The sequence below is a fragment of the Urtica dioica genome, chromosome 8 (assembly GCF_054948205.1).
Source record: "Urtica dioica subsp. dioica isolate 48M chromosome 8, U.dioica_male_clone48M_v1_H2, whole genome shotgun sequence".
Classification (NCBI taxonomy): domain Eukaryota; kingdom Viridiplantae; phylum Streptophyta; class Magnoliopsida; order Rosales; family Urticaceae; genus Urtica; species Urtica dioica.
Window position 1 is genome coordinate 33,992,338 of NC_142763.1, and position 72,089 is coordinate 34,064,426.

Consider the following 72,089-nt stretch of genomic DNA (forward strand, 5'->3'; position numbering starts at 1 on the left):
TACACAGACACTTCTGGTGCCTTTCGTCTTGGAATGGTGAGAATGAAAGATCTGTCACGTTCTTGGGTCCTGGAAAATCCAATGGATGCAAATCCTGACCAGCCAAAGACTTCACAGGTATTTTTCAGGTGATCTAGGAGATAAATTTTTTTCAATAAGGCTAAATATGTCTTTGTGGTGTGTTCTGTGAGACAAAAAACTATAGAAATGCATGACATATTCTTATGAGATGTTTTTGCATGTTGTAGTTTTATCTAATGGGATAACAGCGTTGTGGGTTGTACATTTGTATATGGATATATTGACTTAAAAATTCTCACTTAATTTCTAATTCCCAGAGTGTAGATGACTCATTTCAGTCTACGGAAACTAGAGAGAGAGATGACCATCTATCTGAGGAAGATGGAATTCAATTTCCTTTTACCTCATCAATGAACCCAGTGAAGCTCAAGCGGAAGGTGAACTTTATAATGTTGTCTTTCCCCTTCAAAACTCATTTTAGATGTGGAGATTTATGTTGTTATTTGAGCCTGGTTCTTCAGAAAATGCGGCAAGAAAGGAGAAACCTTCGAACTCTGGAGCTTATACGCGATGATAAAGATGCTAACATGCAGATGGTGGAAGCAGCGATCGAACGCTCTAGAAATTTTGACACCACTGTTAAAGGAAAATACAGCATTTGGAGGAGAGATTATGATAATCCCAACTCCGATTCCACCTTGAAACTCATGCGAGACCAGCTCATAATGGCAAAGGCTTACGCTAACATTGCCAAGTCAAAGAATAAAAGTAGTCTTTATAATTCCCTGATTGCACAGTCCAGGAAAAGCCAGCGAGCTATTGGAGAAGCGAACTCTGATGCTGAGCTTAAACACAGGTATTTCCAGTCTCCAAATGACGACCAAACTTCATTCCTTTCTTGTTCTCGTGCATTTATTTTATTTTATTTTATTTTTAATTTTTTTGCAGTTCTGTTGAACAAGCAAAAGCAATGGGTCACATTCTCTCCGTTGCAAAAGAAAACTTGTATGATTGCTCTCTTATGTCACGGAAAATTAGAGCCATGCTTCAATCTGCGGAAGAGAATGTGAGCTCGCAGAAGAAGAAAAGTGCATTCCTGATTCAACTTGCCGCGAAAACGGTCCCCAAGCCTTTGCATTGCCTTCCTCTTCAGCTCGCTGCAGACTATTTCTCGCTGGGATATCACAACCGAAAGGACGAGGAAAAAAAGGGAAACCTCGAAAACCCTTCTCTTTACCATTACGCTATCTTTTCCGACAATGTACTGGCAACATCGGTGGTTGTCAATTCTACATCGCAGCATGCGAAAGATCCCGAGAAACACGTTTTCCACGTAGTCACTGATAAGCTGAACTTTGCCGCGATGAGAATGTGGTTTCTGATCAACCCTCCGGCTGGACCGACCGTTGAGGTCCAAAATATTGACGATTTCAAGTGGCTGAATTCCTCATACTGCTCTGTTCTTCGCCAGCTCGAATCGAACCGGCTCAAAGAATACTATTTCAAGGCGAACCACCCATCGTCTCTGGGTCTGGGCTTGGACAATCTCAAGTACCGGAACCCGAAGTACCTCTCCATGCTGAACCATCTCAGGTTCTATCTCCCCGAGGTTTACCCAAAGCTGGATAAGATCTTGTTCTTGGACGACGACATTGTGGTCCAGAAAGATTTGACGCCTCTATGGTCTGTCGATCTTCGAGGGATGGTGAATGGGGCCGTGGAGACCTGTAAAGAGAGCTTCCACAGGTTTGATAAGTATCTGAACTTCTCGAACCCGTTGATCTTTGAGAACTTTGATCCGAATGCATGTGGTTGGGCGTATGGAATGAATATGTTTGACTTGAAGGAGTGGAAGAAACAGAACATCACAGGAATTTACCATCGCTGGCAAGACGCCGTAAGTCAACGTTCACTGTTATACGCTTGTGTTGGTACTGAAAAGTTTAGGGTTTGCATGGTCTCAAATTGTTTTTATCACTGTTATTCTTTTTTAAAATTTTTACAAATCCAACTAAATAAATAGGCTTAACAAATTTAACCATCTAAAGTCTTCTAATATAAGCATGCTAATGAAACACCAGTTCTGTATTAAATCGTTTTAAATTGGTCTCCGGTTTATGGTTTTTTCGGTTTTTTTTTTATCCCCACATTCGTATAAAGTATATTTTGATTTTTGCCACTGATTTGTCTAAACGGGTATATGTGTTTGCAGAACGAAGAGAGGACTCTGTGGAAACTTGGGACTTTGCCACCGGGTTTGATCACATTTTACAATCTGACACATCCGCTGGATCGAGGCTGGCACGTTCTGGGACTCGGCTACGACCCGGCCCTTAACATGACTGAGCTCGATAACGCCGCGGTCGTCCATTACAACGGAAATTACAAGCCATGGTTGGAACTAGCTATTTCCAAGTACAAGTCTTACTGGACCAAATACGTCATGTTCGATAACCCCTATCTTCAAAACTGCAACATTGCCGAATATTGATTCTTTCATGTTTTTTTTTAATCCATGAACACATACCCTCTTGTAATACCTTGCTTTTTTGCAGCTAGAAAACCGAGGTTCATTCAATGAACAGGTGTAAATGTGCCATAAACATCAATAGTACAAAAGAAAGAGAAGTAATAGAAATCCAACATTTTTTTTCCTCTTCTGAGATTAATTCTAAAGAAGAAAAAAGTTCCGTGGTTATATATGAACCAGAAAAAATTATTTAGTGACATGTCTGTCTTCCAATTGGATATCAGTATATAAATTGATTGATAACTTTACTTGCGTAGGAAGGAACTTAATTAAATATAGACTTCTTAAATATAAAAAAGGCTTTTAATTACTATACAATGCGTTCAGTTATCACCATCGACGATCTAAAGAACGTCGAAGTAGTAAAAAGTTGGCTTAAGTACTGTATAGAAACAAGACAAAAAAACCGGCCAACTAAGTCTTAAGAACCTAGCTTGCTCTTAAACCACTTGATTGTCTTCTTTCTGAAACTCTCTTTCTTGGTAAAGTTGAAGCTTCTGAGGAGGTTTTGCCTCGCAGAATAGTACTGTTGAGTTGTCACGCCCAACCTCTTGGCCGCGGAAACCACGGAAGCCGTGTTCGCTGCACCGAAGTCCAATCGAGGACACATGTCGACCTTCTCTTCGCCGTCCTTGCTCATGAACGACAGTTCCGTAAAGAGCTCTTCGAGTTTCTGATGGTCAGACCACAGATTGAAATCCACCACTTTTACTTCTTTTATTAAATCTTCTTCATCGTCCGTGGATCTTTTGACGCAACATCTAATGAGGATTATCATGTTGCTGATGTATTTTTGGATGATGTGTAAATTTCGCTCTAAGGGTTTCTTTAGATTATTTGAAAAACTACGTTCGATTGCTTCTTTAATTGACTGCGTGTAGAATTGTTTCTCTGTACGTATTTATAGATGAGACCTAGAGAGCTAAACCGTAGCTCGTATTAGGATATGAAATAGTATCCTAATAAAAGTAGGATTTGTAATTTTAATGATATTTTCGTTCTTTTTTTTTCCCCTCCTTTAACAACCCTTTTTCGATTCTAATTAGGATTTAGGAATACTCTACTAAACTTAGTTGGACTTGGATATACATAAAGCAAACATATATATACAACCACTATATTAACGACTTATACTAAGGTTATGGGAAAATGACACATGTACCCGTATTTAAGTGAGATATCGACTTTAACCCTTGGTTTGAAAAAAATATCAAGTTTAGACCTTCTATTTAATTAAAATAAAAATTATACCATAAATAGATAATTGGCAACAAATATATAATTTTATTGACTTTACAATGATGTTGACTCTGATATTTACTATTTTTTCCTTATTCATGTGCATCTTTCAGCCCTATATGTAGTTTATTTAAAATAAAAATAAAAACAACAACGATATGTGAAATTTGAAGCATCGTGGAGAATACATACATAAAAAGATAAAAATTGACATTCGAAAGTTATCAAAATCACTGATTCGAGCGTGAAATCCAGGAATCAAATTGGGGATTGGATTGTACCAAACTCTTCTATTAGTCTATGGGCTATTTTGAAGAATAGCCAAATTGGCTCAACAATATTAAATGACTAGCCAATGTTTCATTTTATTAAGTAAATAGCCCAACTTTAATAGACTACCTAAATTACCCCTATCATCCACAACCTCTCTTAACCCTAACTCCTTCCCTCTCATCGCCGCCCCAAACCTCTCCGACGACGACTCCTCCACCACATCCGCCGCCGCCGCCACGCCCTCCTGCTCCGGGATCTCAAAGCTTCGGCGAGTCCAAAGACTGGATTTCTCGCATAACCGTTTCACCGGTGAGATTCCGGCGACCGAGCTCGATCGCTCGTCTCCCGAGACTGCTGACTCTCCGCCTCGAGTCGAACCGGTTCGACGGAGGCCTCGACGAATCATCGCCTCAGAAAAAGAAGAAGAGAAAGATAAATCTCTGATTTTGTTGATTCATTGTAAATTCGCGAATATGTTAATTTAATTAACGTACTGGGGTGAGTTAGGTTAATTAATTAACTGATTCGTGAAAGATTTGAAATTCATAAAAAATTTACAAAAATAAGAAACTTAAGTTAATTGATATTCAAAACATTTAATTAATTAACCTAATTTCCTAATTCAATTATTTAGTAAATTAACTATACTCACAAAAAAATCAGAACCTAAGCAATATTCAACCAATAAGTTAATTATAATTAACCTAACTCACTCCAGTCCGTTAATTTAATTAACCTATTCGCGAAGGAAGTGAGGGCATTATGGTCTGAGCCGAATATATGAGCTATTTGCTTAATAAAATGAAACTTGAGCTATTCCCCCAATTAGAATAACAAACTTGGCTAGTTACAACAAATTTTAGTATTAAATAAATGAAAAAAAAATATCATTTATATCTTATCAGTTTTAGTCAAATATTACATTGATGTGTTTTTAAATACATCACAATATTACCTCAACGATCTATCTGTTGTTATCTCATCTATTTCGATTTTATCAATGTTAAAATTTATCCCTAATTTATATAAATTGATTTGGTGCAATATGGGCTACTAATTTGATTTTTTTTTCTTCGTCAAATAGTAACTCTGTGTACGCTAGATTTTGGATTGAAATCTCACATTTTGCGATCGTACCGCACATTTGATTTTGAGGATATTACGTCTCGTACAAAGATATTCCGCGATATTTGACGAACGTCCGAAGTATCTCTTACCGCTTGATAAACCATATTCCGCGGGATATACTGTAAAAAAAAAGGGTATCCCGCGGAATATTTGAAAAACAAATACATTAAAAAAAAAATACTTTACATATATACACCAAGGTTTTAAAAGCCGTCGAAATTCTCCGACATTTGCCGGTAAAGACGTTTTCGGTGGTCCAACGGCCGGAGAAAGCATGGATGTTGTTTTCCCTCTTTTTTTTCGTCTGAAAGTAGCCGAAACGGCGTGTCGTTCGACACCAAATAATCAGTGTTCATCGCAGCTGTGACGGCGTCAATTTTTCAGCGAGTGTCGGCGAGTTTCGTTGCTAATCGGCGAGAATCAGACTTGCTCAAGGTGATTTCCACAAAAAAATCGGTGACGGGTAGAGAAAACCGGCGAGTTTATGGAATTTTTTTTTTTTTTAAACCCAGATTTTGTATTTCGTGGATTTGGTCTAGAAAATATTTTTTTTTTAACATAATGTCCTTCATTAAAGTTGGTTGAAATTTTGTGATCTATGATATATAGTTTTTCAAATTTTTCTGACATTTCCGGTGAATCACCGGAATTTCCGACGAGTCATCACATTTTTCGGCGAACCACCATTTTTTCCGGCGACATTTTTTGTGTGTTTTCTGGTAACGAATTGTGAACCAATTTTTCATCTGTTTTTCTGTTTGATTGCTGGATGTGTTTGTTGCGGAATAACTGTGTGCTAAGACCATGTGCATACACAGTTACTAGTTAAACTTGGTTTTCCATTTCTTGTAATAGAAGTTTGAGAGATTTTTGAGATCTGCATGTGGGTGATTTGTAGTTAATCCAAGCTAATCAATGACTTGAGATTTTGTTGCATGGTTTCCTGTTACATGGTTATGCCTCTTCCAGATTTTATTTTGAATGTACGACGCTAGGGCTGTATATATAGAGTAAAGAAATATATAGTGTCAAAAAATAAATATATCAGACATATATATAATTAAACTTTTAAAAATATAATATATACATTGTCATAAACTTTTAAAATAAATATCATACAAATATTAAGTACCATATATTTTACAAATTTAAAATTGAAGATATATATATATATATATATATATATATATATATATATATATATATAATATATTATGCCACATTTTTTTCGTTCGGTTTTCCGTCGGGTTGTCAGTTTTCCATCGAAAACAGCATTTGAAAACGACATATTAGTTGCAATTTTCCACATTTTTTCCGTTCGATTTTCCGTCGGTGTGTCGAATTTCGATAAATCAAGAGGCTCGAAACAGCAACGAAAACGGCATTTGAATCCTTGATATATACTAACATATAATAAATTTTTAAAAAATTATTACAAATTGATATATATATATATATATATAATAAAAAATTTATATAAACGAAACGAAAGTCTTATTTATATATATATATATATATATATATATATATATATATATACAATATGTCCAATCCATGCTTATTTTTCCAATAAAAAAAAATCCACAAATGTATTATATGTAACAAATTTGCTTATTTATATAATATGATCCAATAAGTAACAAATTGGGACAAAATTCTTATTTATATCCGTGAATTTGCCACTTAGTATATATACATATACATATATAGATATATACATATACATATATATATATATACATATACATATATATATATATATATATATATATATATATATATATATATATATATATATATAAAGAAGAGTTTGGCCCCAAGACTCATATCACTATTCATAGTAATTTTTTTAATAGAAAAAAATAAGAGATTGGACTCTAGACACAAATACTGTTTATTCGTACCGATTTTTTTTAAATAGAAATATAAAATTATATCTAAAAAAATTTAAATTCAGTTTTTAAAACCTCAATATTTCTGGACATGTCTTCATATATTTCTTCCTCTAGAGTAAAATATATAAATTATTCCGCTGTAACACGCGGGACATACTACTTGTGTATGCTGATTTTATCGTATATGCTAATTACTAATTATTAGAACAAATTTGTTATATAATATAAACGCGATGCAAACGTAAATTCCATCGTATATGCTAATCTCATCTAAATACGTTATTGGATGAGTTTTATAAAATCCCACATCGGAATGGGAATAAACAAAATAGATTTTTATGTGCTATAAATAAGATGAGTTTCTTACACTGTATCAAGCACGCTAGGATTAGTTAAGCTTAATCAATTGAAAAATTCATTTAATTGGACCTAAAAATTAATAAAATATCAAATTAAGATCTCAAAAAATGGACTTCTATCCCTTTTTCGTACAAAAATACCCTTATGGTCAAATAAACCTCTTTCTTTCTTAATTCTCATATATTATCTTTAATTGTAATTCTCAAATCTTCTCTCTAGCTCTCAAATCATCTTACTTAAGTGGATTTCATAGAATCATGAGTAAGTTTACTTACTTAATCATTTAAATGAGTTTTTATTGAATAATATAGCATGTAGGGTATTATAGACGTTCATATAGGAATTACATAGGAAGAAATATGGGTTTTAACATATTTGTACGATGTAATACGATAGGATAGGATGAGATTTAACTTGCTTGTACGATGATTTTTTTTTAAATGAAGATATTGTACGATACTATACGATATAATACGATGCGATACGATAGGACACGATGGCTTTGAACATATGATGGTGTATGATGTCGTATGATGGTGTACGATACAGATGCTAATTTTTCTTAGTTTGGCCTTTTTTTTGCAATTTTTATCTTGGTTAACGGCACCTGGGAGAAAACTGAACACTTATGGATGTTCACCAATGCTGTTACGTATGTTTTAGATGTTTCGAAATGGATAACTTACATATTGACGTTCGACCTAAAACTCAAAGTCCCATACGCAATGGGTATGATTCCGATGGCTCCTGCTGTTTTGAAAGATGATGGTGACGTTTCGTAATATATAAAGCACAAAAATCGTAAGAGATTTCCACTTTGTGTAAGCTTAGTAACGAAACAGATCATGGCGCCAATTGCGTATCGAGGAATATGTAAAGGAAACAATGTGATGGTTGGAGAGTTGTCTCGCGTTGAACCGAAGAAGAGACAGAATAATCTTATTATCAACGACCGAAAAAATGATCCTATAATCAACAACGAACATAATGGTGGTGAAGATGACTTGTATAATGTGTACAAGGGAGACGAAGACGAAGTGTACATGCATGATAGAGATGATTAACACAATAGTGACAAATATGATGAACTAAGCAGTGCTGGAGGTAATGAACACAATATATATTGAGCAACAGTTTGAGAGCAAGGAGTCATTGAAGAAAAATGTCCACTTGTACACTCTAAAATATAATTTTGAATTTAGAGTGAAATCTTCTTCAAAAGAAAGATGGTATGTTATAGCAAAGATGAGAAATGCACGTGGAAGCTGAGGGGTGTCGTGCAACGGTCTGATATGTGGGAGATTACGTCTTATGAGAGTAGACACTCTTGTTCGCGTGTCGTTCGAATAGAGGGTTATCGAGGAGCTGGACCATGGTCATTAGTCAAGTATTTAAAGATAAGTATTCCATTAGCTCTATGGCGGAGTATTCGGCGCATAACGTCAGAGAATAAGTCAAGAAAAAATGGAGTGTTAACATATCGTATCTGAAGGCTTGAGATTCCAAAGAGCAAGCTATTGGGTACGTGCGGGGTACACAGGAACAATCCCATCAGAAGTTACCGTCTTGACTATACATGTTGCAGCAAAAAAATTCTAGGACGTTGACTTACTTTGTGAGAGATGGTGACAAATTCAAGTATGCTTTCTTTTCTATTTGCGACCTGTGTCGTAATTGGTTTGAAACATGTTTGTCGGTCATATCATTGGACAGTGCATTTTTTAAGAAAAAATATGGTGGACAATTGATTTGCGCAATTACAATTGATGCGAATTCATAGTTATATCCACTTGCATTTGGAGTAGTAGACAGTGAGTGTCATGCATCCTGGATTTGCTTTTTGAGGAAATTGAGAGAAGCTATCGATGAAGACGTACTTGATTTGGCATTCATATCCGATCGACATGTTAGCATTATTCATGGTGTCGAATTTGTGTTCCCTGATATCCATCACAGAGCATGTTACCATCATTTACAACTGAATGTCCAACATATGTTCAAGACTGATCACTATCGCGATGAACTACACGACGCTGCTTACGCCTTCAGTAAAATAGTATTTTAAGCAAACTTTAGACAGTTGAGATGGAAAGATGTCGAGATGGCAAAGTATCTCGAAGAAGTGGGTTTTGATCGGTGTGCCAGAGCATTCTTTCATGAAAAGCAATAAAACTCTACAATTTTGGTTGTCGATATGAATTTTTTTGTATAGGTTTAAAAGAATTTAGATAATGAAAGCAAATTTTGAGAAACGGAAGGATATAAAAGGTTTGAAAAAGGTCTATATGATGTGAAATGCCTAAAATTAAACAATAAGTTGCAATTGCTTTAATTGGAACTTTGACTTTATTTCATGAAGATGAATTTCTCATTTTGACTTATAGTTCATGTCGTAAGGAGTCCCCGCATCGTATTTGAAACATGAATGGTACAACCAGAAATTCACCAAGTATTATAAGAAACCAAATTTAATTCAAAACATACTAAAGCTCTATATGCTTGCCCTTTCCTATTTTGTAGTTAAGCATGAGTCATTGGATCTTGACTACAAATCCTACTTTTGCTCTCATTTATCAGATCATAATCTTGGATATTTATTTCTCTTATTTTTCTCCAATATTTATATTTATTTCTCTTATTTTTCTCCAATATTTAAGGAATCTAGATATTTGAGAATAATGATGACAATATCTTATTTCCTTATTTAATGGAGAGAATATATCTACTATTATTATTCTCATAGATATTAGGAAATTAATTATGAGAGAGAATAAAAGACAAAATCTTATTTCCTTATTTAATGGAGAGAAAATATATCTACCATTATTATTCTCTCTCTTATTTAATTAGTTACCACAAATCTAGCAACTAATTAAGGAGAGAATATTGGGTAATTAATACCCTAATGTAGGCGCCCAACATAGTGCTATTGGGCTTAGGAATTTCGAATTTTATAGTGTCAAAGAGGCCCAACTTAAAATTCAATTAATTATTTACTTGATCCAACAATAAATAATTAATTCCACAATAAATATTTAATTCGGCAAATAGACAAATTTTCGAATGAATGCTGCTAAAAAATTTACAGCTATGAGATTGTAATAATAATATTCATTATTACCAGAGAGTTCTTATCCGTCTTTATCATAACTGAATTGGGGACTATGGACCTAGTAATAGAAGCTTAACAAATCCGATGAAAAAGACAAAAAAGTCCTTTCTCTTTTTCCATCGATTCGTCTAATCTTGATCAAATGCTCCACTATGTAAGCCAAGACTGAGCCCTCCTTTATACTAGCATTATATTTACTCATCGTGACGAATGTCCACTGATCTAGTCAGTTCGTGATCAAGATCCTCCAGGTTCAACTCGTATCGTGAAAGGTCAATTATTCCGTTATACCTTTCTTAATACATATATACCCTAAACACCGTTGCTTCCCCAGCGAAAGATTCTTCCGAATGTACATACTTCGGAAGTGCCGGCAATCTATCGGTCATGGAATCAACCTTTAGGTGAGTGAACATTGACCTTCTGTCAGGAAAGCTGGATTCTGTATCTGTCAACCACTTCCCACTCGAATCATATTCTGAAACGCCCAAGACATAAGCTGTGATTAGCATGATAGTAGCCTTTTAGCGAATGAGTCAAAGAGCGTGGTAACATGATCCAGTGTTCATGATCACTTCAGGATTTAGATCAAGTCTCACTGTGACCATCATAGCGATCTCGGTTAGTGTGTCATAACGGTACTCAAACGACACATCTACAACCAAAGTCTGTCCGGGTCGTGCACTTACCACAAGTGCAGAATGCTCGCACGTCATGATCAATCTTCACTAGTGTTCCACATATATGACTTTAGATACAGCTATCCAGACATGTATCAGTCATCGACTATGTTTTAGCTCACTGCCCGAACTCTGGTGTCCAGCACGTGACTTAATTTAATATGGAGGCAACGGATGGTAGTTGCTATTGATTCTGATATTCAAAGCTCAACCCACTAATCATATGATGGTAATAAAGTAAACTATTATTCTATTTAGTAATCATTTATGATTTATTCATCATCTCTCGTTGGCAAGAATTCCTAACAGAACGTTACTAGAAAATTTTCATTCACTTCCATTCGCATGGTCTTTAATCTTGATGCGATGTTCGTAATTTAAACGATATGCTCATGGATGGTATGAGAACCATCAAATTTTATCATGGTTAACGTACCCACTAATGCCCCAGCACGCGACTTATCAGCAAAGTCAGACTGAGAGCTATCTTCCACAAATCTCATAAATTCTTTGGCACTTTCAGTTTTCTTGAATGTGGATTTGATGTTGCTTTTTACAGTCATTTGCATAAACCTCATGCTCAGTCTATAAGATCTTTCCCAATATTTATGGAAAAATCTATGCTCACTGTTGCTCTCTTCAGTAAGAGCAGTGGGTTTGTCATTTAAGAGGGCTAAATCAAGATCCAGAACACCAAGGTGAACTAAAATTCGTTCATACCAATCATATATATTGAGCCCGTTAAACTCAATAACAGACGTGGATTGCGATTAAAGAGAAACATGAAAAGAGGCTGCAAAATACGTACTATATGGTAACACATTAATGTTTAAGTAATAAACTTAATTTGTGTATAGAATCAGGAACATAAATAAACATAAGGTATATATTGAAGTTACCTTTGTGCAAAACAATAATACATACGATAAGATAACATAATTGATAGTCAAAGTAATTTTCACATAATAGGTAATTGACATAGTTCAATTAGATATATTTGCGATATTTCGATATACTAAATATATCTAACTAAATATCTCAATTTATTACGATAATGTTCATGAATTATTATGAAACAAATAATCAACTTTTGGGCGATCCAATATATTTTATGACTATGAACTTCAATTTACTCATGATTAAAAAAAAATCATAACGTCACTTAATTAATATAAGAGCATCACATAAATAAGAATAATTAAATATATTTTAATTTGACACCCAAAATAAAATTTTATAATTTGGCAGTATGGATATCAGAATAAAATAATGACCATTCATATAAAACGATTTGGATAATATCAAAATAGTTATAAGGCATATTTAATTTATAAAAAAAAAAAAAATACATACACTTACTAGGATATATGTATACATTAGTTAATTGTTAAATCGTCCGAGTACAGACTTGTCAATCTTCTAAAAGTAATACAAAACAAGAAAAGGAAAGGTACATTACTCTGTTAAATAGTTGAGACTTTATCATCGAGTATATGCATGTCAATCAAAATATATGCGGGAATAAAGTGAATATTTGGATAATAAAGTATTTATGATCTTGCGAGCGGCTGAGTTTACGCAAAGATTTGAGTGAGGTCCGCTCAAGGGAATTGGTTAATTCCAATGTATTTATATTCTTTGCAGAAATAGGTATAATATCGATCATAAATTTGCCAAAATTGGAGCTATAATGAATAAAAAACATGAGTTGTGTGAAGAAAGTGAAATGCAAAAATCCTACATGGAATGAGAATGAACAAATGAGTGAACTGATATAACAAATTCTCTCTACTTTCCCCTCCGAAATTGCTTTGTGTTTTTCTTTTGTCATCGGTATTAGTGTTTTGTCAGAAGCTAAGTTCGCCAAAGAAGTTCTTTTAGTGCAAAACTCTTCTCATTCCGTTGAATTTCTTGGGAGGTAAATTGGTCGTCGATTTCTAGCACCCATGAAAGAGAAATATTACTTTAAGGAAACTGTTGAACAGGTCTCGGCGCTCTTCTTCATTTGCTTCTCTGTTTTGTTGTTGTTATTTATTTTTCTGCCATAGTATTATTTTTTATATTTATCTCTTTTTAGCAACCTTGTCTATTTATTCCCACAAAATAAATACTATTTACCGTAATATTTCTAACAATCTTACAGCAATAATATGTTTAGACAACTTGCTCGTGGAAGGAGGTTTTTATTTAATTCGAATTATTTTGTGTTGATTATTTTTCAACTTGATACTAATATTGGTTGATTTCTTTTGTAGTAATGAAAATCAACAACAACATGAACAACAATGGTGTGGATGAGTTGGAGAATTCGATGAATATTTTGACTTCCAATGTGGAGGTGTTGACCAACAACATGATGAATCCGAACATCATGGTACAACCACAAAGCTCGGCGTAGGTTTCAGCCGGGAACGCACTCGCGGGTCTTGTTCACTCGATGGCGGCTACGTTCTAGGAATGGAGCCACGAGTGTGGCTCGGCCTCCAGTGATGATGCCGGCTGAGAAGCCGGAGAAGTTTGATGGATTGAATTTCAAAAGATGGCAACAAAAAGATGCTCTTCTATATTACCACTATTGGTCTTGTGTGGATTTTTTAACGATGATCATTTGACTCTCCAAGAGAATGAGATCGATCCGAAAATGAGAATGACGTTTCTCGCGTGGAAGGATTCTGACTATTTGTGTTGGAATTATGTGATGAATTGTCTAGCGGACTCCTTATGCAATGTGTATAGTTCCAATGCGTCTTCTAAAGAGTTTTGGGAATCATTGGATCGAAAATACAAGACCGAGAATGCAGGCTCGAAAAAAATACATTGTGGGCCCTTCCTCAAGTTCAAAATGGTGGACAATAAGATGGTCCTGAGTCAATGCAAGAATTACAATTAATATTTCACGAGATTCAAGTAGAGGGAATGACCATAAACGAGTCTTTCGAAGTTGCCTCCATCATCGAGATGCTCTTCTATTTGACTACCATTAGTCTTGTGCGGTTTTTAACCGATGATCCTTCAATTCTCCAAGGGGACAAGACCTATACGAAAGTGAGAACGGCGTTTCTTGCGTGAAACTATTTCAACTATTTATGTCGAAATTATGTGTTAATCATGGAGGAAATGTTGAAAGAGTATAATAGAAATATTAAAATGATGGTTGCTTAAATAGTCATATGTTTAAATAAAATAATAGCTTGGCTACAGTTGTAAAGAAGGCGAGTTATTTGAATTAGTTACTTAGTCCACTTAAATATGACTATCGAGTTTTGTGATTTACATTCTGATCTAGTGGTCTATAATTTTTACGCATGAATATTTTAGCGCTACTAGGAGAAGATGTCGTGTCAATATCATCCCAAAACACGGAAAATATAATCTAAAACTAAACTAAATTAAACATTTCAATTCAACTTAACTAACTAAACTACTAAGTAACAATTAGATAACGAACCTTGTAGGGGCGCGAGTCGTCGGAGCGAGAGGCAGGAGGGCTGATGGCTGGTGGGGGCGAGGGGCGGAGAGGGCTGGTCGCTGGTGGGGCGGGGGGCAGCGAGGACGCGCTGGTCACGGCCGGCGGGGCGACGGGCAGTGAGGAGGGCTGGTCACGGCCGACGGGGCGAGGAGCGGGTCTAGTCCAGGCGGCGGGGGGCCGGGAGGAGGCTGGTCCAGGCGGCGGGGCGGGGGGCTAGTCACGGCCGACGGGGCGAGGGGCGGGGGGCTGGTCTGAGAGAGAGAGAGAGAGAGAGAGAGAGAGAGAGAGAGAGAGAGAGAGAGAGAGAGAGAGAGAGAGAGACGTACCGGAGGGGGCTGGTCGCCGGAGAGTGGCTGAGGGGGAGCGCCGGAGAGCGGTGGTGGGGTGGGGGCTGACGGCGGTGCCGAGGGCGTTTGGTCGGAGAGAGAGAGTCAGATTGAGAGATGAAGAGAGGCCGAACGAGAGAGGAGGACGGCGGCGTGGGGGGCTGGGCCGAGGTCGAGCTCGCCAGAGTTGCAGAGAGAAACGGGGGGCTGTGCAAGGTATTAGGTGAAAGAGTGAAAGCTCGGACGAGGAAGAAGAAGAGGGCTTGGGTTTAATAACCCCTAAGACTATTGGGTGCGACGCTGTCGCACCTAAGAATCATATTGGGTGCGACATTGAAATCCCAGATCTAAAAAATTTCGGAGGGATTCGTCTGGCAAGTTTAAATTTAAAATCCTTTAGGTGCGACAATCTCATATTAGGTGCGACATAGTCGCAGCGAATACCACTAAACATTAGCGAAACTTTTAGTCATCTGGATGAGTATCCGGTGCGACATGTCGCACCGAATATGAGCTTAGGTGCGACATGTCGCACCTAATACCCTTCCGCACCAGAAATGTGAATTTGTAGTAGTGTGTTTAAATAAAATAATAGCTTGGCTACAGTTTTAAAGAAGGCGAGTTATTTGAATTAGTTACTTAGTCCACTTAAATTAATATGACTATCGAGTTTTGTGATTTACATTCTATGTGGTCTATAATTTTTATGCATGAATATTTTAGCGCTAGGAGGAGAGGATCTCGTGTCGATATCATCCCAAAACACGGAAAATATGAAATATATATATATATATATATATATATCATTTTGAAAAAAAAAATGTTATATATATCATTTTGAACAAATTTAAATTTGACTTTTTATTCATAACAAATTTTGAATGTGATAATTAGACCTAGGAGACCCAGACAAAAACAAAACTCTACCCCCCTCCTTATAATACCCATCAAGTAATTAACATGTACTCACGTAACATATAGCCATATTTACACAAACTCTCTCCCTATCTCCCTATCTCTCTCTCTCTCTCAAACAATGGAGTCACGTCAAGATATAATAATAGGAGAAGAAAACGGAAGAAGAAGAGGCGGCGGCGCGAAGATGGGAAAAGCCCTGCTGGCCGTGAACTGCGTCATGCTAGTGGTGGGAAACTGCGGAGGTCCGCTCATAATGCGGCTCTACTTCGTCCACGGCGGCGCTAGGCTTTGGCTCTCAAGCTTCCTCCTCAAGGCCGGTTTCCCCATCATACTCCTCCCCTTAGCCGCCCTCCGCCGTGACCTCGTCCACCTCCGGCCACCTCTCGCCGCCTCCGCCGCCGTCGTCGGAATCATCATGGGCCTCGACGACTACCTCTACGCCTACGGCATGGCCCGCCTCCCCGTGTCCACTTCAGCGCTCATCGTGGCGTCCCAGCTGGCGTTCACGGCCGTGTTCGCGTTCCTCCTCGTCCGCCAACGCTTCACCCCCTTCTCCCTCAACGCGGTGGTGCTGCTCACCCTCGGCGGCGCCGTGCTGGCGCTCAACACCGCCGCCGACCGCCCCGCCGGAGTCAGCGCCGCCGAGTACGCCGCCGGCTTTGGGATGACCGTCGCCGCCGCGGCGCTGTACGGGTTCTTGATGCCGCTGGTGGAGATGTCGTACAAGAAGTCCAAGCAGGAGTTTTCATACTCTGCGGTGTTGGAGTACCAGTTCATCATGTGTCTCACCGCCTCAGCTTTCTGCGCCGTAGGGATGATCGTCAACCGTGATTTCCAGGTTAATTTAGAATCTCACTTTTTGACTTGTACTAAAATTAAAAATGGACATTTTTTTTTTCTGCCGTAATTAATCTTGCTCCGTTGACTAAAAATGAACTAATTATATAAACTCTCACACAATATATATATAAAACAATTTTCCATGTTTCACATGTATGCATTTTTTTTATTTTATTTTATTATTATTTTTGTTGTTGATAATTTCAGAGGGGCATAAGCCTTCTTCACTTACCTCTACCTGGCTTCGTGCCCGCAAATCAGTAGTGTGATCTTTTATTTTATTTGGGAGGGGTCGATAAAGAGTTTGCAAAAACGGAAAATTTAATTGACACGACTTAAATAATTTATCAATATGCCGATCTTACTAAGTACCACTTGTGTGCTAGCTAATATATAAAAAAAAAAATAAAAAAATAAAAAAATCTTTCGATGTCTTTGAATATCTTGAAGAGAGACATATGATAAAAAATTTATTTTTAAAAAATTTCAGGTCATTTAGATAGATAATTTAGTATTTTGTACCCGTGTTATTTTATGTTGGTCTCCTCATTCATGACCACGCATGAGAGCAAAATTAATCGAAGTCTCGGTCTCTATAGCAATATTATATATAATTATATTTATATAATATAACTCAAAAGAGAATGTTATCTCAATCATTTAAGAAAATGTTTGTTATATATCCCAAAACTTGCCGATGACTATTCATTACCTTCACTACCCGCTGCACGTCATATTAACATCTAATCACTGCAACTTGGCCTACGTTATAAGTAAAAGATAAACCTAGTTTAACATTAAAAATATAACATCCCTTAAAAATATAATATAAATGCTCACTCATAGTCATAACTAAAGTGTAGAAACTTTTGCCCTAAAGATCAATTCTACACTTATCGAACTTGCGAATCATACACACACACACAAATAACAGAAAGCTATAAAGAAAAGTAAAGAGACACACAGATTTTTACCGAGGTTTAGATCCAAACCAAAACAATGGCTTGAATCCTAATCCTCGTTGAGCTCCAACCGGAAAAGCTCGTGTACTAGTCTTCGAATCGATCACACCACCTCACAGATCACTTTCTTCTCTCAAGGTTCACAACCACACTCAGAGTATATCAGAATCAATTACACAGTTCTCACAAGGAACTCACGATCAAGATGATCGAACCATACTCACAATATCACTCAGAGAAGAACAAGATGAGAGAATCGCACAAGGCCAAACAAACCCTAGCGATGAGTACAAAATGACAGAATGAGAATCGAATGAATAGAAACGACGAGTCTTCAGTCCTTTTATATGTCTCTGCAGAAGCAATCCTGATCGTTGGATTAGCCGAGTATCCAGCGGTGGCAGTCGTGTCAAAGTCAAATACACCAGGACTTAATGTCTCAAGTCCAGTGTCGTTTTACCTCAACAGACGACGCCTCCAAGCTGTTCCCTCGTCTAACGGGCTTGGGCTTCGACAAAAACTGTTGGGCTTCAATCCAACAATCTCCACCTTGAAGTCCAACCACCCTGTGAGTCGATCTTCAGTTTAGTACACGGCTTCTTCAACGGTTTTCATCACTCGGTACCTGCATCAAAAAATCATTCAACAAACAATAAGTCCAAGCAATGCTTAAACTTAGTGTTAGTAACAATTTTAGTTCCCATATCAGCAATATTATCCTCAGTATCAATTTTCAGTAACTTAACAACATCAGTAGCAATCAAGTCCCTGATGAAATGGAACTTGACATCCACATGTTTAGTTCTTTCATGATACACAGGTTTTTTGCTCAAGTGTATAGCAGACTGACTATCAGAATACACTATAGCATTTTTCTCAATCAATCGAGCCTCTTTCAACAGGCCCTGCAACCATACAACTTCCTTAAAAGCATCACAAATGGCGATGTATTCTGACTCAGTGGTTGACAGAGCAACCAGGGATTGCAAGTTGGACTTCCAGGAAATGCAATTTCTGCCTAAAGTAAAACAGAAGGCAGTTGTTGATTTCCTACAATCCCTGTCACATGCATAGTCAGCATCTACATAACCAATTAGCTCATAAGGTCCAATTCTCTTACAATAGCACAACCCAATATCAATTGTACTGCTGACATAGGCTATTACCCATTTCAGAGCTTGCCAGTGTTCAAAACCTGGATTAGACATAAAGTGACTCAACAATGATATAGCAAAAGACAGGTCAGGTCTCGTGCTAATCATTGCATACATGAGAGAGCCAATGGCATTGGCATAGGGAACACTTTCCATTTTGAGAATTTCAGCTATGGAAATAGGGCACTGAGCTTTACTCAAAATGAAATGTGATGCTAGAGGTACAACAACTTGCTTACAGTTCAAGCTACCAAACTTAGAAACCACATTTTCTAAGTATTGCTTCTGATGAACTTTAAGCTAGAAGTTTTTCCTTTTTCTTTCAATCATCATACCAAGTATCTTCCTGGCTTGACCCAGGTCCTTCATATCAAACACATAATTCAGCTCTTTCTTTAACATGTTAATCTTCTCAACAGACTTACTTATAATCAACATATCATCAACATACAAAAGGACATAAACAGGATTATCAGATAAGGATGATAAGTAGAAACAACTGTCATAGCTGCTCCAGGTAAAGCCAATACTCAGCACAAAGCAATCAAACTTTTTATACCATTGCCTAGGACTTTGTTTGAGTCCATACAAAGATTTCTTCAATAAACACACATGATCAGGATGAGATTTATCAACAAAACCCTCAGGATGTCTCATATAAATCTCTTCTTCCAAATCACCATGTAAGAATGCAGTTTTCACATCTAACTGCTCAAGTTCAAGATCCATGCTAGCCACTAAGGACAGCATGATCCTTATAGTTTTGAACTTTACCACAGGAGAGAAGATTTCAGTGAAATCTATGCCTTCTCTCTGAGTATAGCCCTTTGCAACCAACCTGGCTTTAAATAAATCTAGGAGGATCAGTGTCAGTGAGACCCTCCTTGATTTTAAACAGCCATCTGCACTCCACCAGTTTTTGAGTTTCAGGTTTTTCAACCAGAACCCAGGTTTTGTTAACCATAAGAGAATTCATCTCTTCATCCATTGCATGATGCCACTTGTCTTTCTGCTCAGATGTAATAGCATCAATATAACTGTCAGGCTCAAAACCCTGTATTTCAAGAGAGGCAACTAAGGCAGTAAAGACAAGGTCAGCATAGGAGTATCTGGTTGGTGGTCTTATGTCCCTTCTAGCCTTATCTCTGGTCAACTGATAGGTTTCAAGTTCTTCTTGAGTTGATGTATCAAGTTGATGTAGAAACTTTTGCCCTAAAGATCAATTCTACACTTATCGAACTTGCGAATCATACACACACACACACACAAATAACAGAAAGCTATAAAGAAAAGTAAAGAGACACACAGATTTTTACCGAGGTTCAGATCCAAACCAAAACAATGGCTTGAATTCTAATCCTCGTTGAGCTCCAACCGGAAAAGCTCGTGTACTAGTCTTCGAATCGATCACACCACCTCACAGATCACTTTCTTCTCTCAAGGTTCACAACCACACTCAGAGTATATCAGAATCAATTACACAGTTCTCACAAGGAACTCACGATCAAGATGATCGAACCAGACTCACAATATCATTCAGAGAAGAACAAGATGAGAGAATCGCACAAGGCCAAACAAACCTTAGTGACGAGTACAAAATGATAGAATGAGAATCGAATGAATAGAAATGACGAGTCTTCAGTCCTTTTATATGTCTATGCAGAAGCAATCCTGATCGTTGGATTAGCCGAGTATCCAGCGGTGGCAGTCGTGTCAAAGTCAAATACACCAGGACTTAATGTCTCAAGTCCAGTGTCGTTTTACCTCAACAGACGACGCCTCCAAGCTGCTCCCTCGTCTAACGGGCTTGGGCTTCGACAAAAATTGTTGGGCTTCAATCCAACATAAAGTCTAAAATATTGCCGATGTCTCGCGATATACCAGCTGTATATCGAAATATTGAGAGAAGCGGTGTAACAACCAATATATCGCTATACTCAAAATATCGGTCAAAATATTTAAAACTTTTTTAACTTATATCGGGCTTAAATGGTTCAATTTAATACCAGTCCAAAGCCTATGAAAGACTAGCGGAGCGGTAGCTTTTAGCATAAATTTATGTTTTTAGGTTTCTATAGAGGTTTCTTTGTTATTAATACTCTTAATTCTTAATACACCAATGTCCATGTAAGTAAGCAATAGTGCATCTTGATAAAAAAAATTTAAAAAAACAATAATGCAACATCACTATCGGTGCAATTTTAATAAACCACACAGTTATATCTGTTCTACACCTACACAATTATATCTATTTTACACTAACTTTAATTTTAATATTATCCATACATTATAATTAAAAAAATCGGTTTTATAATGAAAACGAATATTATAAATAAATTTCTTTTTGGTTGTTTTCCTTTGTTGATTCTTCTCTACTTCTTGATCTTAATGATTTTTTATTATTATTTTACTATTAATAATATATTTATATAAATTCCTTGTTTTTTATTTATGATATGGAGTTTGGACTTTCTAAAACCTAAATATAATTTTCATTTTATATATATTTATATATATATATATATATATATATATATATATATATATATATGTAGGATTCAGAAGTCAAAAAAATAATTTTATCGACTAATAGTGGACAAATTGGCATATTATAAAAATCAGACATACTTTTCGGTTTCTTGTCATGAATATGTAGTATTTGGATTATATTTTCATAATTTAGATTTGATGATGACATACATATATTTTGGGTTGTTTAAAATTATATTTACTATTTAAAATATAATTGTTATATGTATCATTAAATGATATATACATAATATGTATTTGTTCTAGGATTTTTATCGATATATCCGTCTGTAGTCGATATATCATCGGTAGTCGATATAGAAATTGTTATAAGATACCCGTCGATACTTGTTATATCAGTAAAAATGGAACTTCGGTATCAGTATCGGTAGCGATATTTCAATGACCAATATCGGTATCGATATATCAATAAAATCATAACGCATCATAAAAAATAATATACATTTTTTTTTTATTATAAATCACTAATGAGCAATATTTTTTTACAAAATACTCCAATGCGGACATCTTGAAAAGTTGTCCACTATAATATTATTTTAATTTATATTATTTCTTTTTTATTTATTTTATATTCACTTAATAATTATTTTGTATAAAATATTAGTGGGCCTTTGTGCCATATATGAGCATCATTGCCCTAATGATTATGACATTTTAAGTTGTCCACAATGCAATAGCAACTTAAAGTGTTTCCTCCCTAAACTCCACCTAAACATGAGTACTCTCCATTAAAATTGCTCTTAATAGTCTAAGCTTGAATAGCTGATCTGATCATAATATTGTACAACTCAGCAAGATAGAATTCGTTATATTATCGTCGGACTCGTTTACTATAGATCTTCATAGACTTCATTGATTGTCATTGCATTGAGTAATGAGAATCAATCTCTCACATTCACTCTCCCTCTCGACACTTTTTATCTTATTAACTTGGTATCAGAGCATATGAGATAAGTAATGAGTATTGTTATGATCTTTTTTTTTGTCGTTTTTGAAAAATCGGAAATAATAAATTCGCCGCGACTTACGAAGAATTTCACATAAAAAAAGTCCAACGGATCGAGCCACAAAAAAATACATCATAAGCCCAAAAAGCCAAAAGACCATCAAAAACGGGTCCAAGTCGAGCCCACGTGCCTCAAACGCGCCAACATGGCAGCACGCACCGCGACCACCACTCGCGTGGCGCGCCTACGCCCAAAAAGGGCGTGTGCACACCATGTATTCGCCCAGTAGAGTTTTTCAACCTCTTCTCCACTGTAAATAGACCCCCTCACTTAGAGGCAAAATGTACACAATTCTTCCTAAAATCACTTGATTCCAAAGTCGTGAAACGCCGCCAAGGACCCTCCGCACTTATTTTTCACTCTAATCAAGCTCGATTTTCTCAAATATTCTCAAACATAGCAATCAGACTTATGTTGAGCTTCGACGCGCGCTAGAGGCATCGCCTCTGTGTCCTTCTAGCTTATTTTCTTCTTCTTCTTATTCTCAGATCTCTGCGACGAACGAAGAATGTTCTTGATCTAGGAGAGAGTACTCGTAACTTTCAAGTTCTACAAACTCGGCTCGGGCGCGCCCACTTAGCCTAGCCTTGGGTCGACCCGTCCAAAGTCTCCAACGTTGTCAAACTTTCAGCGACAACAATCTTAACTTACACAAGACTCAACTTTGCACAAACAAGCACACTAGGAACATTGTTGTTTACTTACGAGGTTAAGACAATAAGTGTGCTAGTCCCACTCCCATCTCAAATTTTATTTTGCACAACGAATAAATAAAAACAGGTTAAACCTTCAAACCATTGTGATATTTGAAATCTCACCAAACCTAGAGAAAATGGAGAAGAAGAATCAAAAGTTCTACCCGAGGTTATTTCCCCAACCTCTCTCTCTCTCTCTAAGTTTGAATTTATGTTTCTTAGAGTAATTAATGCTAACCATTGTAACAACACTTAGTTAACAGTCTTATTTATAACACATAAGATCATTAGTTACAATCTTATTAAACCATCAATACTTACTACGGCTAAAGTCAACTAAGACAACAATCCCCACCTCAGCGGGCTTTGACCCACCTCGCAATGGAAACAACTTTCAATAGCATAATAGCTCAAGTCTTCATCTTCGTTGTACCCAATCGCAGCTTCATTTAATGCTTGAATTTCCTCGGGGGTAACACTTTGGTTCCGCAGTCGCAAGATTATCTTTTACTGAGATTCTTTGAATTTTTACTAATCTTTTAGCCACTTTGTTACAAATGAAAGTATACTTGATCTTCACATATTTAGTCCGGTCGTGAAATATCAAACATGTGGATGGCGCTCTGGCTGTCGGAGAATCTGGTAGCCAGACCAATTAGCAGTCTCAGTTCTTTGAGAAGACCTACGTACCCTCGTTACCGCCTCGGTAGCAACAACACATTCTTTCTCCCATGGTAGACAACGCAACAAGTTGCATCTAGGAGCCAGCTCACACAATTCATAAACACTCGGAAGTAATATGCTAAACTTGATGTTCTGGTGTCTCTATCGCTAGTGTAATAAAGTTACTGATAATGAGTAGTCAGTTCTTCTTGAGTGGTAATTCACTATTCCCTTAATAGAAATTCAACGAGCTTTTCCTAGATTTGACATAAATATATTGAGAACTGATCCAATGAGTCAGGTCAGGTATTGCACCAACAACATTTGAATAAACCTTTCTCTCTCTCTCTCTCTCTCTCTCTCTCTCTCTATGTGTGTGTGTATTTCCCCAATCTTTCTTCGTTTGAATTTTTGTTTTTTTAGTCTAATCAATACTAACGACCGTAATAACTAACCTAGATAACAATATTATTCATTTAACACATAATAACTGTTAGTTAGACCATATGCGCCAATGGTATCTATCGAACTAGTCAATTCACGAGTCTCTATAGGAGGATGTTACTAAATGTCTATATTTTTGTCCACTGATACAACAAGTATATTAATGATTGAATTTTGAGTTTTGATTTATTATTTGTTATTTAATTAGGCCATTCCAAGAGAAGCAAGAGAGTTTGGGCTAGGGGCGAGGAAGTACTACATGGTGCTTATAATGAGTGCAGTGATATGGCAAGCGGCCTTCTTAGGTATCATCGGAGTTGTCTTCTGCTTCTCCTCGTTGCTCTCCGGAGTCATCATTTCCGTCCTTCTCCCAGCGACTCAGGTATTGGCCGTGCTTTTCTTCAAAGAGAGCTTCAAGGCCGAGAAAGGCGTCTCGCTCGTACTTTCTCTCTGGGGATTCGTCTCCTACTTCTTTGGTGAATTTAAGCACTCTAAAAAGCATGCGAATCAGACTGACATTGCTCGCATCCAAGCCAGTACAAACAGAGACACTGTATAAGATGTGTGTCTCTGTTCATATATTGTTTATCGTAAATGAAGATTTTCATTGTTGTTTCATTGATCATTTCCTTTTTATCTTCTTCTTCGCTTTCCATTAATAATTGGTATACAAACTATGGGGACATTAGTTTGAGACTTACATATTTGTATTTAAATGTCCTCGTGAGTGCATGTAAGAGGCACTACCACAAAAATGTAAATAGACTACAGTTAATTTGTAATAAAAGACTACAATTTATCTTAAAAATGTAGTCTTTTCAAATAGATTACGGACATCGAAATTGAATAATCTATAAGACTACGTTAAGACGAAAGCTGTAGTGATTAAGGTATCAATACACCACCATATATTATATGCCGTAGTGAAAACTTTTGAAAATAGTACCCGCGCAATGAATTCTAGTATACCCACCAATGAATTATTATAATCAAATCAAAATATGTTGTTCATAAAAACACAAATATATTAGGAGTTAAACTTTACTTAAAATATTTTGTTTTACAAATATCAAAATTGTTTTTCGCTTCTGTTTCTATTCTTCTTCTTCCTCATCCCAACCCAACTCCTAATTCTCCTTAGAAACCCAACCACCGCTGTGGCCATACTGATCTGCCGCCTTCTTCCAAATTGCATCGTCGCCCCTCTACTTATTCCAAATTCCCATCGCCACCCTTCACTTGGGAATTCATTGCTTTACTGCTCCTATTGTGCTATGGCGCCCTAGGAAACTTCTTCGCGACTTTACTGCTCCATCGCCAAAGTGTTTGAATTTACCCTTTCTCCTTATGAGGAAACTCATAGAGTACACGTCTCAAGTCCGAATCAAGATAAACTCATAGTTTTTTTTTAATTGAGGGTTTTCTTATTTTAGGGTTCTTGAGGTTGGCGTTTTCAAATTGGAGCTTTTCTGAAGATGAATTTGATGGGTAATTCTGAGATTGGGGCTTTTTAGTGTTTTTGGGTTTTAACTGGAGATGTGCTCGAATTAGGAATTTTTATTTGAAAGGTGTTTGAATTACGTCGATTATTTGGCATGTACAAGGAGGATTACAAGGGTTAAATTCCAATATGATCATGTAAGTGTCTTAGAACGTATGTGTAAACAAGTTATGAACAAATATACTCTGCCTTTTATTTTATAAGAAGGAAATAAAAAAGGCCGACTATATTGTTAATTTTGTTATTTTGCGAAATAGAATCTATGTATAGATTATAATGTACGTTGAAGAATAAAAACTCTATTAATGGTAGAATATCCACCAATCAAATAATTTAATTTTCCATGAAAAGAGTAAAATGTGTCTATAATTTTGAATCGCCCATAATTATACAAGAGAAAATCGTCTCCCTAAAGCATGGACGGTTGTCTTTTGCATCTGACTCCACAAAGTGGGTACACAATCCACTCCAAAGCCCACAAAAAGCATAGACGGTTGTCTTTTGCATCTGACTCCACAAAGTGGGTAGACAATCCACTCCAAAGCCCACAAAAAGCTGTGATGAAGATAGCCTTTGCTTCCTTGAAAGAGAATTGTCTTGAAAGTGTCGAAACCGTCGTGACAAACCATGTGAAAGTTCGGATGACAACTTTAATGTTAATGCAATTCGAATAGCATGGGAGTGAAATCATAGACATCTAACAAATATGGGTTTGGCTAAGGCGGTTTCCGCCGTATTGAGGAGCGATCTTGTTTATGAACAGACCTTGCATCCCCAAACTGCAACATAATTTGTTGTTTGCTCTTGTTTTCATAAACAAATTATGCCTAACATTCACATACATTAGAAGATACACCGATATGAACAAAGAAATATATAACTTTTCGTAAATAATTAATCCTAATGATTCATATATATCAAAGATTTATTAAGGGATATACCAATAAGTACAAATTATGTTATCAAAAAATTGGCTACGTAAGCCACCTAAACTATATGAATTGTAAATTAGCCAACATTTGGTAAATAATTTGTAAATAACCAACTTGTTTACGTGGCAGCCTATTGTTGTCGGTCGTTTTCGGAAAACCCGAGACGCCAAGAAGGCACGTCGCTCAAAGGGCCGATGGTCAGGCCGGAGGTCCTGAAGAGCGGCAAGTCTTCAAGCCCTCGCCCAAACTCTTGACTCATTGAGTCGAGCCTAGCCCCTCGAGTTGAGCCTTGAGTCAGTCTCCTCGAGTCGAGCTTCGCTCCTCGAGTCGAGCCACTCTCGTCTAGTAGAGACCTTTATATTTTGCGTGGCAAGCATGGTATCTAAGACCCCTAAGGACCACACAAGAGTCCGACAAGACGGCCCATGCACCGCGCACCCCTCGGGGAAACCGCACGCGCAGCACGTCGCGCCGGCCGACCAGGCACAGCAAGCAGCGCGCCGGCCGCGCGCCGCACAGCTCTCACCGCGCGCCGCGCCAGGCAGACCGCGCGCCGCCCGATCCATGCGCCGCGCATCTCGCGCTGCGCGTCCCGCGCCGCACCCGGTTACCTGCGCGCCGCGCGCGCCGTGCGCCTTCAATTGACGGCGCGCGCGCCCCTAGTCCCACATGGACGAAAAAGGGACCTTCTACGGCCCTCAAACACCTATAAATACCCATCTCATTGAGGGGAAAGCCATCCCATTATTTCTCAAGGAACTTGAGACTTCTCTCTGCTTCTCTGGATGTCATCATTGGCCTGAAGCGGATTCTCCTCGATTTCTCGTTCTCAGAGATTCTGAAGCGCTTTCCGGGGCCTCCCGAGTGCCGCCTCTCTTGATCGAACGATTAATCTTGAGCCCACGAGCGCTCTAACGGTTTTCGACTAAAAATCGCCTACCCGTCTAGCACCCTAGACGCGTCCACCATTTCTGACGAGAAATCGCCTTCGCGTCCGGCATTTCCAACTAGGAATCGCCTACGCGTTCGGAATCTCCGCCACAACAAGGAACTCTTGACTTAGAGCCTTCCACGTCTCCAAAAGAGAGAAAACACACATTCTCTCTCGCGCCCGCGATCTCCGAAATTCTGAGACGCCTCCGAGGACTCCTCTGCGCTTCGTCTCCTTCGTCGAGTACGCTTCTCCATTAAGGCTCCGCGCCTCACACTGCGTTACACACGCTTGAACTACGTTCTGACCTGATCCCACACATGGGTACGTAGGCAACCGACACCCAAGGCACAGTCACTCCTCCTCCTCACCCCCTACCTCTCCCGAGAGGCGGGTTGATCGGAGAAAACCTAGCTCGAGACTTTCAAGTTCACACTCTTGGCCCGGGTGCGATCACTTGGTCCGGTCTTGGATCGAACCGCCCGAGGCTTTCAATAGTTGTTCATTTTTGTGCGACAACATTTTGGCGCTAGAAGGAGGGCACTTCCCGACCTGTTCAGCCCGAAATCCCTTATGTTCTTCTTCTTCTTTTCTTCTACAAACTCAACTTTCTCGAACTTGAGAAAAGATGAGTGATCAACCACCCGTACGTTCTGAGGGCGTTAACAACCATGATAACGTCACCGGGACTAAAAAGTACTTCTTGCGCTCCCGAGCGCATGGTGACGAAGAGTCGCTCCACGAAGAGAGCTCGACCCGCTCGCCATCTCCATCTCCTGATAGCAGGGACAACCGCATCATGGAGTTAGATGAGAGTATCCGCCGACTGAAGGCGAGGAACGCAAGGTACCACAGCGACTGGCTGCGAAGCAACCTGTGCGTGACACGGTAATCCCCAACGGGGATCCTGAGAACCTCAACGAGAAAAGCCGCGACCGCGACCCTGATTACGAGGGTACTGGTGACTCGGAGGATATCGAGACTTCTCTCACGAAGGACGGGGGACTCCCCGCCGTGTTTGAAGCCGGTCCATCGAATCCTTTACCCCGAACAGGTGATGCTCCGGCAGCTTCTCAAGAGGGAAATTTCCGACGTTCAGCTCTCGACCGACTAGGTCCGAGGGAGAATGTTGCGGAAAGTCAGGGCACGCGGAGAGCGCGTCGTCGCAGACGAAGCCTGCACCTCCGTACGACCAGCCCTGACCTTAGGGACCGCCTCACTGCTCAACGCATTGGGCGTGGCAATGATCTGAGAGAGCGGCTAAGCTCTAGACCCAATATCCCGCTGGCAACCCCAACTAACGGGAACCGCCGCGCAGGTCAATGGTCTAACGAGAGGCTGCAGGTGGCTCCTCCCGAACAAGGGGTTACTCCAACGACCGGTCTCGATGTGGTCACTATGATCCACAACCTTCGAAATGAGGTACGAGATCTCCGAGAATACGGAATAGGTGGAAGCGCCTATGGGGTCGTTGAGGAGAATTCATCGCCTTTCATGGCTCAGATACTGGCTGAGGTTTGTACAGGGAATTTCAAGCTCCCGAACCTCACTCCCTATGATGGAAAAGCAGATCATGCTTACCACATCCAGCACTATGAAACCTGGATGACGATGCAGGGTGTTTCTCCTGGCGCCATGTGCCAAGCTTTTAGTTTAACCCTCGCCGAACCCGGCTTTGAGTGGTTCAAGAACTTAAGGCCAGGAAGCATCCACTCGTTCAAAGACCTGAAAGACATGTTCCTAGCACGGTTCGCTACATCTATGGTCCAAAAGAAGACCAAGATGTACCTGTGGTCAATCAGGCAAGAGAGTGGCGAATCTCTTAGACGATACCTCGCCCGATTCACTGAAGAGTCAAACAAGGTCGACCGCTTTGACGACGGTGACGCAATTGCTGCTATCATAGAAGGCTTGCGCACAAGTGACTTCCTCAAGTCTGTCGTCGGCCGTGTCCCTTCTACCATGGCCGAGTTAATGACTCGAGCTAAGACCTTCATGGGAGTCGAATATTATCTCGACGGCCGCAAGAGCACCAATCAAAGCTCTCGTCGTCGAGAAGAACCTAGCCACGCGCAAAACAAACCTCGTAAAAGACGAAACAAGGGAAATCAGGTTTCTAACAACCATCCCCCTGTACCTCAGAAGCCGCGACTCGCGGAAAACTTCAAAGGGTACTCGTCGTTCACATCGCTGAACACGGCGCTAGAACGAATCCTGGCTCTGGCACGTGACAAGTTCACGCCCCCGGCTCCAATGAAAAAGGATCCCGCAACTCGCGATCGATCCAGATATTGTGAGTTCCATCGAGAATACGGTCATTTGACCTCGGAATGCTACAATCTTAAAAGATAAATCAAGGCTTTGATCCAACGGGGTGAGCTGAAAGAGTTCGTGGTACGCATGATTAGCGCTGCGGGCCCCACCACGAACAGACAACAGTCTGGTCAGGGAGGAGGAACAGCCGCTGCTGCCGACCGAACCACGGCTGCTGCCAACGCCAACCCACAACTCCACGTGGTAACCACCATATTGGGAGGTCCACAAGATGGAGATTCAGCCCGACAACGGAAGAAATTCCTTAGGGCCGTGACTCAGGAAGACGCTGCTATGCACGTCAACTTCACATATGAAGAACCTCCGTTCGTGCCTCATGAGACGATGTATTTCACCAATGAGGAGGCCAAGCGAATTGTGCATCCACACAACGACGCAATTGTGCTCAAAACCCAAGTGGCCAATAACTTGGTGAAAAGGGTTCTCATCGATAACGGCAGCGCTGCCGACATAATTTTCAAATCCACCCTAGAGCGCATGAAGCTCGGGGGGCTGCGCCCGACTCCGACCCAAACGCCATTGTTTGGGTTCACTGGGGAAAAGGTTATGACCGAGGGCATCATCGACCTGCCGGTCACCTTCGGGACCCCTGGAGAAATTGAGGCCGTTCACATGGTCCCATTCCTAGTGGTCGACCAGGAGTCGCCCTATAACTTAATCATTGGGCGACCCACATTGAACCGACTAAGGGCCATTACTTCAACATACCACCTACTGGAGAAGTTCCCCACCGAGGGCGGAATCGGCATCATGGTTGGAGACCAATCCCAAGCCAGAGTATGATACATCCAAGGAATCGATGAAAAGACCGCTAGAAAGACGGTTAACACGATCTCCCAATTCAGAGATAGCATCGAGTCGACCAAGGTCCTCCGCGAAATCCACGAAGACCTCTGCATGACACCCAAGTGCAAGGTGTCGGCGTCCTCATACCAAACAGGGAGGGACCCCACAAAGTCTGCCAAGTCATACATGACGGGACATACTACATGGACGAGACACCGATCCGTCGCCTGTGGAATGCGGAACACTTGAGAGAGTACTACCACTGGCCAGCGCTCCCCCCATTTTATTTCTTTGCTTTCCAACATTCAATAAGGCCTACGAGCCAATGTTTTAGGATTTCATATTTTTTTAATATTAATAAAGTTTGAGATTTTTCTTTCAAAATCCGCTTTATCAAAGTTTTTAGATAACGTTTATAAACCCAAAAACTCGGGGGGCTAGAGACATAGGCAACGGTAAACACACTCAAAATGCTCAAGAAAGTACTCTCCACCCAAAGAAAGTACGCTCCATCAAAACAAAACACCCAAACATAAATGGGACGAGCGTGCACTTAAGACGCCTCCACGGCGCGCCGTAAGACATCCATGAGATGCAGGCTGAAGACGCCTCCGCGGCGCGCCATAAGACATCCCAGAGATGCAGGCTGAAGACGCATCCGCGTCGCGCCATAAGACATCCATGAGATGCAGGCTGAAGACGCCTCCGCGGCGCGCCATAAGACATCCCAGAGATGCAGGCTGAAGACGCCTCCGCGGCGCGCCGTAAGACATCCCCGAGATGCGGGCTAAGACGCCTCCGCGGCGCGCCATAAAACATCCCAGAGATGCGGGCTAAGACACCTCCACGGCGCGCCGTAAGACATCCCCGAGATGCAGGCTAAGACGCCTCCGCGGCGCGCCATAAGACATCCCCGAGATACAGGCTAAGACGCCTTCGCGGCGCGCTATAAGACATCCCAGAGATGCAGGCTAAAGCCGTCCCTCGCGACGCACCAAAGACGCCTACATGGCGCACCTAAGACGCCTACATGGCGCACTAAAGCCGTCCCTCGCGACGCACCAAAGCCGCCTACATGGCGCACCGAAGACGCCTACATGGCGCACTAAAGCCGTCCCTCGCGACGCACCAAAGCCGCCTACATGGCGCACCGAAGCTGCCTACATGGCATACCTAAGACGCCTCCGCGGCGCGCCATAAGACATCCCAGAGATGCAGGCTAAAGTCGTCCCTCGCGACGCGCTTAAGACGCCTACATGGCGCGACCAAGTCGTCCCTCGCGACGCACTTAAGATGCCTACATGGCGCACGTAAGATGCCTACATGACTCACGTAAGACGCCTACATGGCGCTACCACGTCGTCCCTCGTGACGCACCCAAGACGCCTACGTGGCGCACGTAAGACGCCTACATGGCGCAACCACGTCGTCCTTCGCGACGCACCTAAGAAGCCTACATGGCATATCTAGGCCATCCCTCGCGACTTGCCTAGACAGCTAAACGACGCACAGAACCTACTCTCACGACGCGCTCTGAGTCGCCGCAAGGCGTTGCGTACGATGACCAATCGCAACGCACTTGGAGCCGCCACAAGGCGCACCTAAACCGCCGTACAAGGCATAGGTCTTGCCATCTTCACCACCGCCAACCGGGCACGATCACGCTCGCCTTGGGAGACTCCCCATTCCATGCAAACTAATGGAAGCTGCTCCCAAAGACTCGTGAACTCCGCCTCTGAGCAAGAACCTCGCTCGGCCCGAGCTAGCTGAGACTTTGCTCGAGCAAGCACCACCTGGAAGAGTCCCAGACAACGAATGAGGTCGTGTAGAATCTCCTCAAGTCGAGCTTTGCTCCTCGAGTCGAGTCATTCTCCTCGAGTCGAGCTTCACTCCTTGAGTCGAGTCATTCTCCTCGAAGTCAAGCTACGCTTCTTGACTCGAGTCATTCTCCTCGAAATCGAGCCTCGCTCCTCGAGTCGAGTCATTCTCCTCAAGTCGAGCTTCGCTCCTCGAGTCAAATCACTGTCCTCGAGTGAAGCCTTACTCCTCGAGATGAGTCATTCTCCTCGAGTCGAGCTTCACTCCTTGAGTCGAGTCATTCTCCTCGAAGTCGAGCTACGCTCCTTGAGTCGAGTCATTCTCCTCAAGTCGAGCCTCGCTACTCGAGTCGAGTCATTCTCCTCAAGTCGAGGTTCGCTCCTCGAGTCAAATCATTCTCCTCGAGTCGAGCCCCGCTCCTCGAGTCGAGTCATTCTCCTCAAGTCGAGCTTCGCTCCTCGAATCGAGTCATTATCCTCGAGTCGAGCTTCGCTCATTGAGTCGAGTCATTCTCCTCAAGTCGAGCTTTGCTCCTCGAGTCGAGTCATTCTCCTCGAGTCGAGCTTCGCTCCTTGAGTCGAGTCATTCTCCTCGAGTCAAGCCTTGCTTCTCGAGTCGAGTCATTCTTCTCGAGTCGAGCTCCGTTCCTCAAGTCGAGTCGAGCTTCGCTCCCCGAGATGAGTCATTCTCCTCGAGTCGAGCTTCGCTCCCCGAGTCGAGTCATTCTCCTCGAGTCGAGCTTCGCTCCCCGAGTCGAGTCATTCTCCTCGAGTCGAGTCTCCTCCTCGAGTCGAGTCATTCTCCTCGTATCGAGCCTTGCTCCTCGAGTCTAGTCATTCTCCTTGAGTCGAGCCTTGCTCTTCGAGTCAAGCGATTCTCCTCGAGTCGAGTTCCGCTCCTCGAGCAAACACCTGGAGCGACCTGAAGAGCAGGTCAGCCAAAGTAGAGAGCCGCGCTCGCGCCTAGGGAATAAGGGCCGATCTTCCGAATGCAGACGGGGAAGCGTCACCAGGGTGGGAATGGCGGATGCCCCGTGATACCGACTTATGCTTGATGCGTGTTCAAACTTTTAGCGTTGATCCCCGAGCAGTCGAAGCCCTCCGGTGCGGCAGAGCCTCCCACCACGTGCCACTCCGTCTTCTCGAAGCATCAGCCCGCAGCATCAACCTCCATCTCCGAGACCTCAGAATGAGCACGCCATTGCAAAGCGCAAAAGTGCAGTCGCCTTCCAAGCTGGCCGAGATGGACGCCATGATCTTCCCCCAATAGGTCACGATTACACAATCTTCGCCCTGCTAGTCACCGTCAAGTCCCATGGACTCCGGGATGATGATATCGTCAAAACAAAACTCCATCGAAGAAAGACTTGGGCGTGACTTCACCAAAAGATCAACAAGCCGCGACACGCCGGGCCGCCTCTACACAAATGCGTGCCCCGCTTGCCCACGCATGTCCCCTTTGCTCCGAGGCTAGAGCGACGGACGCAAACGCATCTGCCTCGCCCACGTCGAGCTACGTCTCCTATCCGCTTGGATCCTCATCCACGTGTCGATCACACACTCGTGTCAAGAGAGACGAAAAAGCGAGAGAGAGCACTAGGAATTGTGAGAATATTCTTTATAACCACAAAAGCTTCGTGACAGTGAAGCTCTGGGAAGTCTATTTTCCTCAAACACCCGGCGGAAACAACTAAAAGTTCACCGCCCGGGGCTTCCCGAGCAATGAACTTGGGGGGCTAATGTTGTCAGTCGCTTTCGGAAAACCCGAGACGCCAAGAAGGCACGTCGCTCAAAGGACCGATGGTCAGGCCGGAGGTCCTGAAGAGCGGCAAGTCTTCAAGCCCTCGCCCAAACTCTTGACTCCTTGAGTCGAGCCTAGCCCCTCGAGTTGAGACTTGAGTCGGCTCCCCGAGTTGAGCCTCGCTCCTCGAGTTGAGACTTCATTCATTCTCCTCGAGTCGAGCTTCGCTCCTCGAGTTGAGCCTTGAGTCAGTCTCCTCGAGTCGAGCCTTGAGTCAGTCTCCTCGAGTCGAGCTTCGCTCCTCGAGTCGAGCCACTCTCGTTGAGTAGAGACCTTTATATTTCGCGTGACAAGCATGGTATCTAAGACCCCTAAGGACCACACAAGAGTCCGACAAGACGGCCCATGCACCGCGCACCCCTCGGGGAAACCGCGCGCGCAGCACGTCGCGCCGGCCGACCAGGCACAGCAAGCAGCGCGCCACGCCAGGCAGACCGCGCGCCGCGTGCTCCATGCGCCGCGCATCCCGCGCCGCGCCCCCTGCGCCGCGCGCTGCGCGTTGTGCGCTGCGCGCGCCGTGCACCTCCAATTGACGGCGCGCGCCCCTAGTCCCACATGGACGAAAAAGGGACCTTCTAAGGCCCTCAAACACCTATAAATACCCCTCTCATTGAGGGGAAAGCCATCCCATTATTTCTCAAGGAACTTGAGACTTCTCTCTGCTTCTCTGGATGCCATCCTTGGCCTGAAGCGGATTCTCCTCGATTTCTCGTTCTCAGAGATTCTGAAGCGCTTTCCGGGGACGCCCGAGTGCCGCCTCTCTTGATCGAACGATTAATCTTGAGCCCACGAGCGCTCTAACGGTTTTCGATTGAAAATCGCCTACGCGTCTAGCACCCTAGACGCGTCCACCATTTCTGACGAGAAATCGCCTACGCGTCCGGCATTTCCAACTAGGAATCGCCTACGCGTCCGGAATCTCCGCCACAACAAGGAACTCTTGACTTAGAGCCTTCCACGTCTCCAAAAGAGAGAAAACACACATTCTCTCTCGCGCCCGCGATCTCCGAAATTCTGAGACGCCGCTGAGGACTGTTCCGCGCTTCGTCTCCTTCGTCGAGTACGCTTCTCCATTAAGGCTCCGCGCTTCAGACTGCGTTACACACGCTTGAACTACGTTCTGACCTGATCCCACACACGGGTACGTAGGCAGCCGACACCCAAGGCACGGTCACTCCTCCTCCTCACCCCCTACCTCTCCCGAGAGGCGGGTTGATCGGAGAAAACCTAGCTCGAGACTTTCAAGTTCACACTCTTGGCCCGGGTGCGATCACTTGGTCCGGCCTTGGATCGAACCGCCCGAGGCTTTCAATAGTTGTTCATTTTTGTGCGACAACACCTATTAACTACTTTTTTTTACATGTTTGGCTGGATTAAATAAGTATTTTATTAATCTGTTAATAAGTTAACTTGGCTATTTACAAGAAATTAACGAAAGGTGGGCTATATCCCAATTCACTATAACAGTGTGGCTATATAATTTAATAACCCTTATATTATATTATATATATATATATATATATATATATATATATATATATATAGTAGAGGAATCTCATTTACTAAAAAAACACTGTTCATTTTTTTTTATAAAGAAATAATAAGAGATTGGACCCTAAACAAAACTAGTGTTCATTCGTACCGATTTTTGTTTTTATCAGATAGATAAAAATGTCTCCAAAAAACTTTAAATACATCATATTCAAATTAAATATTTCTGAACATGTCTCTATATATTTTTTTTCCTCCAAACTAAAATATATTAATTATTCTATAGTAACGTGGGGGGTATACTGCTTGTATATAAATAAAAGAACATCAAAACCCACTTTTTTGTTTTTGTTTTTTTTTATGTTGATTTGACTTAGAGAAATAAAAGTATTAAAATTATTTACTATGAAATGCAATAAAAAAAAGCATTAATTATATTTTTTTCCTTTTTTTATATAATTGTTTTAGAAATAGAAAATGTGTATATAAGTAGAAAGAAATTGGAAACAGTTTAGTTATATAATAAAGAGGAAATGGCGGCAAAAGTCCATAAAGTTTCAAGAAACAACTAAGTTGGTCTCTATTCTTTTTTTTTTACGATGAAAGTCCTTCATGTTTAGTTTTCGTCATGTCGTTGATCCCCAACCTCATGTTAGCGTCAATTTTTTATAATGTTACAACAAAAACGTTAGTTTTGACTGACTTCGGGTTTTAAGTCGTAATTTAGACAAATAAAATGAAATAAAACAGAATAAAAACAAATCAAAACAAACCAAATGAAAGAGTTTTGAAAATAAAACCGCCATTTAACCTTACACCGAAAATGGAAGAACCCCAAATCGAAGAACCCGAAATTGAAGAAGGAAATGGTAAAGAGTTTGACTTTGCAGAGGAGGCATATGTTGGCCAGGAAGAGAATGATGAAGATCGACAGCCAAAGCACCCTCAACAATGGTGGTCGTCGGTGAACCAGGCATGTGAAGAAGATGAGGGTGGTCCAGGCGAAGACTCTGAAGGCATTAGGTCAGAGAGTGAGCTTGAGAGCCTCTACGACGAAGACGATGAGCAGCCGTCGAGGAGGTCGTTCAACCCGTGAGCAAACTTAGCAGAGTTCAAGTTCGACTTGGGTATGCTTTTCCCATCTGTTGAGTCTCTGAGATGTACGTTAAGAGAGGTTTTCATTAAACAACATAGGTCATTCAAGTATGTGCATAATGACCAAACCAGAGTACGGGCTAGGTGCACAGGACAAGGCTGTAATTGGACGTTATATGCTAAAGTTCATAATTCTGATAATAGGACTATGAGAATCAACACTCTTTCAGACAATCATGAGTGTGGACTAGTGTTTGATAATAAATTAGTCACCAGTAATTGGTTGTCTGTTGAGGTCCTTGAGCACTTTAGGCTCAACCTTAACATGGACTATCAGAACTTCAAAGAGCTAGCTACTGCAGCTCATTACACCAATGTCTCGTATCCAGTGTTTACTAGAGCCATGAACAACGCCAGAAATGCTCTAGAAGGTTCTGTTAGAGACCAGTATGCCATTTGGGAAGATTATTGCAAGCAAATTCTTGCAACTAATCCAGGTTCAACAGCTATACTGAAAACAGACTTAGTTGATGACAAAAGACTATTTCAAAGAGTGTACATTTGTTTGAATGCTTGCAAGGAGGGGTTTAATAGAGGTTGCAGAACCTTATTGGGATTTGATGGATGCTTTCTCAAAGGATATTACAAGGGCATGTTACTTGCTGCCGTGGGTATTGATGCTAACAACTCATGCTTCCCAGTTGCTTATGTTGTGGTAGAGAAGAAAAATACAGAGACATGGATGTGGTTCATGCTGCTTCTCAGTGAGGATCTTGGCATACAAAACTCAACTGGATTTACTGTGATTAGTGATAGGCAGAAGGGTTTGGAGAGAGTTGTTTCAGAGGTGTTTCCTGGTGCAGAAGTTAGATTCTGTGTTAGGAATTTACATGCTAACTTTAAGAAGGAACACAAGGGGTTGTTACTCAACCAAATGCTGTGGAACTGTGCTAGAGCTTCAACAGAAGAAGAATTCAAGCTCAAAATGGCTGATCTAAAAGATGAAAATGAGAAGGCCTTTGAGTGGCTTAGTCAGAAAAACCCGAAGGAGTAGAGTAGGTCTCAATTCAAAACACTTGTCAAAAGTGACATGCTGTTGAACAATCTGTGTGAGAGCTTCAACAGTGCAATACTCATGGCCAGAGACAAGCTTATAGTCACTTTGTTACTCAACCAAATGCTGTGGAACTATGCTAGAGCTTCAACAGAAGAAGAATTCAAGCTCAAAATGGCTGATCTAAAAGATGAGAATGAGAAGGCCTTTGAGTGGCTTAGTCAGAAAAACCAGAAGGAGTAGAGTAGGTCTCAATTCAAAACACTTGTCAAAAGTGACATGCTGTTGAACAATCTGTGTGAGAGCTTCAACAGTGCAATACTCATGGCCAGAGACAAGCTTATAGTCACTTTGTTAGAGAAGATTAGGTTTTGGCTAATGTGTCGGTTTGCAAAAAAGAGAGATGCAGCTCAGAAATGGAAAACACCAGTTGGTCCTAGGATCATGGAGATAATTGAGAAGCACAAGAATGTATCAAGATACTGTCAGTCCACACTTGCTGGAAATTCCAAATTCCAGGTACTTTTGATACATTGTTTTTCAATACATTGTTTTTCAAGTTATTAAGAATACATTGTTTTTCAATTGCCAGGTTAACTTTCAAGGCTCACAGTCTTTTGTTGTTAACTTGAGGCTTAAGGTTTGGACTTGTAGGGTGTTTCAATTGTCTGGCATACCATGTCCTCATGCCTTGACATGTATATGGGCATCTAGACTCAAAGACTATGACTATGTAGACAGTTGGTACAAGCGCGAGGCTCACAATACGTGTTACAGTGTGATAATTGAGCCAATGGCAAGTCTAGATAAGTGGCCAAAACCTGCTCTCAACAAAATTTTTCCACCACCAGAAATGACATTGCCTGGAAGACCTAAGAAGAAAAGGAACAAAATAGGTGATGAGCCAGCTCCTGGGTTTGGGCCATTTTCAGAGTATACAACTGAAACAAAACATTCTAGGAGGGGGCAAAAGAATCACTGCAGCAATTGTGGTGTAGAAGGGCATTCCAAGAGAACCTGTTCTAATCCAGGATCAAGTCAGGTACAATTTGAATTGACTTGTAAAATTTTATATGTAAATCTTGACAACTGGTTTGCTTGTTTCACAGGTCAAGCCAGCAAAGAAGATGGGCAGACCTAGGACTTAAAACCCTGCACCAGAGACAATCAAGAGAAGAGAGAGAAGACAGAAGCAAACTGCTCAGACACAAGTTTAGATGGATTATGTTGTTTTGGTGTGCATACCTGTTTTATTGGAATTCTGCTGAAAACAGATTATTTAGTTGTAGTATGTTGTTTTGGAATCTGTTTATTATGATGTACTATTTCAGTTACAATTCAGTAAGATTTCAGTACCAAATTAGTACCAATGCAGTGCCAACTTGAGTGTCAATTTCAGTGTCAATATCAGTTACAATTCAGTTCAATTTTTGTGTCAATATTAGTTACAATTCAGTTCAATTTTTGTGTCAATATTAGTTACAATTCAGTTCAATTTCTAGTTCAATATCAGTGTCAATTTTTGTGTCAATATCAGTTACAATTCAGTTCAATTTTTGTTTCAATATTAGTTACAATTCAGTTCAATTTTTGTGTCAATATCAGTTACAATTCAGTCCAATTTCTAGTTCAATATCAGTGCCAAATCAGTGAAATTGCAATGCCAAATCAGTGAAATTGCAGTGCCATTTCAGTACCTATTCATTACCAATTCAATACCAATTCAGTTCAATATCATTACCAATTCAATACCAATTCAATTCAATATTAGTGAAATTGCAGTTCAATATCATTACCAAATCAGTGAAATTGCAGTGCCATTTCAGTACCTATTCATTACCAATTCAGTTAAATATCTGTGAAATTGCAGTTCAATATCAGTGAAATTGCAGTGCCATTTCAGTACCTATTCATTACCATTTCAGTACCCACTCAGAGTTGCCATTCAAACCAGATACCAATTCAGAAACAATTTTAACTTGCCATTCTAAACATAACCAATTCAGATACACTTTTACAACATCTTATTCACGGGTTCTTTGACCACAACTTGAACTCTGCTACAACATTCTTTGACACTTGATGCTTCTGCTTGTTCTTTGTAGTGGCATTCTCCAACTCCAAGCAGTTAATTGTTCTCAGTAGCCCAGGAATGACTTGTTTTGACCTCTCACAAATGTCTGGGTCAACCCACCTAAAACTTGTGCATCCACCATCTGCTACATAACTCAGACCAAAAATCAAACCTAGTTTCATACCGAAATTAAACTACCAAACTAAAAACTAGGGTTTGAATCCGATAACTTACCTTTTTCTTGTAACAATCGAGGAATCTTCTACCCGGGTTTGAATCCATCCACGACGTCCTTTGCACCACCGTGACCCCACACGAGCAACGTCCATTAACTATCCGACCATGAGATATCGAGTTTTGACTCCCAGTGATTCCTCGCCTCGACGTGCGCTGTGAGTGGCTATATACCGACGACGCTGAACCTTCATCACCCATTTGAGTTCGTGATGAACTGATTACCACGATACAGATGGAATTTAGGTCTAGGATTTTCAATTTTGGATTTGGGGAAATGTTTGTCGATGGCCTCTGTTTTCTTTCATTTGGTTTGTTTTGATTTGTTTTTATTCAGTTTTATTTCATTTTATTTGTCTAAATTACGACTTAAAACCCGACGTCAGTCAAAACTAACGTTTTTGTTATGACATCGTAAAAAATTGACGCTAAAATTAGGTTGGAGATCAACGGCATGACAAAAACTAAACATGAATGACTTTCACCGTAAAAAAAAAGAATATGGACTAACTTAACTGTTTTTTAAAACTTTAGGGACTTTTGCCGTCATTTTCTCTATAATAAAAGCTCTCATCTCATGTATTGGTAAGGATGTGAATTTCAAGAAAAAAAGGCATAAACTATAGCTACAATAAATTAGGGCTTGGACGACACACTTTGAATGATAGTTCCTGAAAAACTTCCATCCTAGCATGTTTCGCTGCAACGAGCCTTAAACAGGCCGCGATGCGGGGATGCTTGTACGACACTTTTCAAGAACTGTCGTCCAAGTCATAAACCTGGAGATTAGACGATAATTTCTCAACTGTCGTCCAACCATTTGTACTTAGCCGAGGCGGAGATCACTCTCACCGCGGCGAAGAAGATCTTTGTCCGATTATTTTTTTTAAAATGTCGTACATAATTGTATTTGTATGACAGTTTTAAATTGTCGTAAAATATCAACACAAATAGAACCAGATATGTTGCGGCGCGGGAAACTTTGTACGACGGTGTAGACAATTGTCATACAGTGATAGAGATATTTGATGTTCTTCGTCGTGGCTATACGCGAACAAATCGTGGCTTGGACACGTTGTGCTGCAGTTTTCATTAATTGTCATACAAAATGAATCCTTGTACGACAGTTACAAACACTGTCATACAAGAATGATTTATTTTGCGTTTTCCGCCACAACTACAAAGATGTACACTGTAGTGTGGAGCAGTTATACGATACTTTATAATTGTCGTACAATATAGATGAAATTGTGATATTGGTGGGGTAAGCATGTTGCCAAGAACTGGTGTGAAACCAAACCTAAGGCTTGAGTCTTTGCATTTTTTTATAACCTTCCCTTTTTCTTCCTCTTCTTCGCCGCGGTTCTCTCTTCCTATTCTCATTTTTCTTCTTCGTTGTGGTTTTCATTCATTCATTCTTCTTCTTCTTCTTCTTCTTCTTCTTCTTCTTCTTCTTCTTCTTCTTCTTCTTCTTCTTCTTCTTCTTCTTCTTCTTCTTCTTCTTCTTCTTCTTCTTTACCAGCATCTTGTTACTCTTCTTCCTCATCAATTGTTTGCTTTTAAACCATATGTCGCTACCTCAAACTCATCTCCACCCGCGACCACCACAAATGTGTGTTTACATTACAATTAATTTTTTTTATACCTTATTTAGATAAATAATTAGTGTTAGGTTATATATATGATGGGTATTTTTATAGGGTTCGTTTTTTTAGGGTTTGAAATTGTGGTGAGTTTATTTTTAAATTTTTATTTTTGTATTTTTGTGAGTTAGGGAATTAAATTTGTTTTGAATTTTTGTATGTATGTACAAATGTTTGTTATAGCTGACGTATATGTAAACGAAGAAGTAGAGTGTGAATAGGAAATTTGAACCCGCACTTCTCGAAAACATATCATGCACAAAACATTATCTGGGCTTGAAAATTTCGGCCGTCTCACCAGGTACGGACAAAATCAGCTCGATCTCGCTCGGAATGTTGTATGCCTGACAAATGCAATCAAGGTCGCCAGAACAAAGTAAGGTCGGCGAGCATTAGTGAAGAAATTCACCTTGAGGGTGTTCAACCTCAAGAGCTTGGAACTTCTTCTTCAAACACAAACCATCAGCTTGGTTTCTTAGATTAAAATCGAAAAAAGAAGAGATGAAGAGAAATTTATACGAAGAACACAAAGTCATAAATTCAACCACAAAACCTTTGAATATCAGAACACTAAACCAAAGTTATCTAAATCCTCACAAATGCACAGATATTCAGAGAAAAGCAGCCACACAATTACATAACAACAATGTTTCTTGATTTACACGATTTTGAAAGAAGAGAAGCCCTCTAGCCAAAAAATAAAATTGCCGAAAAACAGAGAAGAAAGAGAGATAGTCAAGAGAGAACACGATCCAAGTTTTTGCCTTCTACGAAAATAAAATATTATATTCTCGAGTTTAGTGCGCTCCACGTGACACAGTGTATCGAGCAAGTCTGAGCTCGGGGTTTCAGTTTGTTTGGAGTCCTTGAGAACAAGCGCGATGCATTTTCTTCTAGTTTTTCCACTGCTTCATAATCAATAAACTGATAGACTCACAGTTGATGTTGGACTTCGTCCTCCATTAATACACAATGGTTGGGCCAAATTAGGCTAATTTGATCAAGGCCCATAGAGTAATCTTGAAGCCCAGATGGAAGCTCACGAAAGACATCGAGCTAGACTTGTCTAATTCCAACTCGGTGTCACAAAACACTACTTGTCCAATCTCGCATCGCACCATCTCAAATCGATATCCTGCGAGCTGACCTTGGTGAAGGTTAGCTTGCTTAATGCCACATTCCTTTAACGTCCTTCTTCAAGACCCGGAGAACGCAGACCGTTCAACAAGAAAAGCTCCTAACTTCGTCAAGACCAGGTGAAAGCTAAAAGGTGGCCCCCAAGTGAGTAGTGATGAGTATGTTTTACATGTACTAATCTATCGATCCCGAGCATGAATCTAACGAGTTCTCAAGTGTATTTGAGATTATTTTGTGTTTTTAATGTCAATTTCAGGTAAAAGGTGCTAAATCGAGACCTAGAACGTCATTGAAGCTTATTAGAAGTATTCAGAAGAAATTAGAGGTCGAAACAAAGCAAAACGGGTAACTTTTGAGCAAAGTCAACGAAGATTGGAGTTGGTCAATGCTTCGGTGCACAGTGCTAGCTCTCACTGCGTCGCGATGAAGATACCGAGACAGGCCGCGCTCAAAACAACCCATCAGCGCGTCGCAAAGAAAGCAATTTCTAAAAATTTATGCCCTGACGGCCGCACTATTGTAAAAAATTCCTAAGCGCGCCGTGCAGATGACAATTTCAACAATTTTTGTTACCCGCTTTTTGACGTCTTTGAGCCTTTGGATCCAATCCAAAGGCCCATATTGCTCTGAAAAACATCCCTTGACCTATATATTCGACTTTATAACGTCAAAAACATATATTTCCCTTTATTTTAGTTTTTTGTTAGAATGTTTGGTTGTTTTGAGAGCTTTTGAAGGAGTAAAAAGTGTTATTCGACGGAATTGACAATCCAAGGAGATCTTCTTCTCCGAATTCAATCATTCTTCTTTCTTCCTCCCTTTTATTTATTTTGTTGCTTTAGAATATTGTTGAACATCGTGGTTTATTTAATATGAATTTGTTTTTGGTTTTGATTATTATATTATGCTTAGCTTTGCTTATGAATTCTTTTAGCGGCTAGATTTTTATGTGGCTACGGTGTAGCCCGAGCCGATGTTAACGCGTTGATAGTTCTCTAATATTTGTATATTGCTCGTTCCAATTTATGTTTGTTTGATTATTAGCCATGCTTGATATTAGTTCATTGACTAGCTGACTTTGAATTATTGTTTAAGATTGTTTGCTACACGAGAGAGTATTATTGTGCTTTTGCTATAATCATCATGATCGACCTAGGTTAGTAGAAAACTCTAGGTGAGAGTGCAATCGTTTGATTTCTTGTTCTTCGAGCGTGTGATTGTTTTAATAGGATTATAGACCGAGAGGATAATAATCCGTCAATTGTATAGGTTTGCTAGAATACTCAAGAGATGCTAGTGAATAAGTTAGAAATAGTGAGATTGGTAACACAAGAACGAGGCAACAATAGACAAAATAGGGATAGTAAATGTTGTCGGTTCATGGTAAAATCGTGGCCCTCCTTTTCTTATTATTTAAACTCGTTTGATTTACTGTCTCTTGTCTTTTATCTATTTTTAGTTTAATCGTAGCCTCTTCTCGTCATACCTTGGAATCAATTCGGATTCAAGTTAGAGTAAATCGCTAATTATTGCTAGTCCTCGTGGGTTCGACAACCTTGCTTACAAATCTATATTACTTGGGCGACACATGCACTTGCACGTGTGAATTTCTCGCAACAAGTAACAAGGACCGATTTTGAGTCATTACGTGGCCCTGAAGATTCGGAGCTCACCCATCGCCTCATACAACTATGAATACAAAATCTAGGAGCATATTTTCGCACGTGACAATACTCTCGAGCTCGCCCGATCTTGCTATTTACAGTTTATTCATCATTTCAATTTGTTCGTCACTGTTTCGCTATATCAATTCAATAAAAAGCCCAGATTCATCTTTCATTTATTTAATTTACATTGTTTCGTTTATTTCATCAGTTCCCAATTTGGGAATTTGATTAAATCTCTTACGAAATTATGAGGCTCATCTATATGAATTCAAATCGACCATTTTCTTCACGAATTAGTCGAAACTGCTTTGAGGTGATTTTTTACGTCAATAATCGTGTTCATGAAAGCTATGTTCTATCTCGATAACTCAGTACATATCATGTTGCAATTTAATTTCAGAGAAAGATGGATAGATGAAATGAGAGAAAAAAAAAGTGATAAAAAAGAAAGAGATTCTCTCCATGAGAGATCCTACCAATTAGAGATTTAAATTAGATTTTTTTTTTCAAATAAAAAAATATAAATAATTGATTAAATAAGGATAATGAAAGTATAAAAAAAAATGCCATATCAACCATTTAGCTATTTATTTAATATTTTATAAATTATGATTATATTGAAATTTTGACGATATATTGCTTATATTTGATCATACGAAAAGATAAATTCATTCATAATAATCGATGGTTTATGCCATTTTGGTAAATTAGGTGAAACTTTTTGTGACAAAACAAAAAACATTAATTATCCATATTTTTAAAAGATAAACTTTTATGACTCTTTGATGTTTTTTTAATAATAATATTCCACATTTACATAAATTTATAATAAAAAAAACTATTAATTTAAAAATAAACTCAGAATTAATCATAAACATCAACTACTAAAAATATGTGAGAATCTGATCCAAATATTGAGTGTGTAGTCGAGAATAAAAATAAAATAAAATATATAGAAAGTGAAGTAAAACTGTAAAAGGCAAAAGGATATGTCGTCGCATAGGCAAGCAATGGTACCGTGACCACAATAGGCGAAGTGTACACGCTCACACACGAGATTCTCTCTATTCATATTGGGTAGGGACACATTCTTTTATTAATAATAGTTCGTCTTCTTCTTCGTGCCATCTTTCCTTCAACAAAATCTCTGCTCAAAAAAAAAAAAAAAAAAACACTACTCCGAACGAAAATGTCGTGGCAAGCGTATGTGGACGATCACTTGATGTGCGAGATCGATGGCAACTATCTCTCCGCCGCCGCCATCATCGGCCACGACGGTGCTGTCTGGGCTCAGAGCGAAAAGTTTCCCCAGGTTTCCCTCAAACCCCACTCACCACTCCTCTCGTCGCTTTTTTTTTCGATTTCTCTTTTCTGTATTGGATCTCTGCGATTTTTCCGATCTCGATTCCTTTGATCATTTTTGCTTTGCCGAATCTGCGATCGTTAGAAACCATTTTTATTTTCTTCTTGCCGACTGTTGATGATATCTGCTCTACCGTAATTCGAGGCTTATTAAATTTAAAAGAAGAATTTGCTGTGGATTTCGACTATTATCTGTATGCCTTGCTTTCTTTAAAGCGTTATGAATTGGGTGGTTTGTGGTGATTGATATCGCAGTTCAAGCCTGAGGAAATTGAAGGGATAATGAAAGATTTCGAGGAGTCGGGATATCTTGCTCCGACTGGGCTATTCATTGGTGGGACCAAGTATATGGTCATTCAAGGCGAACCTGGTGCTGTTATCAGAGGAAAGAAGGTTAGGCTTTGGATTTGATTTTTAATTATTCTTTTGGTAGTTATCGAAATTTGCTAGTTTAGAATCTCCATGTAGCATCTTGTTGCTAATCGCAATCCGATTATTTTCTCATCTTAGGATATCCGGCGATCGCTAGGTTAGTCTGAATAGATTAGGCATGTCGTTACTCGAAACCGTAAATAATAGAAATATACATGAAATGGAAATCAGGAGTGCTCGAGTTTGATTTCCCAAGATTGATCATTGGCATGATTAATATTTCCTTGTGCTTCTAATTCGTCGACTCCGTTATCTTGTTTTGAATGGAAATGTTGAGGGACTAAGGTTCAGGTCTCAAATAATAACAGCACTTTGAACTTCTAGCTACTAATATTATTCACGTATATACTTGCGATCATAGATTCATGGAAACAATAGTTATCGGGTTTAGGTAGTTGTAGAATGCGAGGTCAGAAAGCTTTTTTTATTTCTCTCTTTATTCAATCATACTATTGTAAAATCGGTCTCGCATCTTAGTGCATTTTAGGGGTTAGAAAAAAAAAGTACCTTTTTATGGGAAGCAATAGAATTAAGGTAACACATAATCTTGTTCTTGCCGATTTTGGAAAATCCTCGAATACGTATCATGCTCTTAACTCTTTATTACTTTTGGGTTTATACAAGATAGAAGATGATGCGAGTTTAAGAACCGTCGAATCATGCTATCCGTTGCTCACATCAAGTTCCATGCACTAACCCTAGTTTTGCGTAATTAGGGCTCTGGTGGTGTTACCATCAAGAAGACTAATCAGGCTTTGATCATTGGAGTATATGATGAGCCTATGACTCCCGGGCAGTGCAACGTGATTGTGGAGAGGCTTGGAGATTACCTCTATGAGCAGGGTCTGTAATTATATCATTTCTTTGGGTAAGTCGTACAAATCGTTTCAATATTGTTTTGGACTCCTATTTTTCCCGATTTACGGGAGAAATATGTATTTTTTTTTCCTTCGCCAATCCATATTCCATGCTACTAAGATGATGATAAAGTATTGATTCATAATCACTAACATGTATACCGTTCATATACAATCCTTTCAGACTATGAACAATGAATGACGTAGTAACATGTTGCAGATTTGGCAATATAGTATATTCAAAATGGTTGTGGAGAGCTTGGTGTTGAAAAGACGTCATGGCTGCCTTGGAAAAGTCACAGTCAAAGTCGGTGTATGTTTTGAGTTTACAATTGTTTCCTTCTCTTTCCCTCATCCATAAAATAATATATTATCTCTGGAATTTATGTGCTTAAAAATGCGTGGTCTTGAAGTTTGTCTTCTGCAATATTTTAGTGGGTGAAAGATGAAATAACATATGATGTTTGCTCTGATTTGGTTAAGAATATGCATGTTTTTTTGAAACCTCACGATGCCTGTTTTGGCTGTGAATGCGGTCTCTGTTTTTTTTTTTCTTTTAAAAAAAATAATTCTTCCTTGGCCTGCACTTAAAAACCTGTAACACTGGTATGAAACTAAAGCTGGCAACGGTATTGCAGTCTTCATTCAATCCTCGCAGGAAAACGTTATTGAAGACTGTTGTATAACAATCCCTATAAAGAGGTAATGAAGATTGTAAATCCACTAATTGCATCACTAGAATCTAATCCAACCATCAACCGTTTGTAACCAATGCTCATTGCGAGAACAATTAACGTCAGAGAAATGTGATGGAACCAGCTCCGGACAATGATATTATGGTTCACAATCCTTGAGATGATCTTTGTGGCATTAAGGGATTTGTTGCGGACTCAAATCCTTGTAGAGTGGTGGTCCCATGTGGAGTGGTGACCAGTCTCGATGCGATGCCGAGCTTCTAGTTAGTTTGTGGACAGAGTGTGTCATCCTCTTCATCATTCATGTTTAAGAGATAGGAATTTATAGATAATTCTTGCCCGAGTGAGTGGAATCTTTAGTTATGTAGGAATTTATCTCCGTTTAAGAGATAGGGATGCTTCAGTGTTACGTCTTCAGTATCTATGATTAATTAAGAAAATTAAAGAGTTTTCAATTATGAAATTAAGGTTTTTAATTATGCAGTTAGGTTTTAAAATTATGCATTTTTTAGATTAATTAATTAGGGTTTATTTATGTAACTAAGTTTATGGTTTTGGGTTCAGCCCGTTCCGCTGTAATCCTTTGTCTATTTAAGAGACCCTAAATTAATGAGAAAGGCAGTCAATAATTAACCACCAAAAGTTTAGTCTCTCTCGAAAGAGAGGAGACTAAGCTCGGTAAAAGATGGGCAAAGCTCCCATTTCGAGATCGAATCCCAGGTCATAACAATTTTGGTGTCATAGCCGAACCTCAAGATGGAGGCAACAATGGAGAAATTTATAGTGGATGAAGAAGTTCATGGAAGCCTAAACTCAGCGAGCCAAAGTCCAAGCAACTGCCATGGCCGCATTGAAGAAAGAAATCCGAACACTCCATGTGAACCTAGATAACAAGTTCGCCGCCGTGGCACCAGAGACAGAGAAGCTCGCTTGCGTGGGAGCATAGGCGTCACAAGTGGGCAAAGAGATCGCGAGCCCAGATCACGAATTGCAACAAAATTGCGAGCCAAACAGCAACTTCAACCACGACCACGACTTCAGTGACGAACGACGGGGCTCTATCAGGTAGGACGATGACACAGATCCTTGCGGCAAGAATTAAATTTTGGCCAACAAGGGGAAGCACCATTTCGGCTTAGTTATTTTGATTTTCTATTTCGTTGTATTTTGTTCATTAGTAGCATTTTATTATGAATGGTTTTATTTGATGCCAAAAAAAAAAAAAAATCTAAATAGATGCACTCATTGATATTTATTCATACTCGTGTTGGTTACCATTTCTATTGATTGAGAAGGCATCAATGTCCTAGTATAGAATCAGGAGTGAGTGACTATGGAGAGGCAATAATTATCTTCTTGTGTGCCATGAGATATTTTGTTTGTATAAAAAAGAAATAGATTTTTGTTGAATATTAAATAGGTATTCATTACCTTCAGTGATGGTATTTATATTAACTTAAGAATTCTTAAATTACAAAACATGTAACAACGCGTCCCTCGTAATATAAAATCTCGATATTTTTTCTTTAATATCATGATTTGTGCCACGGTAGTCTTTCTGTGTATTTTGAGCTCAGTTCTTCATTTAAATGAGCACACTTTTGTCACGTGGTAGACAAATTAAGTGAATTTTCATAATTACCCATATTTCAAAATAAAACAATATATGGTGGATTTTTAACATTTTTTTTTACACACAGACAAACACTAACTATTTTAAGATAATTAAACAAAAAAGGAAGAAAAAAAATCATCACTTCATATCCAAAGAGAAACATGATAAACGCCACATCATACGGCCTTCAATCACAAAACATACACTATGTAGCAATTATCTAAAGAACTCTATACATACTCATTTGAAAGTCTAAATTACCTTTTGTGGGTACCAGAATACAACCCTTTAATTTGGGCCTTTCCCGGGAAGCCCGATTAGATTTTTTGGGCCTTGATTGATTAGTAAGATTTAACCAGGCCCAACCCGCTCAGATCTAGATCACATGGACAGAACCAGCCCTCAACGTTCACCCCGCCAGCTCGGAAGAAGCGGTCTTCAAGCTGACCACCTCGTGAGTCCGGAAGAGGCGGTCTCCATACTGAACCTTCGTGAGAACAGTTCAAACCACTCCGCACGTAGCATCGCAAAATGCTCCAGACCGACCACGTGTCCGCCAGATCAACGGCAAAGGAGTAATGATCTCACCTATAAATAAAGGACGAAGCAGATTTCGCAGGGGCGTGATTTATTATTTTTATTAGATATCGTTATTTCTGTATTCCCAAAAAATTCTGCTGCTTTGTACTCGATCGTGATCAATAAAAAAGAAGTTATTTTTTGTCTATTTTCTGCTATTGTTTTCGCCACTCATCGCAATTCCTTTGAAATTCAATTCTAGCTACGACGAATTCTTGAGATCCACATCATATAAATAAAACGATATATTAAATATACTATATATAGTTTCGTAATTGTTGAGGAAGATTTCTACATCAACAATTTGGCGCCGTCTGTGGGAAAATTCGAAATCGAGAATTCTAACCTCGAAGAATTGAGTTAAGCTCAAGTCGCGAAGTATGGCTAACGAAAATGAACAGAATGAGATGAGTCGAGAGGTTACCTCCGAGATCAAATCTCTTCTGGAAACTCTGGTCGCTAGGTCGACCGAGAATAGAGAGTTCCAGCAATCTACCCGAACTGCATTGGAATCACTAGCTACCGAACAGGCCACGCTTAGAGCCGCGTACGCAGCTGATAAGGCTGCAGCTGAAATCACGAGCTCATCAGTTCGTCCTGCCGGCCTGGAGGTAGGAGATCGAGCTCTCCTGACGGTGACTAGTTTGGATTTCTCTAGGATCCCGGTCACCCCGTCGGGGAGAGGATCTTCCTACCCAGTGTTTCAACCAGGGATGTATTCACATCCCAGGATGATCACCCCGACCTAATTCCTCCTCCCCCAGGGGGGTCGCTACCTTAGCCCGCACCTCGTCCACTTGGTGCTGATGAAAGGGTAGTCCCATCAGCCCGACTTTCCGCACCAATTGATACGCCTACAAACGCAGACAAAGCTCCAGCGCAAAATCAGCCCGTCACTAGTAACGCCGATGCTGCCACTTTTGTGATCCCAGAAGAATCCGAGCTCGTGAACACCAGGCCCGAGGTAACCGAAATGGAGCTGTTTCGCAAAATGGTAGATGACAGATTCCGCGCTGTTCACTCCAAGATGCACTCTGCCACCAGCTCGGCTCCCGAAATTGATCGTCTAGTGGCTGAAACGGGACGAACCCCCTTTTCAAAAGACATTAGTAGGATCAAGATTGGAGATGCTGGAAAGGTCTGAATCCCGAAATACTCTGGTACGACCAACCCTAAGTCTCACATGACAGCTTTCCGAATTGTCATGGGTCGAGCTCATCTTTATGAACACGAACTCGAGGCAGGGTATTGTCAATTATTCGCTGAGAACCTAACCGGGGCCGCCCTGGATTGGTTCTCCAGGCTTGAGGAAGGTTCGATCGGTAGTTTTCAGAAACTATTTACCGAATTCCTTAAGCATTACTCTATGCTCGTCGAAGACGAGGCCACCATGGCTGACCTATGGAACACCCAGCAGACTAGCTCTGAGAGCCTCAAAGGTTACATGACTCGCTTCAAAAGCATCATGGAAAAAATTCCGAACATCGATAACGATTCAGCTTTGACCGCCCTGAAAAAATGGACTATGGCACGATTCTCGTTTCCGAGAAGAAATGATAGTCAACAGGCCACCTACCATTGAAGATGCGATTCACCGCGCATCAAATTTCGCAAGAGCCGAGGAAGAAAGGAGTTTCCTGGCTAAGAAGCATGGTATCAAGAAAAGTCCACAGGGAAATCTAATCCCCGGGAACTCGCATTCTCAGGGAATATGACCCAACAGGAAAGGGAATGCGATCCCAAGAAAAGCGGAGGCCCCGCCAGGCTTCGCGTTTAATGTGAATGATGGAAATCGCGGCGAGGGCACTAGTAAGAAATGGAATAGAGACCCGAATGCTTATTGTGAATTCCACAAAAGCAATGGCCATAGTACGCTCAATTGTGAAACAATGAGAAAAGTCTTGGCAGAAAAATTCACTAAAGGGGAGCTGAAAGGAATTGACTTGGGACCCCCTCCTAAGAAAAAGACTTTCAACTCGCAACCCTGAGGAAACCCTTCTCCCGATAAAAGGGGAATAAGTGATGAACAGGATACTTAGCCCGATTCACAAACGAAACCTAGAATCGACTGTATTATTGGAGGTTCAAAGTTCTGTAGGGAATCAATCAATTCCATAAAGGCTTATCAGCGTCAGCTGAAGAACACCCATATTAGTCTTAAACCAGAAGGTGGTGACGAAGTGATAATCTCTTTCAAGGAAAGTGAGGCAAGGGGGCTGGTCGCACCACATGACGATGCTCTGGTTGTCGAACTAGATGTATCAAACTGCATTGTGTCCCGGATCCTGATTGATGGAGGAAGCTCAGTGGACGCGATCTTCAGAAGTACTCTGAATAGGATGAACATTGACGAAACCGACATCGAATGGGAACCAACCGAGCTGACCGGTTTTAACGGCCTGGTAACACCCTCCATGGGAGTGATCAAACTCCCCGTTAGAGCAGCCGAAGTTAATAAGCTCGTCGAGTTCGTGGTTCTCGACTGTCCGTCTCCATTCAATATAATACTTGGGAGACCATGGATTCACGATATGAAAGCCGTCCCGTCCACATATCACCAATGTGTCCATTTCCCTACTCCAAAAAGAGTCGTGGAAATCCGTGGAAGCCAAGAAACGTCGCGAATGTGTTACATGAGCAACCACAAAATAAAGACGGATTTGTTGAACGGTACCCCATAGAAATTAATGACTATCGGAACCACTAGTTACACTCTGCAAGACACAAATGGAGGAGAGGAACGTTTGGAAGAACAAGACTCCCCTCGTCCGAAGCTAACAACCCAGGTGCAGCTCGATGGATCCAACCCAGACCACCGCGTTGGGATCGGATCCGAGCTCAAAGGAAAAACAAGAAGGGATATAATAACCTTCTTAAAAAGAAACAAAGATACATTCGCATGGTCCACTGAAGACATGCCAGGCATAAGCGTCGACGTTGTGTCTCACCAACTCAACGTTGACCCCAGCTTCAAACCCATCAAACAAAAACGTCGTAAACTCGGCCCCGACAGGGCCAAGGTGATCAACGACGAGGTGGAATGACTACTGAAAGCTGGGTCAATTCGGGAGGTAAAATACCCTGACTGGTTAGCTAATACCGTAGTGGTAAAGAAAAAAAACGGTAAATGGCGAGTGTGCATCGACTTCACTGACCTCAATAAAGCTTGTCCCAAGGACAGCTTCCCTTTACCATACATCGATCAGCTAGTCGAAGCCACAGCTGGGCACAAAATACTCTCCTTCATGGATGCGTTCTCAGGATATAACCAAATCCTTATGCATCCAGACGATCAAGAGAAAACGGCATTCATTACAGACAGATGGACTTATTGCTACAAAGTAATGCCCTTCGGCCTAAAAAATGCCGGGGCTACGTATCAACGACTCGTAAACGAAATGTTCTCTGAGAAAATTGGTAAGAGCATGGAGGTATACATCGATGATATGTTAGTTAAATCACTCCGAGAAGATGATCACGTTGAGCATTTGGAAGAATGTTTTGAGGTATTAAATAAATATCAAATGAAATTGAACCCCGAAAAATGCTCGTTTGGAGTGTCTTCTGGAAAATTCCTGGGATACTTGGTCACGCAACGAGGAATCGAGGCAAATCCTGACCAAATCCACGCATTGCGGGAAATGCCATCTCCCCGAAGTAAGAGAGAGGTGCAAAGGCTCACGGGCCGTATCGCTGCCCTTAACCGCTTTATTTCTCGATCGACGAATAAATGTTTACCCTTTTATCAACTCTTGAAATCAAACAAGGAGTCGAAATGGAACGATGAATGCGAGAAAGCATTCCGTGAGCTGAAAGAATACCTGGCCAAGCCCCCGATCCTCGCAATGCCCGTAATTGGAGAACCACTCTATCTCTACGTGGCCGTGTCACACGCTGCCGTAAGTGGCGTTCTGGTTCGAGAGGATCGAGGAGATCAAAATCCAGTATTTTACATTAGCAAATCTCTTGTCGACGCCGAAACAAGATACCCTGCTATGGAAAAGCTCGCACTGGCTGTCATTAGTTCAGCTAGGAAATTAAGGCCATATTTCCAGTCACATACGATTGTCGTAATGACAACCCAGCCGCTGCGAACATTCCTCCACAGTCCAAATCAATCCGGAAGATTGACTAAATGGGCAGTGGAGTTAAGTGAATACGACATCAAATTTCAAGCAAGGACATGTGCGAAATCACAAGTTCTTGCCGATTTCCTTGTGGAATTGCCAAGAGATGTGACCAAGACAAACCCCAACGATGGTGTTTGGACTTTAAACGTAGATGGCGCCTCATCAAAACAAGGTTCTGGCGTGGGGATACACTTGGTATCACCCCATGGCGAGGTAATTGAACAATCATTCCAACTCGACTTCATCGCATCAAACAATGAAGGTGAATACGAGGCTCTGATCGCAGGTATGCAACTAGCTAAAGCCTACAGGGCAAAAAGAGTAAGTGCGTATTGCGACTCTCAGCTCGTCGCTAACCAGTTTAGTGGAGAATTCGAAACGAGAGATGAACGAATGGAAGCTTACGTGAAGGTAGTATGGGATCTTACAAAGAACTTCGAAACCTTCGAGCTCACAAGAATCCCGAGAGGAGATAATACGTCCGCCGACGCTCTAGCAGCTCTGGCCTCAACGTCGGACCCCGGACTCACTAGAATCATCCCGGTCGAATCAATCAAACACAATAATGACAATAGAGGTGGAGGATTGGAGAGATGACATCCTGAAATACATCAAAGAGGGAAATGCACCTGACGACAAGTCAAAAAGGCAAAAATTAAAACAAATTTGCGCTAGGTTTTGCATCATCAACAATGTTCTTTTCAAAATGAGCTTCACTGGTCCATATCTTAGATGTATTTCCAAGAGCGAATCAGCCCGCATTATCTTCGAGATCCAAGAAGGGGATTGTGGGAGCCACGCCGGGGGAAGAGCCTTAGCCATAAAGATTAAAAGGCAAGGATACTACTGGCCAACAATGGTAGAGGATTGCGAAAAGCATTCCCGACGTTGTGATAGGTGCCAAAGATATGCCCCGAACATAAAGCATCCCGCTGAGGTGTTGTCTTCGATCTCATCCCCATACCCATTCATGAAATGGTCAATGGACATCGTCGGACTAATGCCTACCGCCCCCGGGGGATTAAAGTTTTTATTAGTCATCACCGACTATTTCTCTAAGTGGATGGAGGCCGAAGCCCTACCCCTAGTCAAAGACATCGACGTTCAAACCTTCATATGGAAGAACATCATATGTCGACATGGGGCCCCTTAAGAGATTGTTACCGACAATGGTTCTCAATTCATATCAAAGAGGTTTAGACAATTCTGTTTAAACCACGGAATAGAATTAAGAATGTCTACACCTAGATATCCACAAGGCAATGGCCATGCCGAGGCCACCAATAAAACTATTGTAAACTCTTTAAAGAAAAGGCTTGACGCTAAGAAAGGTCGATGGGCCGACGAGCTCCCAGGAGCCCTTTGGGCCTATCGATCTAGTCCTAGGCGCCCTACTGGAGAAACCCCGTTCTCTTTGGTGCACGGTGTTGAATCAGTCATTCCCGTAGAACACGAAATCCAAACCATAAGGACGATGTGTGCACGTGAGAATGAAGGCGCCAATAACATGGCACTCTCTGATTCCCTCGACTTCATCGAGGAAAAAAGAGATCAAGCTATGGTCAGAATGTTGCAATACCAACAGAACATCGCCAAGCATTACAACAAAAACTTGCGCTTCCGCCACTTCATAGTAGGGGATCTCATTCTTAGGAAAACGTTCTAGAACACGGCAGAACCTAACGCTGGAAAATTGGGAGCGAATTGGGAAAGACCCTATCGTATTACGAAAATGGTTCACCCAGGAGTTTACGAACTAGAAACTCTTAATGGAATACCTGTTCTAAGGTCTTGGAATATCATAAACCTTAAAAAATACTACGTCTAAACCATGTAGAGCCCCCAATCGAACTACGTCACGGCTTGATCCCTGTAGGAAGGTCTCTTTCCTATAAATAGCTCAGACGGAGACTTATCCTCCTTCTTCCGGGGTATCTTGTTCAGAAGGTAATTTGCAGACAAGATTGCTTCCCCCCACATTTCTTGGGGTAACCCAGAACTTAACAACATCGCATTCATCATCTCCTTGAGAGTGCGATTCTTACGTTCGGCAATGCCGTTTGATTGAGGAGAATAAGGTGGAGTGACTTCGTGAATAATTCCATGTTGTGCACAAAAACCACCAAATGGTTCAACATATTCACCTCCTCGATCACTTCACACTTTCTTAATCTTCTTATTAAGTTGATTCTCAACTTCCAATTTGTATATGGCAAATTTCTCAATTGCTTCATCTTTGCTTTTAAGCCAACGAGTAACGGACTCTTGACTCCGCATGGTGCTCCTTCAAACGAACTACCAACCGAGTCATCAACCTTCACAGGATCAAGGACGGACCCTTGACATCCTCACAGCATCGAGGCTCTCAGTATGATTGGGGAACACTAAGATCAAAAGATGGGATCCCTTTGAATTACTGAAAATCAAGACGGGACAAAATAAAACACAAACGTCTCCCGTAGGCATCGAGGCCATCAAAGCATCTGAATACCTCATTAAAGGACCATTCACACGCTCTTGAAAACTATGATACAAAACAACACGTTACATAACAAATCGAGAATATGATCAGAATACATTTCAGTCCGGTGAACATCGAGCAGCGGGCTGAGATAAAGGCATCATACTTCATAAATCCAACACACATAAAGCATAATCAAGACGTGAATTTTCGCAACACATCACCAGAAAAAGGGTTAAAAAAAATGACTGCCAACTAAAACAGTTTCTCTGATAGAGAACCCGAACCATTTTCGGCGTAGGATTGATTACCCAATTCGTAATTTATCCTATGACCAGACCACAGGGACCGAGCTAAAAACACTTAGCAGTTCTCATACGATTTGTAATCAGCGAAATGGTTCACTGGATAAAACGAACGAGAACTGATTAAGTTGAATTCATACAATAAGTCATCCAGCTCGTCAGCAAAATCCAAAGAGCTAAAAGGCTTAGCGAAATCTTTTAACCGACTAAGCAACAGACCATTCGATCCGCTCGGCAGTACATTGAGCGAACTGAAAGCGCGTACTCAGCGAACTTAATTAATATACAGATTGAGAGGAGTTCCTCATATATAACGACTTGATCTAAACTACTCCTATCGAACCTTATAAAACAAAACCTACTATCATCCAGCTCGGAAGCAAAAAAATGTCCAATCCTGCATGATGGCGGTCGAAATGAAAAGAATTTGCAAAGGTTTGAGAAATCATAAACATGCATAAAGTCAAATTAAAAATCCGACCCCGGAGTCAAACAAAAGTACAGCTCGGTGAAAACGACCTCGTGGCCGAAACCATCAGAGCTAATAATTATTACAAAAAAATATGTAGTAGCCTTGCCCAAAAACAAACGGGCCCATAATTATTCAAAACAAAAAAAAAAACAAAACAATTGAAATTTCTTGAGAACCCCCTCAGGTTCCGGGCTCGGGGACGTCTTGGACGACCTCGGTCTCCTCAGGAATCCCCGCCATAGTCAGGCCAGCATTCGAGCCATACTGATCGATGTCCATTGCAACCGAGACATCCTCGAGGCCGCCTTCGGGAGAAACCCGCTCCGAGTACGGGGTAAAGGTCACATCCTCTGCACCTGCGAGGTCGGGGAGAGGCTCGGCAGATAAATCCGCGGTGAACTTAGCAAATATCGTCCTTCGCCTCCTGAAGAACCTCGGGGGCATCGTTGAGCTCGCCAGCCACCACATCTTCCAGCATCCCGGCCGCAGCACGGCATTGATCGAGCTTCCGCACAATCACAACCTTCTTTTCACAAGCTGCGAGGTGAGCCTAGTATTTGGAAATGACGCCCCGGTACTTCGCAGAAGCCGCCTTCCGGCTAGAACGAGTAGCTTGAACCTTGATCATTTTGGCACTCTTCTGCAACTGGGCGATGTGAGCATTAGCCCGCTTGAAGTCAGCAGCAGCTCGATTGGCAAAGGCACTTAAATCCTTGTTGCTCGATTTCAGCAAGGTGACCCGGTCCTGGTACTCCTCGATCTGTGATTGAGCAATGGTAAACTGCCGCTCCTTTTCTTTCAGCTCCGAATGAGCTGTTTGGGCCTCAACTCCGAGGTCGCGGAGCATCTTTTGATCACGCCGAGCATGCTTCAGCTCGTCTTCTTTCTTCCCCAGCTCGTCCTTGAGCCCGGCCACCTCTTCTTCCAGAGCTTTCACCTCGGCACTCTGCCCCTTCGAAGCCTCCAAAGATCGTTCCAGTTCACAAATCCTCTTCTCCGCCACTCGGATTTTATGCTCATAAGCATAAACCCCCTTGTTGATCTCGGCTTGATACTTTGTTTAGACAAACACCAGATGAAAGGGCTATTGGACCCGTCCTGAGGTTGATCGAGGTGCCACTTGTGAGTACAAACTCAAGGCTTGATCAAACTCGTAGGAAGTGTTATATTGGAATGGTTCACATATTTTTTTTATTCTCGTATTTTTTAGGCAGGATCACGACGAGGGTGACATGGATGCCGAGGTTGATTACGTGGCCGAGAAGAAAAGACTTCGTCAGGCCAAGAAGGATGCTCAGAAGGGCGAGGTGTCCCAAGCCACCGAGAGTTCGGCCGTCCTAGAGCGAACGATGGAGAAGGAGGCTACTCGTAAGGCGAGCTCACCCGGTCCGCCTGATAGCGTTGAAGCTGAGGGGCACGCTGAAATGAGTCTTCAACCTGTCCGGGTTGAGTCCGAGGTGGCATTGCCCGTGAGTGTCGTGAAGAGGAAAGCCGGAGTGGTTAAGCTGACTCCCGAAGTCGAGGTCACCCCTGTGGCCAAGAAAAGCAAGGGAAAGAAGCATTCGAAGGAAGGTGTTTTCATATCGGCCGACGAGGTGGAGAAAGAAGAGAGGTGGATTGCGAAAAAAAAAAGAAGGTGAAGGTTGGGGTTGTGGGAAGTGGCGGCGAGGCGACTGCCCAATTTCTAGAATCGGTTGTTCCAATTGAATCCGCCAAGAGTGCCGGGGTCGTGGACGCTGAAGGGAGTTCGCCCTCCAAGGTTGCCGCTCCAAAGGAGAAGGTCGTGGTAACAGGTCCCGGTGAGTTAACTTCTTCGGGTCCCACGTCCCCTGACAAGGTGCCCAGGTCCGACCCGAAGCTGAACAAGGTGGTGATCCACTTTGAGCGCAACCATCCCATCTATGAGGATGGCAGTTCGTCAGCCTTCCTGATGAGGCAGATCAGGTACCCTACTGTGCTTTTGGGCAAAGTAAGGGCTCTGAGGGGTGCCAACATTTATAGGGGGATGTCCATGGCGGCTACGAAGGTATCAATTCTTCTTGGATTTTCATATGTTATTATTTTGTCATTATTATTTTACTATTGTTGAACTCGACGAAGCGATCCGAGTTGAAATACTTCCAATCCAAACTCCCAGTTCGCAATGCCTCGAGTTTTTCTAGGAACTCGGCGTCAACCTTGGGCACTATGATTTTCGCTACAAAAAAAAAGAGCAAAAAAGCACAGGAAACAGACACAAGTTAAAAAAAAAAAGACATTCTGACATATCATTCATAAGGGGACCAATAGCGAGTGTCAAATCCTAATTCTATACCCGGAGTAGTAGCCCACTCGAGGCGTAACCTTTGATGAAACGAGCCGACCGAATGCTCATTATCTCGAAGAAAAACCTTCTCCGACCCCAGTGAGTGTCTTTCTCAGGTAACCCTTCTAAAACACCTCGACCCACAGCATTAGCAAGATAAAATGTAACCGGGGTGAGTTTGGAGTTATGTTTAATATAACCCAAACGAACCAGGTCAGCCACCATGAGCTCGACCTCGTTTTCCTTGGCTAAGGTAATCAACCCAGAGATTTTCCTAAGGAAATTAGGGCACATTTGGGGAATGGATATTTTCAAGGCTTCTAGGTATTCTAAAAGCAAAGGGTTCATAGGAAACCTAAGCCCACAATCCCTGAAAAATATTTCATACACGCAACAATAGCCTGCAGAAGTATCTGAGGCTGTAAATTCGGGGCTAGGGAGAGCTAAGGCCACATTATGAGGGATATCGTATTCGTCGAAAAATCTGACGAGTTTATCCTCAGAAACCGTAGTAGGGCCCCTGAGGTCCTTTGCAATTTCATCAAGTTTCTCGGGAGTGCTTTAGATAGACATCTAAGAAATGGATCTAAGAAAATTTTCGAATAACCCGGTCGAAAGCCGAGGTAAACTGATAAGGTGAACACCTAGAGAGATAAGCTCTGACGGAAAAAAGAAAAAGGAGAGAAAGAGAGATGAAATGAAAGATACCTGATTTTGAATCTTCGGGGGATTAAAAACGAATGAATTGATTGGAATACGAGAGGCCCTATTTATTAATAATAATGGAGTGTCAATCTCGTTTCAAATTCCACTCAAGTAGAATTCTTAACTGACTCGGCCTGGAAAGATGAAAGTCAGTTTGACACCTGCCATTATGAATGTTATGACTACAACACGTGGACATGCGAGTTCGAAATTCAGTTCAGATCATAAAAATGATTCTTCTATTAATTCGGGCCTAGAAATTTAAAAGTATACTTAATATATGCATAAATTAAATATACTTTGGGGGACTTATTGTGGGTACCAGAATACAACCCTTTAATTTGGGCCTTTCCCCGGAAGCCCGATTAGATTTTTTGGGCCTTGATTGATTAGTAAGATTTAACCAGGCCCAACCCGCTCGGATCTAGATCACACGGACAGAACCAGCCCTCAACGTTCACCCCGCCAGCTCGGAAGAAGCGGTCTTCAAGCTGACCACCTCGTGAGTAGGTGGTCTCCATACTAAACCTTCGTGAGAACAGTTCAAACCACTCCGCACGTAGCATCACAGAATGCTCCAGACCGACCACGTGTCCGCCAGATCAACGGCAACGGAGTAACGATCTCACCTATAAATAAAGGACGAAGCAGATTTCGCAAGGGCGTGATTTATTATTTTTATTAGATATCGTTATTTCTGTATTCCCAAAAAATTCTGCTGCTTTGTACTCGATCGTGATCAATAAAAAAGAAGTTATTTTCTGTCTATTTTCTGCTATTGTTTTCGCCACTCATCGCAATTCCTTTGAAATTCAATTCTAGCTACGACGAATTCTTGAGATCCACATCATATAAATAAAACGATATATTAAATATACTATATATAGTTTCGTAATTGTTGAGGAACAGATTTCAACATCAACACCCTTCATCTTTATTTTATTTGCAAGATATCCAAATCGGAATAAAATGTCTAAGTCAATGAATTTTAGTGTTTTCTCATTGATATTCATACGTACAAAAAGAAAATAAGGGAGATAATATGTCATTGTTAGAAGTGTGAAGATTGAAAGTCGACATAAAAAAGAATAGGTACGTTTCTTTTTGTGTTTAGACATTTAATCGTTCACTTACAAGCTCTTTTTTTTCGATTCGACCCAAAAATCATGGGTTCTTTGTATCTATGAGTTTTTAATATTTTATACCGATATCTTGAATTTTTTTACCAATTTTAGGAATTTTCGATGAATGTTTAATTTTAGGAATTAAATTTTTTAAAATTATAAGAATTTTAGGATTTAAAAATCGATATTTAATTTTTGATCAATTTTAGGAATTTTATACCGATAAGAATTGTTCGAAATATTTTATACCAATTCTAGAAATTTTTAAGTTTTGTGTCATTTTCGACCGATTTTTACAAAAATTTCGACTACTCTTAAATTTTTTATCATTTAATGGTAAGCTTTTGTCTATTTTATCGTTTTCAACTGTTTTATTAAGATTTTCAACTAATTTAATCCAAGTTTTGACCAATTAACAAGGATTTTATTTGTGGAAATAAAGCTGATCCAAGTGTGAACATATGGTGTTTATATGATGGTGATTGTGGTCTCGAAAACGAGTGGAATGCTCTAGAATCGCTAATAAACATGACGGTTAAGGTGTTGGTTGATAGAGTACCAGCTAGCTGGCAAAATTGTGATCCACCACAAATGCAACTTGCGGTGCTCGTGGCCAGCAAGTCGTGTACTGTACGAGCTTAGGTTTCATTTTTTTATCGGTATTTCGCATGATGAAGTACTTGATTCTATTGAAATTATCATGACTATTTAAGAGAATCAAAAATGAAAAATCAACACATTGACATTCAATTCAAGGCCAAGGCTTGAAAATGTAAAGTACTACAACCGTCATTTAGAATAATATAAATGATAAATGACTACATTGATATTCAATTCAGGGAAATTGTTTCAAAATTTGAAGTACTACAACCCCTTTTTTTTCTAAGGCGTCAAAAGTGGTTGAAAATTTCCACGACCCATTTTTGTTAAAAATTGTATCATGTTTTCGTCTTTAATATAATTCACCTCTCATTGAACGTCCAAAACATTAATATGGCTTCAAATGAGTTGTGCCTTTAACCCTATCTAGAAGTCCTTAATTTTGTGTTGTTTTGAAATGGCTTCAAAACATTAATATGTATCAATTATTAACCACACATTTTGTGAAGCAATTATTTTTAATTAAATATATTTTGTAACATGATATATGTTGAGAAATTTCATTAATTGAGCTTAATAATTGAATTAATATCAAGATTAGACCTTAATTTTGAAAAATATCCGAAAATGAACTTTTGTACCATAAATACCCATGTGAACAAATATTTGAACTCACTCTCTCTCTCTCTCTCTCTCTCTCTCTCTCTCTCTCTCTCTCTCTCTCTCTCTCTCTCTCTCTCTCTTTCACTCGAAAACTATTAAACAAACCACTCATACGATCTTGTACGACGGCATATGATATTGTACGATCCGGTACGATATAATACGTTAGAGGACGATGGAGGATGCTTCAAACTCTGGTGGCAGTGGAACTCAGAAATTCCGAGCTAAAAAATCATCTAAAAAGGTAATTTTTCAACTAATTTCTTGTTAAATGTCATTGGAAATAATTAGAATAGGGTTTAGGACTTAGTATTATCTTATTTGAGTTTATTTGAGCTGATTTGGATCGGATTTAGAAAGTTATGGTTTAAATTTGGGGCTGGAATACGATGAGAATCATGCATCGAACGATGAAATTCATACATCTGTACGATGGTATATGATATCGTACGATGCAGTACGATAAGTATAGGTTTTTCAAAAAAATTTGTCGTACAATGTCAGACGATATGGTACGATGATGTACGATGGTGTACGATGGTTTTGAAAATGTTCAAATTTTTTGTCATACGATGTTGTACGATTCCATACGATACTTTATGATTCTGACCTAATTTTATTGTTTTTTAGGACAATTTGAACTATATCGACAACGTGCTATTATCGGGCCGTATCACGTACGGTGGGACCGGTATCCTAAAGATTATTAGAAGGAGATTTAAAGAGATGAAGATAAATGATTGAGTAATCGACACTCCGTTCGAGCAATTTTTTACAGAGAGCGAACTCGGTTTCTCTCTGGTGCTCGTACATACTCTTCTTCAATGAAAAATCGAGGCAACGACACGCGGGGAGATACAGTTCGGAACATGCAGAAAAAGAGTAAGATTCGGACGCCTCGAGTACTCCCTCATTTGTAGGTTGATCTACGAAGATGGTCCATCTAAGGACGAACAAGACGAGCGCAAGAGTGACCGATTGATCACGGAGCACCTGAACGGCATCGTCGGATGCAAGTTGAGTGCGTTGATCAACGCGTTCAACATATGTCAGAGCCAGGACGATGCGTTCAAGCGCGGGCTCGTGCTATTTGTGTATGGGTAACTTCTGGGACAGTCGGCCAACAAAGTCATCAAGGAGAGGTGGCAGAAATTTATGTACATCATTGAAGACCTCCCCTTCTTCTTCAAGATGCCTTGGAGAAATATAAGTTGGTCGGAGACGTATTCCAGCCTCTCGGTGAACCTGAAGCACTATCACGAGACGTTGGTGAAGAAGTTAAAGGAGAAGCCGGACGTCGCGCAGAAAGATGCGAAGTACACGTTGACGGGTAATCCTCATACCCTTCATTCGCATGCCCAGGATGCATTCGTGGTTCAGCAACGTCGTGATAATGGGCAAAGACATTGAGGCCGTCTTGAATAAAAAACGGTAACTTGTAATTATTTAACTTTTATTAAATGTATGTTACATTATTTTGGAATATTAATTGTTGAAATCGAGCTCGTCAGCTCGCACTTCCGCGTCGAGCTCGTCAGCTCGCCCTTCCGCTGACAAGCTTGCCTCGGAAGTCCCCTCCTTGGAACTCATTCCACATGGGAAATTGTCGCATTTATTTCTCATGTTATTTCCTATGTCTTGCTCTCTGTATATAGTTATTATTCTCTTTTTCCTAGAAGTAGTTATTACACATGTATTTATTACACTCTCTCTTGTACCCACCATATGTATAAATAGGTGATACAAATTAATATCAAATATAAGAAATATTCAAAGTCTCGGAACACTCTCTCTCTTCTCCGATTCTCTCTTTCTTTATCTTCTCTCTAGATTCGACTCTCTCTCTCTCTCTAAACTTCAACATGGTATCAGAGCAGGGAAAATCAACCACCATGAACACCACTCAGACCACGCCCACTCAGTCGCAATCTGAATCCTTCTCCCAACATATCACGAGCCACAAACTCAATGGCCACAACTTCCTACAGTGGTCCCAATCTGTGCTCATGTTCATATCGGGACGAGGTAAAGATGACTATCTCACAGGCGTGGCCACATCTCCTGTGATCGAAGATCCGACGTTCAAGAGTTGGAAGGCCGAAAACAGCATGGTGATGTCCTGGCTCATAAACTCTATGCTCTCCCCGAAATCGGAGAAACCTTCCTCTTTTACCGAACGGCAGCAGAAATCTGGCAAGCAGCTATAGAAATCTTCTCCAACTCAGAAGATATGTCCGAGCTGTTTGAAACTGAGAACACTCTCCACGACCTACGTCAAGGAGAGATGTATGTTACTCAGTTCTTCAGCTCGCTCACACATCTATGGCAGAAGATCGACCTCTACGAACAACACCAATGGACCAGCTCCGAAGACTCAAAAATCTACCGCAGGATAGTGGAGACCAAACGTGTGTTTAAACTACTATCCGGCCTCAACCAAGACCTTGATGAGGTCAGAGGTCGGATACTTAGTACAAAACCACTACCATCTCTCCGTGAAGCCTTCTCCGCGGTCAGACACGAGGAAAGCAGGAGGAAACTCATGCTGGGAGTTATCAAATCGAGCTCACTTCCGGGCTCATCCTCAGACTCGTCCGCCCTCACCACACATGGAGACAAAGTTCTTGCAGCCCGTGTCTCAACAGAGAAACCTCGCAAACCTCGCCCCTACTGCGATCATTGCAGACGACTTGGACACCTCCGAGAAACCTGCTGGAAACTGCATGGGAAACCACCGAGCTCGAAGTCTACCCAAGATACTAAGGATCCTAACTCAGTCGGAAACTTAGTATCCACCTCGTCCGCTGCCTCGACCTCGACCTCAGACTCCTCTCCCTTCAGCAACGACCAGCTCGCTATTCTCCAGAAGCTTCTTCAACAAGTCCAACTCAGTGGAGAACACTCAGGCATTGGCCCTCTAGGTAACTCTCCTAGAGCCCTCAATGTAAGCTCAAAGAATCCCACATCATGGATTGTCGACTCCGGTGCCACTGATCACATGACTGGTAATCGAAGTCTATTCACAACTTGCTCCGCGTGTAATAAAACCATATCAGTCACCATCGCCAACGGAGCCAAAACTCAAGTCACTGGTATTGGCACCATTGTCTTGACGAAGTCCATGAGGCTAGACTCGGTGTTCTTTGTGCCTCAACTACAATGCAATCTCTTATCTGTGCATAAGATCAACCAAGACTCTAAGTGCCGAACTGTTTTTTATGGAAGTTCATGTGTGTTTCAGGAACAGGTCACGGGGAGACAGATTGGTAATGCCGAGCTGAGTACCGGACTCTATGTCCTCAAGCCAGATCAGCCCGCCATGTGTCAGCTCGCCCAACATTCACCTCAGTACAAAGAGATCATGCTCAATCACCTTAGACTAGGGCATCCAAATTTCATGTATCTCAAAAGAATGTTTCCTTCTTTGTTCATCAATAAAAATATCTATTCCATTCAATGTGACATGTGTGAGTTCGCCAAACATTCTCGAAGCTCGTATCACCCCACCTCGTACAAACCATCTCGTCCTTTTGCCACAATTCACAGTGATATATGGGGGCCCTCAAAAGTTCCCAATATCACTGGAGTTCGATGGTTCCTTCTCTTTGTTGATGACCACACTAGACTCAGTTGGATATACATGATGAAACAAAAATCTGAAACATCCAATCTATTCAAAACCTTTCACAAAATGATCCAAACACAGTTCGACACATCCATTCAAATTGTCCACACTGACAACGCTCGAGATTACTTTAATTCTGAGCTCGGCGATTTCTTCAAAACACATGGCATAATTCACTCCAGCTCGTGCGTTCATACCCCGCAACAAAATGGGGTAGCCGAGCGGAAAAATCGACACATTCTCGAAGTCGCCCGAGCCATCATGTTCTCCTCAAACGTCCCATCTTATTTTTGGGGAGAAGCTGTCCTCACAGCCACCTACCTCATAAACAGAATGCCATCTCGTGTCCTTGGCTATAAACTCCCATATCAAGTCCTTCTAGAGACATACCCTCACTGTCGACTCATCTCAACCCTACCTGCGAAAGTGTTCGGCTGTTCAGTCTTCACCAATTCTTATGGCCAAGGTAAACTTGAAACAAAATCGCTCAAATGCATCTTCCTTGGCTATTCAGCAACCCAGAAAGGCTACAAATGCTATGAACCCCGATCACGAAAATTCATAGTCTCAATGGATGCATCTTTTCATGAGTTCAGTCCTTACTTCGCCAATTCAGCTCGTCAGGGGGAGAATGACGAAAATGACTTCCCAAATTGGCTCATCATAAACCCAGAATTCAGCTCGCCTCAAAATCCGACCTCACTTGTTCCAGAAATTCCCAGCTCGCCCAGCTCGCCTCAAAATCCGACCTCACCTGTTCTAGAAACTCCCAGCTCGCCGACCTCACCTGGTCAAGAAATTCCCAGCTCGCAAGCCTCTGAACCCTCTCAATGCGAACTGAATATCACCCAGAGTCCGGTACAAGCTCGCGACCAAGATGTCTCTCCGAACCTGAACCACGACACTATTGAACAAGGTAACATCGAATCTCCAGACTTACCCAATGCATTGAGAAAACCTCCTCGGTCGTGTGCTCAATACAGGATGGAGGATTACGTGTACTATGGGAATTTATCTACGAGCTACCAAGCCTATGTGGCGAAGTTAGATGAAGGAAAAGTGCCGAACTCCATCGAGGAAGCCCTTCAAAGTTCCGAGTGGCGAGACGCAAGTCATGCTGAGATCCAAGCCCTCGAAAAGAATGATACGTGGGATATCGTCGAGCTACCACCAGGCAAGCGAACTGTTGGATGTAGATGGCTCTTCACCATCAAACACAATCCAGATGGGACAGTGGAGAGATACAAAGCCCGACTTGCCGCAAAAGGGTACACGCAGGCGTATGGCATTGACTATCAAGAAACATTCGCTCCAGTTGCAAAGTTCAATACCATCAGATTGGCCTCTCATCCAGCTCGATGTAAAGAATGTTTTTCTAAACGGCAAACTGGAAGAGGAAGTCTACATGCAACTCCCACCAGGATTTGACAAAGATCAAGGAGCCAATAAAGTTTGCAAACTCAAGAAGTCACTATATGGACTAAAACAGTCCCCTCGAGCATGGTTCGGAAAATTCACCAACGTGCTCAAACGTTGTGGCTACGAGCAGAGTCAAGCAGATCCAACACTCTTCTCAAAAATCTCCACACAAGGCAAGCACACCATTCTTAGTGTGTATGTGGACGATATAGTCATCACCGGAGATGACCTGGAAGAGATCAGGAGGCTAAAGCAAACTTTGTCATCTGAGTTCGAAGTCAAGGACCTCGGCAGCCTACGATACTTCCTCGGCATGGAGGTAGCTCGATCAGAAAAGGGCATCTCTGTTTCCCAGCGCAAGTACACGTTGGATCTCCTCAAAGAAACTGGCATGCTTGGCTGCAAACCAGTTGACACTCCGATGGATGCCAATGTGAAACTTCTAGCTCGCACCAACGAGGCCGCCACCGACAAAGAAAGATTTCAGCAGCTCGTAGGAAAACTCATCTACCTAACTCACACGAGACCAGATATTGGATTCGCAGTGAGTATGGTAAGTCGATTCATGAGTAATCCCTCAGAAACTCACATGGACGCAGTCATGAGGATTCTCCAATACCTCAAATCTGCCCCAGGGACTGGTCTCTCCTTCAAGAAAAGACGAAGTCGAGGTGTCGAAGTATTCACAGATGCAGACTGGGCCGGATATGTTCCAGACAGACGATCAACATCAGGCATGTGCACATACGTCTGGGGAAATCTTGTTACCTGGAGAAGCAAGAAGCAGTCCGTTATCTCAAGAAGTAGTGCTGAAGCCGAGCTCAGGTCGTTAGCAAGTGGAGTATGTGAAGGCATCTGGCTGAAGAGAGTTCTCGACGACCTCAAGATCATCATCGAAGGTCCAATCAAGCTCTTTTGCGATAATCAAGCTGCTCAAGCCCTTCCGCGAGCAACCTTTTCCGAGCTATGTAGCAAGCTTGACCTCCTCAACATATACAGTCAAGCTTGAGGGGGAGTGTTGAAATCGAGCTCGTCAGCTCGCACTTCCGCGTCGAGCTCGTCAGCTCGCCCTTCCGCTGACAAGCTTGCCTCGGAAGTCCTCTCCTTGGAACTCATTCCACATGGGAAATTGTCGCATTTATTTCTCATGTTATTTCCTATGTCTTGCTCTCTGTGTATATTTATTATTCTCTTTTTCCTAGAAGTAGTTATTACACATGTATTTATTACACTCTCTCTTGTACCCACCATATGTATAAATAGGTGATACAAATTAATATCAAATATAAGAAATATTCAAAGTCTCGGAACACTCTCTCTCTTCTCCGATTCTCTCTTTCTTTATCTTCTCTCCAGATTCGACTCTCTCTCTCTAAACTTCAACATTAATAATTGTTTTTGGTTTTGTAGGTGGGTGTTCTGCAGATGGTGAGACCAAGAGGAGCAGAGAAAGAATTTTTCACTCTCCTCGAGACGCAGACGAGAGCAAATGTCTGCATCTGATAGACGTCGAGAGAGAAGACGCAACGGATCCGCGCAATATCGATGAAGAAATAGATCGAGTTGCGACTGCCGCGTAGGAGGCCGATGTCATCATCGAAGACTCCGATGACGAACACGTATCAAAATAAATTGGTCGAAACTAATAGTAAATTGGAGAAGCAACTCCCGCTCACTATCCTGCTTAAAAGGAAAAAAAGGAGAGGCACAAAAAACTCCGACACATGCAGAGCGGCATGTGTGATAGAAGACGATGCATTGGGACGCGTTCACAAATCCGACGAAGCCGAAGTACGCAGAAAAGTGGATCTGTGCATTCAACCCATTGAAGGACATGAAAGGAAAAGGATTTTAATCCTTTCGTGAAGTGGATGCAGACGTCGAAGTGTAACGACAAATTCTTGGGTTCTGTTCGCCTGAAGACTCGCGACGTGGATCCGGAGTTCTTCAAGATGTTGTTGTTGGAGTCCACGAAATGGCTACATGATTCGGTACGTTATTTTTTATAATTCACATTCCCTTGTAATTTAAAGTAACGTTATATGTTTGTTATTTCGCAGCATATTGATGCCATACTTTGCATGCTTCGGGCTCTCCAACGAGCGCTTGATAGATATCGGCAAGACATCCGAATCATGGATTGTCGGTGGGTCCGGCACATGTACGGCCGATTCATGACAGAAGAAGCGAACAAGAAGAAGGCCATCGAACTAGGGACAGAGCCCGAGCCCGTGGTATGGGACATGAGGGCGATGATCACCCCAATGACTGGGTACCGAGACGCCGATGTTTTACCGTGGATGGGTGCTCGCGAGATCCTCTTCGTAATCGACTTCAAGGACCTTCATTGGTTCACATTCTGGGCCGATATCGAGGAGTGGACCATTACCGTCCTCGATTGCCAGAAGGACCTCATGCAGACGACGGGTAATCAGAACGACTTTAATGAGATGATGGAGGTACGTAAAAGTTTATTTATAGTTATTACGATTATTAGGTTTATTTATGGTTATTAGGATTATTATGTTTATTGATTGGTTGTTAAAATGTTTTTTTATGCAGAATTGGACTCAAGCACTGCCTAGGGTTGTGGCCATAGGTGGTTTCTTCACCGACCATCGCATGTCATACCGGGAGCTGAACGAGGGCGAAATTTGTTTCCGTCCTCTGACATGGCTAGTCGATCAAACGGTCCCACAATGTGCTTATAGGTAAACATGTTTAAAGTTTTTTTTTTACAAATTTAAAGTTTGTGACATGTTTAGATTTTTGTAAACTTTTATACAATTTTTTTTTTACAAGTTATTTTATACAAGTTTTTTTTTTAAATTAAGTTATTTTATACAATTTCTTTTGACAAGTTATTTTATACAACTTTTTTTTTACAAGTTAAGTTATTTTATACAAGTTTTTATTGACAAGTTATTTTACACAACTTTTATTTGACAAGTTATTTATACAAGTTTTTATTGACAAGTTATTTTATACAACTTTTTTTTGGCAAGTTAAGTTATTTTATACAAGTTTTTATTGACAAGTTATTTTATACAACTTTTTTTGACAAGCTAAGTTATTTTATACAACTTTTTTTTGAAAAGTTATTGTATACAACTTTTTTTGACAAGTTATATTATACAAGTTGTTTTTGACTAGTTAAGTTATTTAATACAAGTTTTTTGACAAGTTTGTATATTAACTTCAAGTTATTTTTGTTTTGTAGCGGTGATTGCGGGATGTTCGCAGCAAAGTATGTCGAGCACCTACTACTGAACGATCGTTTGACACACTCCAAAGTGTGCATATGAGAACGTTCCTGAAGAAATGATGCGTCTACTTATTCTTCGGAAGGCATATCCCGTGATTTTGTATTTTTGGATGTTTTTTTTAAATCTTTTTCGTTTTGTATGTAATATTACCTTATAAACATATTATCGAGATGGTTTGTTGACTATTGATTGGATGTGTTTTTAATAATACCTTATAAACATGTAACTCAAATAAACGTTAAAGTTTTAAACTTAAAAATAAAAATAACACCACGTCTAAAGTTTTTAAAGAAAATAAACATTTAACTCAAATAAACGTTAAAGTTTCCACGTCTAAAGTTTCAATCTCTTCAAGTGCATGTTTCTCTGTTATGTCCCCTGCCACCACATTTCCCGCATTTTCGCTGGATAACAATATTTTCACCTTGAGATGGGTATCGATTAATTCTTCTTCTTCCTTGTTTACTTTTCTTCGGTCGACCGGCTTGCTTCTTTTCAATGGGTTTCGAAACTTTCATGTTTTTTTATCTCATCCGGGACATCCCACTGATCTTCATTGCCAACCAGATATATAGCTTCCTTGTACATTTCAATCCACGTCTCCTTCAAATAAAAGTCACTGCATAACGAGTACACGTCCATGCTTCGATGTTGGGCTGCTGCGATGGAATGCTCGCACGAGATATTCAATTGTTGTGGTAGTAAGAAAGT

General features: G+C 40.9%; 5 protein-coding genes and 1 pseudogene across 7 annotated transcripts in view; all 6 read left to right on the forward strand.

Annotated features, from left to right (window-relative positions):
• Window positions 1-2,729, forward strand: part of GAUT3 (galacturonosyltransferase 3) — a 4,007-nt gene extending 1,278 nt beyond the window's left edge. For both annotated transcript variants that reach the window (XM_089623673.1, XM_089623674.1), the window contains exons 5-9: window positions 1-117; window positions 339-458; window positions 543-877; window positions 970-1,918; window positions 2,234-2,729. The exon at window positions 1-117 is cut by the window's left edge and continues 21 nt beyond it. In XM_089623673.1, the coding sequence (XP_089479799.1) occupies window positions 1-117; window positions 339-458; window positions 543-877; window positions 970-1,918; window positions 2,234-2,512 (1,800 nt within the window). In that variant the 3' untranslated portion in view covers window positions 2,513-2,729. The remainder of the gene's footprint in view (window positions 118-338; window positions 459-542; window positions 878-969; window positions 1,919-2,233) is intronic.
• A 13,406-nt stretch (window positions 2,730-16,135) lies between these two features.
• Window positions 16,136-24,825, forward strand: LOC149389414 (purine permease 3 pseudogene; annotated as a pseudogene).
• A 12,337-nt stretch (window positions 24,826-37,162) lies between these two features.
• Window positions 37,163-38,008, forward strand: LOC149389415 (uncharacterized). The gene has a single exon (XM_089622618.1). The coding sequence runs from the start codon at window positions 37,163-37,165 to the stop codon at window positions 38,006-38,008; it is 846 nt and encodes a 281-aa protein (XP_089478744.1).
• Window positions 38,009-38,287: 279 nt separating this feature from the next.
• Window positions 38,288-39,156, forward strand: LOC149389416 (uncharacterized). Its single transcript, XM_089622620.1, has 3 exons — window positions 38,288-38,527; window positions 38,601-39,050; window positions 39,118-39,156. Exons 1-3 carry the CDS (start codon window positions 38,288-38,290, stop codon window positions 39,154-39,156), a joined length of 729 nt encoding a protein of 242 aa, XP_089478746.1.
• Window positions 39,157-45,869: 6,713 nt separating this feature from the next.
• LOC149389417 (profilin-3) lies at window positions 45,870-47,918 on the forward strand. 2 transcript variants are annotated; one of them, XM_089622818.1, is made up of 4 exons: window positions 45,870-46,075; window positions 46,381-46,518; window positions 47,274-47,425; window positions 47,599-47,918. In XM_089622818.1, the coding sequence occupies exons 1-3, from the start codon at window positions 45,953-45,955 to the stop codon at window positions 47,406-47,408; spliced, it is 396 nt and encodes a 131-aa protein (XP_089478944.1). In that variant the 5' UTR covers window positions 45,870-45,952; the 3' UTR covers window positions 47,409-47,425; window positions 47,599-47,918. The 2 variants fall into 2 exon arrangements, with proteins under 2 accessions (XP_089478944.1, XP_089478943.1); XM_089622817.1 differs by having other exon boundaries at window positions 45,875-46,075; window positions 47,635-47,918.
• A 4,170-nt stretch (window positions 47,919-52,088) lies between these two features.
• Window positions 52,089-52,984, forward strand: LOC149389418 (uncharacterized). Its single transcript, XM_089622621.1, has 2 exons — window positions 52,089-52,172; window positions 52,433-52,984. The coding sequence occupies exons 1-2, from the start codon at window positions 52,089-52,091 to the stop codon at window positions 52,982-52,984; spliced, it is 636 nt and encodes a 211-aa protein (XP_089478747.1).
• The last annotated feature ends 19,105 nt before the right edge of the window (window positions 52,985-72,089 follow it).

What these genes read in the sequence shown, in the direction of transcription:
- LOC149389415 (XM_089622618.1), top strand. Translation starts at nt 37,163, where the DNA reads ATGAGAATCAACACTCTTTCAGACAATCATGAGTGTGGACTAGTGTTT.
- LOC149389416 (XM_089622620.1), top strand. Translation starts at nt 38,288, where the DNA reads ATGCTGTTGAACAATCTGTGTGAGAGCTTCAACAGTGCAATACTCATG. An exon ending in CTGGAAATTCCAAATTCCAG is followed by an intron (nt 38,528 to 38,600) that starts GTACTTTTGATA and finishes TTCAATTGCCAG; the next exon opens with GTTAACTTTCAAGGCTCACA. An exon ending in CTAATCCAGGATCAAGTCAG is followed by an intron (nt 39,051 to 39,117) that starts GTACAATTTGAA and finishes CTTGTTTCACAG; the next exon opens with GTCAAGCCAGCAAAGAAGAT.
- LOC149389417 (XM_089622818.1), top strand. Translation starts at nt 45,953, where the DNA reads ATGTCGTGGCAAGCGTATGTGGACGATCACTTGATGTGCGAGATCGAT. An exon ending in AGAGCGAAAAGTTTCCCCAG is followed by an intron (nt 46,076 to 46,380) that starts GTTTCCCTCAAA and finishes TTGATATCGCAG; the next exon opens with TTCAAGCCTGAGGAAATTGA. An exon ending in CTGTTATCAGAGGAAAGAAG is followed by an intron (nt 46,519 to 47,273) that starts GTTAGGCTTTGG and finishes TTGCGTAATTAG; the next exon opens with GGCTCTGGTGGTGTTACCAT.
- LOC149389418 (XM_089622621.1), top strand. Translation starts at nt 52,089, where the DNA reads ATGGAAATCGCGGCGAGGGCACTAGTAAGAAATGGAATAGAGACCCGA. An exon ending in CCACAAAAGCAATGGCCATA is followed by an intron (nt 52,173 to 52,432) that starts GTACGCTCAATT and finishes AAGGCTTATCAG; the next exon opens with CGTCAGCTGAAGAACACCCA.